Source organism: Leptosomus discolor, chromosome 1 (genome assembly GCF_034619465.1).
Source record: "Leptosomus discolor isolate bLepDis1 chromosome 1, bLepDis1.hap2, whole genome shotgun sequence".
NCBI lineage: Eukaryota > Metazoa > Chordata > Aves > Leptosomiformes > Leptosomidae > Leptosomus > Leptosomus discolor.
The window spans coordinates 149,206,642-149,278,730 of NC_141391.1; the positions used below are offsets into that span (position 1 = coordinate 149,206,642).

Consider the following 72,089-nt stretch of genomic DNA (forward strand, 5'->3'; position numbering starts at 1 on the left):
TACTGCCATGACCTTTAAATAGTTTTGGTGCCACGGAAAGATCTTGCAAAGCACTAGGTATCTCTGGTTGTCTGAAAGACCCTTCAAGTCAGTGCTGTCTGTGATATGGAAGTCTTCAGTACTGTATCAGCCTGTTTTTTAGCTGACCAGGATCTCAACAGAAAAAAATTTGTAGACTTGTGTGTATATAATGCAGTGAAGATTGGAGAGCAATATCATACAAACCAGTATGGATTATGCATATCACAGTAATATGAAACAGATGAGAATATTTCATTTTTAGACATTGGAAAACAGTGAAAATACCTGTTACCTTATATAGGACCTTGCAGCTTTCTGCTACACATCCTTTTTCATGCTGCCAAATACCACTTGGATATCACAGCCCAAGTTACGACAGGCCCATTTCCGCAAGCTCTGGAATAAACAGCCAAATCCCCACTGCAAGCTACTGCAAAGGTGTGGGCATGCACAGGAATGCTCTAACTCATTCACTAGACTTGTTTATTTTATGCTGAAAAATAAATCATTTCGCTGAACTTCTTTATAAAAAGGAGGGTTGAAGTGTACAATTATATAACAAATTCTCCCCACGTACCTCATAAATGAAATCACGGGACAGCAGGGGCACGGGACCTTCTGACTTTCTGCCGTATGCGACTTCTTTGCACTCGCCTGAGGGTGCTGAATGCCCATCTCTGCCAGCTTGGGAATATCCAGGGAGATCCTCACACTGGGTCCTGTGCAGGCAAAGTGCTGCCTGTGCTTGGCTCCTGGGCTTAGGGCTAGTGTGTGCACTGGCCAGGCTTAGCACAAGGGGGACATAGGACTTGGAAAGATTTTATTGAGGGCTATAAAGTTCTGGTGGGGATGGACCCAACCACCCCAATGTTACAAGCTACTTCAACAGTTTAAAGAACTTCAGGCTTTGACTGTAGTTTGCTTCTCTGTGGGTGTGCCTCTGCCACATGCCGTTGTTACAGTAGTTGCCTAACCTAGCTCAGGTCTAAATAAACTACTGTACACGACTTCCTGTCACCATGCCTGGTAGCAAAGCTCTATAGCATTTAGAAACAGCTGAGTATGTGTGTGGTGCCGCGTTATACAGCGTAGACATAGCCCTGTGGTCATACTATGGCTTGTGGCAAGTTGAGCAGCATCCCTATGAAGGCTCCTGTTGTTCACAGTTAAAGGATGTCTTGCCTGAATGGCTGGTCACAATATGATCTGAACTAACCTAGGGAAGCTCATCACCCCAGGCTTCTTCAGGAATCAGGGAGACTCCTTGAGGAGAGGAGAGGTTGTGTGTCTTGGGGCAGAAACTAAGCTTCAGGTGTTCTGAGCTGTCCCTTTGAAGATGCAATCCTGCTCTGCAGTAGTCCAGGAAGACCAATTTCACCAATTCCTGAGGCAGATAGCACTTTCACTCTTCTCGTCTGTTTCTCGTGATATCTGTGTAGTATGTAGCATGAGGAAACCCTGTTCTCTGTGCTAGTCCTCTAGATATTGCTGTGACATTAACAACGTTTTTATAACGTAGATTTTAATCATGATATCAAGAGTCTTTTTTTCACATTTTATGTGTCCCAAGAGTAATTAAAATGTTACGCTCTGGAGCCTGGTGCAGTCTGCGTCTGTATCAACCACCATGTTTCTGTGCTTGCAGATTGAATGTCATCCATACTTAACCCAGGAAAAGTTGATCAAGTACTGTAAATCCAAAGGGATTGCTGTGACTGCGTACAGCCCCCTTGGCGCTCCTAACCGTCCATGGTAAGAAAGCATTGCAGCCTTTCTGTACACAAAACAATGCATTTGCAACTTGAATCTTTGAAGCAGATGATGTAAATAATGCAGGTACAATGAGAAAAGTGCTGTTGCTTTGTTGCAGATTGTCATACAAAATGTCAGGCTTCCTGCAGGGAAACTAATATTTTTCTACCATTGATATTCTGGCTTTTGTTTTTAATAGGGCCAAGCCAGGGGAACCTGTGCTGCTGGATGATCCCAAGATTAAAGAGATTGCCGTTAGACATCATAAAACTCCTGCCCAGGTAAGTGGGGTTGTCAGGACGACCTGTTCCTCCTCCTCAGACACTTACAGGCTGATGGCCAGTCTTAGTATCCTGCCTTCTCTAGGGATACAGTATAATGGTGCTGAACTGCACTTGACTCTTTGCATTGCACCAGTTCTTAACCAGCATTCATATGAATTACCAGGTATTTTCTAAGAGGTCTTGAGTGCTGAGTTTTGAGGGGGGCTCATCAGCAGTGCTTACCCCAGGTATTCCCCTTCCTAGGAAGATTTCCTCTGCTCCCAGAGAGAAGTGGTTGCTCTCAGAGAACTCCTTTCCTCTGAGGTTTACTTACAAATCATCAAGCCAACTTGCATTTCCTGTCTCCAGCTAAGTGAGCTAAGTTATTCTTCAGATGAGTCCTGTAATTTGCAGACTTACTTGATTGCTCCCTGTTCACTCACATGTACGAAGAGAATGATGGAATTTTTTTCTCTATTGGATGCTTCTCACACAGATGAGTTCTGGCCCAGGGTGTGCAGAAACTGCACTTCAAACAAACCCACATGTTCACAAGCAATCAGCCACAGTCATTTTAACACCGGCAGAGCAGGACAAAAAATTGTACGCAACAGGCCTCTTTTGAGGTGGGGCAGGCTTTTAAAATCTATATATAAATTTTTTTTTTCCTTTTAAGGACTTCAAAAAGCTTAACCTAGGTGAGGTAGTTACCTGTGAGCCCAAAATAATCTGCAGTATCACTACATTCATTTGGTCTGAGCACCCATGTAACACAAGCCAGAAACAGCATAATTTTTCTCCCCTCCTCCTACCCTAAATGGAAACAAAACAAATCCTGGGGAAGCCAGGATGTAGAAACAATACAAACAGGAACAATTATAGTTTGTCAGTAGACTGCAAGCAAATGCTGGCACATCAAGCTCTTATATGCAAACTGGTAGAGTCTTCCAAAGAGTGAACATGGTTATAGAAAAAGAAATTGGTTTGTACATGGAAAAAAAAAAAGTGAGAGAACACAAAATGCTTTTGAACAGATTTCTTGGTACTCCTGTGTTCATGCTCCTCTTTGTCTTTCCTAGATTCTGATCCGGTTTCTTATCCAGAGAGACGTGATTGTCATTCCCAAGTCTGACAAACCACAGCGTGTTGAGGAAAACATCAAGGTGAAGTTTTGTATCCTTTTACACAGGATAGGCACCCACACTTGTATCTCCTCCATATTTCCAAGCAGTACCTAAGAGGCATTGGAAGGGGAGTGCAGAAATGTAAAGGTAGGGGCCTAGCACTACCCAGCCGTCTGCACCTGTTCTCTGGGGAAAAGCATTTTGTTTCTGTCAGGAGAGAAATGGGTTACACCGGGGTGGTCTGAGCTCTGCTGCTCTGGAAAGGGAATCCCAGTTTTGGACTTCACACTCTGGGAAGTGCTTAGAGAGCCCCTCTTTAGGGTGTAAAGGAAGAAACTGTAAATACCAGACCCAGTACAGTTTATGTCTTGCTTTGAGGCTGTGGTTTCCCTTGGCAGGGAGATTCAGCTGGATGTTTGCTGATAAGGCCTGGCATCTAGATGATATCTCAGTGTTACTTTCAATTCATGCTGCTACATTTTGGACTTACTTCTTCTATGAACACCAACAAGAATTCTTAGATGATTGACTAACTGTGAGACAACTATTTGCAGCTGGTACCCAGTAGTCCTCTGTTGTAGCAGAAATATTTACCTCTAGTTCCAGTATTTGTGACACATGGAGTAGTCCTTCCTTAGCACCTTAAGTTTTATGTCAGTGCATTACAACAAACTCAGTGGTGTTTGCATTGAATGATGCAGAACTATAAGACATTGCTATGAACAGCACCTCAGAAAGAAAAGGACTATCTTGATTACTTCAAGGGTATTTGGCTGTGAAATAAGAGGATTTCTTAACTATGCTTAGTGTGGATGCAGTATGTTCCTACCTCAAGTTATAAATGCATGAGCACCCTTAGAGCTAACTACTCATGAAACTAAGTAAAAAGGGCTTTCTTTTGTTTTTTTGGTTTTTTTTTCCCCCCTGCTAGGTGTTTGACTTTGAGCTGTCTAAAAAGGAGATGGACGTCATCCTCAGCTTTAACAGGAACTGGAGGGCAGTTACAGTGCTCCAGTATGTTCCTTGCTATCCTTACTATCCACTAGGCCTATCTCTTTCTGTATTTTCATCCCCCATATCTTGAAAACCTGTATGACCAAAACCAGGGAGAGCACATATCTTAGTCCCTGGACCACAGGGAACAAGACATGTCTTGGAACTGATGTCAGGAGGGAGATTCATTCAGGGCATTCCCTTCAGCATCTTGGTGATGCATGCGCTTGCTCACAAGCCTGTGTTCAAATTAATGACAGCAGCAAAACTGGAGTACATTGGCAGTGGGGGAGGGAGACTGCAGTAGAGAAATGCTGCTGATTCTACAATACTTAAATAACCAGTTCTTTCTCTTCTCAGAGCTGTCAATCACAAGGACTACCCATTCAAAGCAGAATATTAATACCAGGAGTTTCTGCAAGACCTCCATGTAACCCCTTCCACATTAGAAGATGTACTCCGTAGCTTGGTCTTGGTTTCTTCTTCTGTACTTGACAATCATTACGAGTAGTTACTTGCCCTCCTTTTTTAGGAGATGACCACTAGCTGGTATAAGAATGCATTAATAGGGATGCATCTTTTGTAAAGCTGGTTAGCAGAAATCTGGTTTTGGTTCATAGCAAAAAGACAGCGTTTCTTCATTTCCTTTTTTCCTTTGCTTTCTTAATGGAAGGTATTTTTAACAAAAAACTCTTGATAATTACATAATTTTTATGTTATTTCCAGTGTGGTCAGTCTTACTGGCTCATGGGTTGCTGTCAAGGAACGTTCTCTTTAATTACTTTGCTTTTTACATAGTTGTGAATTTTATAGTGTGAATCTCTAACACTTCAAAATTTTATATCAATAAAGTTTGAATAACAACAAAACAATCAGTTTTTTCATTCATGCCTGAAATCTGTTGTTTTTTGGTTTTTTTTTTTAACTGTAATACAGATAGAAATGAGCTTCTATAGTTCCTGTGCAAGGATAATATAGATAGACTACTTTGTAGTTTACACATCCAACAGGATTGTGCTCTAGCTAGACAGAACCTAAAGAACAAAGTTGTACTAATTATCTCACATAGCCCTCCCTCTGAACACCTAGAAAGTAACTCTTGTGTGATTAGTGGTAAAAAGTTGAAGATGGCAAGAATCATATGCAGGGATAACACATCAAAATACACCCAGCTGAACATAAGGGCTACTACACAGAGTGACCTGCTCTGGAAGTGTCAAACACAAGATTAGATTTTTTGCCACTGTGCTGGCAGCATTCAGAACAATATATCCAGACAAGGATTGGCTTTATCTAAAGAAAACATAGAAAAACTTTTCTTTCAAAACACCAAAGCAAACCCTGAGGTAGACTCACAATCGCTTTATTTTCAGGTAGATAATGCTAAGCCAAAGCAAAGGCAGTCTTGAAAAAGCTGTTTTGTGGCAGTCTGCATACTGACAAGAGAAAATCTGGCTAGGATGCCAAGTGAGCTGCAGGAAAGCGTGATCAGAAACTAAGGTGACAATTTGGTATCGTCTGAAAAATCGTCACCTTGTAATGGCATCAAAACGCAAAAAAAACCTTGTAGTGCTGCCAAGTGAGCCACTGGGATTTGTCTGGCAGATTCTGCTAGGAGGCGGTGCCAGCTGGTGGGAACAAACTGTGACGGCACCACTTTACAGTATTTCCTAACAGTAAAACTGATAGTACCCAGCATGCTGCCATGCTCTCAGAAAAGTCAGTAACCAGGAGCAAAAGAAACTTAGCTACATCAACAAGGAAAAAAGTCACTTCAGCAAAGCTTGCAGAGAAATGTAGCAACGTACTTGACTGGTCAGCAGGAGGCAGGAGAACAGGCACACTTTAAAGCATACAAGTGTTTTTCAGGTGAAAATTAGGCAGCAACCCATCATTTCTCCTCCAGTAGTTCAGAGAGCTGTGCTTGCTGCAGCCTTCCCAGTGCTTCCCATGGAGCTGGCAGCAGTCTGGGGGGCCTGTTTTGGATGACCACGACCTGGTTAGAGCAAAAATTAAGGCGGTTGGAGCACGAAGGGAGAGCTAGCAGCTCCCCAGGCTTGGTCCCTGTGATCATCCAAGGCTGGAAGCACATGCCACCAAGACAGATGGAGAAACACGATGGCTCTCGCACAGAAAACATTTTTCAAAGCAGGGAAGCAGGCGGCTGTACCATTGGGTCAGAACCTACTTTGCTGAGCACACTGGCACCGTGATAGACAGGACAGTCAAGATTCTCCCATCCTCCCCTCAAGAATATGTAGGTTAAAGCTACTGATTTTATGACTTGGCAGTCTGCTGTAGGATAGTACATCAGGAGAGATATCCTTCAAGCTTCTTTGCAGTGATACCTTATCTTACACAGCCCTAGCACAATTCCCAGCTCATTCCTACTCATTAACAAACAGGGGGTGCTGATGGAAATATTCCATTTATTGTGGATGCAGTTTCAGAATACATTGTTTGAACAAATCATTTTTATTGCAGCTATCGGATGTATTTGAAAGACTCAGAGGAGTGTTTACAAAACCCCCAAACAAAAAACATGACAACTCACAGACAATGTCAGGCACAGTTTCATCCCCTACAGATAACTATGTGCATCTCTATATGTAAACAAGATGTTTCATCCAAGCAGGCGAGCTCATCTTTGGGTTGAAATATAACATTACTTTTCTTCAGGAAGAAGTCAGATGTTGTAAGAGGTGGAAGTGGTGAAATGGGAGATCCTGGTGGTTCTGGTGCACAACAAAGCTGTTAACAACGTGCTCAGGGGCTACTTCAGTTGTTCAATTTATACCACCCATACACTGTAGGATGTAAATGCTAAACTGTATGGCATGTAAATTCAAACCAAGCTGACGTCTTATAGCTGTGTGTTTACTATATACAAATGAAAATATCTGTAAATAAGATATTCGGGAGAGAGAGTTAAAAAGAAGCACTATAAAGATAGAGCTTTACTTCATATTAGATGGACTCAGTGTACGGCACTGATGGATGGCAAGACTTAGTGTACAGTCATTTGAAACAAGCTCCAACTGTATTTAGGTTTTTTTTTTTTCTTTTTAATTATGGTAGTTTTATATAAATTAAACTACAATGTTTTATACAAGTGACCTATTTTTGACCCTCTATACCCTTACCTTTCCCACTTTTAAAAACTATACTTTCTTTTTAATTACCCGTTACTGGGCAACTGACATTTAAAATTTTTTAATACTTATCTCACCATACCTCTAATGGCAAATATGAAATCTTACTACAGAAAAGTGTGTGATTTTGTCTTTATTTTCTTAAGCTGTGATATTGGCTAATTATGTATGTTTATTACTAAATATAATACTCTAGCATGTATTAAAGCATTCTACCATTAGTAGTGCCTTTAGGCTAAACTTTGTAAAGCTATGTGTGTATATATTCTAAATTGCATTCAATTACTAGTCACTAACAACAAAAAGAAATATCAGTACCGCTGTCAGCTAACGTAATCAACCAAATTTAGGTATTAACTTAAACTAGAATGGAAAAATTGATACTTAAAAAAAGTATAAAACAAAAAAAATTAAAACACGTTATTGATGCAGTATTTCTCATGACATGGGCAACTTACAGAAAATATTACATTGTCAACTAAAGATATTTCTTCCATGCCTTAGTCTAAAGTGCAGAAAGAAAGACTTCTGTATTACAAAAGTAACCATTGTTTTCATAGGTTTACTGCACACCTTTCTTAAGCAACTTCACTTTACATGCATTTTGGGTTGACCTCTTATGCCAGTTGAAATCACTGTCCAAATACATAGTTAGCTATGACTATCAGTAGGAGAGTCTATATATTTCACAGCATGGGTTTCTTAGGAATAAAGGCTCTTGTGCAAAGGCAGTACTATTATGATGAATGTCTAGATTGATTATTAAATACAGTGCTAATATACATGGTTTTAACTGGGATAATGCAAAGAGACATTTTGGTAAATAAACATAAATATAAAAAGAACAATTTAGCACTTTTTCCTTTTTTTTTCTTTTTTTTCCCCAACGGATTGGTCCAGCGTCTTTGAGAAGCCTTCTATGGTTCTTTCTCAAATTGTCTCAAACCTGCTGAGAAAGAAAAAGATTAAAGATGGCTTGAAATAAGCCAAACATATCCCTAAAATAGAGAAGGCATGGCTCTAGATTAACACACAGCGTGTAAGGCAGCAGGACAGAAGCTGGGTGCTGCTGTGCTCGTATACTGGGATTGCTCAGAGGTGGTCTCCAAGAGGACAAGTAGGATTTCATTTCTCTCACCTCTGACAGCCCCAAGAAGCAGCTCAGTGAGAGCTCAGGAGTTCCCCACTCAGAAATGCAGGGGGTGCTGCACCCAGCGGTCTTCCTAGCTGTGCGTGCGTGGCTGCCATGCTAGGGCAGGCTGTGCTGCAGGAGCCCATGGCAAGACCGAAAGCTGGCTCCTAAGACCCTCCTCCTGCAACCCCTATGCTGAAGCCCTCATCAAGCTCAGCCTTAGAGGAGAGGCTCAGCAGTGTCTGAACCACTCAGTGGGGTCTGCTCCTGTGGGTGACACCTTCCATGGGAGCAGAGCTGTGCTAACGCCAAGCGAGCCTGAAAACCCCTCCAACTAACAGCTTGGTTTGAAAAAGAGGAGGAGGAAGGCAATTCTGTTTTGCATGGCTCCAAACTGGTTAGAGAAGTTCACAGTCATACCATTCCTCTGGCTTCACATGTGAATGTGAAGAAAAATGCATGCACATATTAACATATAGAAAACCAAAAGTTTTTCTGTATTTGATCATTTCATTCCTAGTGAAGAGTCGAGGGATGCTGCAAGACACCTTTAAAGCTATTAAATTGATCAGTGAATTTCCATTCTTCCCTACTGGTCCTTAAGCACATAATTCCTTTCGTTAGTTTTATTTGGAGTGTTTTAGATTAAAATTGAAATTTAAAAAAGCTAGGAGGGTAATTTTGCTGATTTCTTTCTGTACAACTAGGTTGTGTTTCCCAGACTAACAGTTTCAAAACAACAGTAGTAAGACTGTTTTGGCCTTGAGAAGACACCAATGCACAGCTCCAGCAAAAGCAGTGCTGCTGCTGGGTACGTTTGAACTCCAGTCCAGTCTGGGTATGCAGGAGCACATGAGACCAACAATCATCTAGAAGTGTTTTTAAAAATCAACCCTGCTGAAATTTCATTTGGCTTCACGATTAGCCAGTGGCAGTGTTCAAAATGAGATGCAGGGCTCATTCTCAGTAGTACTGAGATCTTCCATTTCTGCTCAAATAATGTTTCTGCAACAGCCTGGCTTTTTAGGTTCCCCCCTCTCCTCTCATGAAAGGTATATCCATTCCTGCTGCAGCCTTTAAAAGAGCCTTTCCCAGATGCCTTGCATTTGCTGTTGTTAGTTAAATGACCATCCCATACCTGGGACCTCACATGGTTTAATGATACTCTCCAGCTACAGCAAACATGCTACACTTGTCACTTGAACAAGTCTTTGCAAACGTTGCTGAAGCACTGCTAGTCCTTAGTCCTCCAGGAAAGATGATTTAGGTTTATTTCTCATACAGTCATGTTTTGATGATAGTGCAATGGAGCTTTTGAAAGGCAAAGGCAAAAAGGAGTTTTCTGCATCAACACTAACAGCTGCAGAATTTTAAAACACAGATATGTCTGTGTGAAAATGTGGCAATGTTTCTATTTAGTATGCAGGTGTATTATTAGAATTACTTACCATTAGTCTCTGATTTTTTCCCCATAGCTGATACCTGTTTGAAAAAGCAATAACCCATTTTTAAAGTTGAACGTGGGAAAACACAGCTATTTATTTTTAAAAAAATCGCTTCCATGCAAAAGACAGATTTCCACGCACAACACAGCTCTGCTAAATAGGAATATAAAAGTTACATGCTGCCCACGGCTTTCTGCACCTCATTGTACTTTCTTTTATAGATAAAAGGGTAGGTTAGTGACAAAAGACATGTAGAGGCCTAATTCCAACTGACTGACTGTGAAGGCAAACACCACCTTCCTCCTAGAAAGCCTCCCACAGAGATAGTATCCTTTCAACAATGCACTGAAGCGTTACCTTAGAAGAAGCTGGCTTTTCAACTGACTGCTTCTCCCAGAGATTACGTTTGCTGGATACATCTCCAGGTTTTAGATCCTGTATTTTTAAATTAATGTCAGAGAACAGAAACCAACATTAGTTCAGGTTTATTTTCATTTGTTAGAGAAAAAGTTAGAATGCGACTTCCTCATAGGAAAAGTTGAGGAGCATCCACTAGTGGTGAGTATTACATTGCCTATTAATTATAAAGCTATTCAGAATAAAACTTCACATGATGACTCCACACATATACATGCTTTACGACGAAAACCAATCATGCTTCATCTGTTTTGTATTGCACAGGCTGGCCGTAACTTATTACATTAATCCTAGGGAGTTGCCCTAGTTTCAGCTGGGAGAGGGGTAATTTTCTTCCTAATATCTGGTACAGTGCTGTGTTTTCGATTTAGTATGAGAATACAGTTGATAACACAGTGATGTTTTAGTTGTTGCTAAGTAGTTATTCTAAGTCAAGGACTTTTCTGTTTCACATGCTCTGCCAGCGAGGAGCTGCACAAGAAGCTGGGAGGGAGCACGGCCAGGATGGCTGACCTGAACTGGCCAAAGCGATGTTCCACACCATGGGACGTCATGCTCAGTATATAAACTGGGGGGAGTTGGCCAGGAAGCACCGACCGCAGCTTGGGGATTTGGCTGAGCATCAGTCAGCAGGTGGTGAGCAATTGTATTGTGCATCACTTGTTTTGTATATTCCAGTAGTAGTAGTATCCCTTCCTTTTCTGTCCTATTAAACTGTCTTTATCTCGACTCACAAGTTTTACTTTTTTTTTTTCCCCCCAATTCTCTCCCCCTTCCCACTGCAGGTGGGGTGGATGAGTGGCTGTGTGGTTCTTAGTTGCCAGCCAGCAACAGGAGTACAGTGAAAAGTTACTGCACCATCAGGTTTCTAAAAATGGCAATTCCAACTTTTACAGAAAAAAAAAAAAATTGTTTCAGAAATAGTATTTCTGTTAGGGAGGAATTCAAGTAGCTTGTCTCAGCTACTTTAGATCAGAATCAAAATATTTCCTTTTAAAAACTGTAAAAAAAAAATCAGAGTAGGACTTCTAACACAACAGAAAATCAGATCTTCCTCTTCATTCTTAAGTATAGGTTTCAGGATATAACACTGTAGACCTTCATATCCATTTGAATTTCCATTGCATCCTTTAAAACCTTAGCATGTACTGATCACTAGCCTGACAGGAAAAAAAAAACAGGTGAGGTGAAGTCATTAAAAAATAATAATATTCTCTGAAAATGAGTGTATATGGAGACTTTAAGCAAAACTCAATAAAAATGTCAAGCTGCTTCTTGGGGAAAAGCAGGGCTACAAATCAAGATGGTATGTGCTAGGCTAGTAGTGCTGCACCTGCTTAAGGACGGATGGATTGGTATAAACCTCTGTGGTTGGCAAACAAAAGACTCTTTAAACAATTTTGGATATAAGTACTCTTCTTTTCAAAAAATGTTCAAGTCCTGCACAGTTTCCAGAATCTCATTCTTGCCACACATAGACAGGTAGTTTTCTGCACATGAGGATTTCTAGCTTGGGGTAGAAAAATGCCCAGTGATACATAGAAATGTGATTTGTGCAAGAGGTTTGCACACCCAGGAGAGATGCTCTAGAATTGATCATAATTTACAGCCAAAGAGGGTTGCTGATGGTTAAGACTTTAAGCCAATTCTGTACTTCAAAAACCAAGTTCAGCAGTAACAGAGGATGGAAAAAAAAAACAGCAAAATTGCAGCGGAGCGTATCACAAAACCACTTGCAGTGGATGTTGTTACAAAACCACTTCCATAATCCTGAATTCATTTGGTATCTATGATTTAAGTTCACCATAAAACTAAGCGAGATCTTTGTTCTCTCTACTTATAATTGAATGTTGTTCTAAAAACCACAAGAATCTTGATGGTCACAAAAGCTTCAAACAATTCTTTATTTTGGTGGAATGTGATGGAGGTAGGAATTTATTTGCTAACTAAGAAATTATAGGTTTCCCTTTGGTTTATCCTGTTAAAATAAGTAAAAATCACAGTCACGCAGTACAGTTATATATCATTCTTTATAGTCAATTATAAACAGGTTTACCTGACCAACTTAGCAAACAGACCCCCAAAGAAGAAGAATAGGAGGAGGGCAGGTTCCTTCAAGCAGAAATATTGAAAGAAGAAAGAACGATCTATTGAGAAAGAGGGAAACGAAGACATGGATAGGAAGAGTTGGCTGAGGGGAAAACAAGAGGTTAGTTTTACATAATCTACAAGATACAACTTAAAAGGAAGAGAGGAAAATCTGGAGGCAGATTCTGTGCTGGTTTTCAGCAGTTGTGATTAAATACAGTAATGGCAATTACTTCTTTTATTTTTATATTCATGTCCATAAGGACACAATCCCCACGTAGCTACCAGTAAATGATGACTTTAGGGACAATGCTACAAATTTCAAACTCCTCTTTGAGACAACTAGGAGTATGAATTGAGAAAGGATTTGTCAGGCTGCACCTTTTATAAAGGGCAAGTGGACTGGCAGAAAAACACTACACAAGGATATGGGAAGAGACCAGTTCTTTAATAAAATCTCAAAGTGGAATCATTAACATCATGAGTGATTCCCTGTCATTCCCCAATACGGACACCTACAGCTCCGGTTCCTCATCCCTACCCTTTCCCACCCCACAATAACCTGTTTCTGCTTGTTCCCACATCCACACTGCTGCTTCCTACACTCCCAGCTTATTACTTTGATAGCATTTTCTGCTTTGATTCGTGCTGAAGTAATGGGCATGCTGAAGGGCCTTCATTAGAAATGACACTTAGGCTCTTAAAGTTTTTCACTTGTGTTTAAAAATATACTTGGGAGATTTTTACAGGGCAAGGGCCAAAACATAAGTGTTTCACCCAAGGTCTACGGCTAGTAATTTCTAAATCAATGTTAGGTCTTTCACGGGTGGTAAATTAATGTCATTCTCTAACAAAGAAGTGCTTCACTGAGCACTGTCTGTTTAGAGCACCCCTGAGCTTTAAGGTGAGAACTGCCCTGTTTCATCTCTGTCTTTTCTGACTCCCCAGGAATCAGCAGCCAGAGGGCCTCTGTGAGCTTCCAAGAAAGGACATGCAGCAAGGTTCCTCCAAAGACCATCAGCTGGTTGAGGAAGCACTATCACCACCTCTGCCCCAGGAGAGAATCCACCTACTGAAGAGGTGGTTGTTGCAAGTTTACTTACAGAAGGTTTTGGAGCAGGTGATTTGTTGCTCTCTGGGGTCTTGGTTAACCACTCATTGATACGACTGGAGACACCAACCTTCAGTCCAGCAGTTTCCTGCAAAAAAACAAAATCTAATCAGAAGACTTTCAGAATAGCTTTTGATACATTTTCCATGGTTTAGATTTAAAAACAAAGCCAAGCCTGAGTTTAATATAGAGGTCCTCCCTGAGACTATGGCTAGCTAAAAGTCATCCTGTGTGCTCTGAAGATATTGTCCCTATGAACTACACAATATTACTACCCTCTAGTTTTCAGTAATGATAAACGTGGGCTGACAAAATAATTTCCACTTTAGTGCTAACCCAGAAATAAATGTTAGATGGAAACCTGCTGTTTCTGTCATTTCTGGAGAAAAAAATCTTTAGCCTAGAAGAAGAGACACCAGCCTAAGTTTACATTTTTGTTATGTTAAACTAAATTTTTTTGAACGAGCACGTAACAGAGGAATTAAGTGGCTAAAATTTAAATCATTAAAATAATTCTTTAAAAGGTTAGAACAAATCACTGAAATTTCCTGGCTATCTGTAATAATGCACTTTGATCCATGGCTCAGTTTTTTGGTATGATGAATGTTCATCAACTCCCATCAATTTATAGAAAGGAAATGTTGCCTTAAGGATTTACATAGAAAAGATAAATGCTTTCTCTCAAATGCTTCTATGCATTGTCTATAAAACATCATCATTATCTTGCCTGTTCACTCCTTCTCTACCCCCAAAAGAATCTTTCCCAACACAAAGAATTTCTTTGTACTCTGCTTGAACTACCCAGATATATTTGTCTAAGATATCTGATGGGGCTCTGGAATGTCTCATAACTTAGCTCAGTATGTCACTAAATTCTTCTATTATACTCAATATTGCAGCCACACAATTTTGTGGGTTTCTGAGGACCTCAGGATCCTTTGGGATATTCTTCACCAGTGATGTCACAGGGGCAGTTGGGCTTACTCATGGGAGCAAGAATGGCAAGGTCAGGTCCATAATATAATTCTTTATAATCACTACATGAAGTTATACGCATACCTTATTTGGTGTTCCTGTCCCAGAGGGTGACGAAAAAACATTCCCTTTCTCCCACATGCTCTTGATATTACGGACACCCTCAGCTGGAACATGAAGGTCGGAGGCTGCTGGCTTAGCTGGTCTTGCAGCCTTTGTGCCCTGCAGAAGAATTGAGGCCAGTTGGTGTTTGGCATTAATAGATGGAGTTGCAAAGCGGTTTGTCTCTAGGGCTGTGCTGGGGAATGCAGCAGCTGTGAGAGGTTCTAGAGGTGCCACTAAGACTCTCTCCCTTTTGATTTGCAGTTGCACCCTTGACACGAATGGCTACGAAAACTGTAATCACTTAGATTTTGCATTTGTTGCATTTCTAAAGCTCATGGCAAACTATAGCTCTGCACACAACTGCTCCATAGCTTTCATTTTTCCTCTTTCAAGCCTTAGCATCTGCATCCTGTAAGCACGGCTTTTTCAGGGATACAGCTAAGGAAATCCTTATGGGAGGTGGGGGAAAAGGCTGCTCTGTCGTTCAGCGTCAGACTTTGCTCCATCTGTCCCTGACAACTTAACCTCACAAATAGGGATTTTAGGAGTAAATATCAGCAATTACAGTATATTTGGAATGAGGTGGTTTTTTAAAGAGTGGCAGATTGGAGGTTTTTTGGCGGTATGTCTTTTGCGTGGTTACCAAAAACACTGCACCAAACTCCTCCTGTTCTTTCTTTTCAAAATTCTTGTACATTTTACATAACAAATATTTGAGGAGAATAGGAACCTGTACAAGCTGCGGCTTTGCCTCTCTAGTTGCAAAGCAAGTCAGATTTGGAAACTTTTGGAAAAATCAGAAGCTCAGCAAAGGAACAATTTCAGGTCAGATGGGAGCTCTATATAGCTATGAAGCTGCATTGCCTGCCTCTTGCCATAGAGCTATGCTTTCTACTATGTAAATGGAGCATAAAGACCCAGAACCTAAACACAGCCCTACTGAAAATACTGGAGAACCTACTATAAGCTGGTGGGTGAGCTGGTCCAGTGTTTATGAGCTGACAAAGCCTGACCTCACTATTATATAAATTTCTTAGACAGACAGAGCTGTACCTCCAACCCATCCACTCTCTTTAAGGAGTTTAACATCAAACCCCAGTGCCAAATTAAAGTCCTCAGTTATTCTAGGGTGGTTATGTCTCATCCAGAAAAAATGCAGTGAAGTCGGAGGTCAGAAGCTGTATGCTTCTACTTTGATCATATGGGGACTATTGGGTGCCATGCTGACATTCACCTCTAATGGAGGGGTTTGAGCTAGCTTCAGCTTGATATAGGTGCTGGAGGTAAGCCTGAGCCTTCAGCACTGTCATGCATGTGCTTTTTTCATTGGGAACCAACACACAGTATAAAACTCTCCAGCACTAATAGGCTTCCTAGCAGAAAGGTTAAATGGACAGCAGTCACAGAAAAAAGCCTTTGTTGACTGATCTTTATTTACTAAAGTTTCCTTTAAGTTGAAGGATAATAAAACCTAACCAATTAATACCTTAATGGAATACCATGCTTGGACTCTATATGTGAACAAGAGGGGAAAAAACCCCCGCTGGGAATGAAGAAGTGTTAGACCTTTATCACAGCTATCAAGATAATATCCCTTTTAATATTATTCTATTCCCATGACACTTACCAACCCAGCCTAGTTGGCCTTCTATATTAACCAGTAGCTTTCATATTGCCTGTACTCACTGATTTATAAAAAGAGATAAAAAACAAGCAACAACAACAACAAAAAAGGCAAACACTTATTTTTCCTTGGACTATGCAAAGAAAAAGCCCTCAATTCTAGCTTCAGGGCACATTATTAGCCACTACTTGTCAAAATCACCTGGGGTCAGATTCTGCACTTCATTTTGATTCTGTTTTTCCTTTGTCACCACTTAACTCCCTAGTTCACTAAAATGTTGTTCCTTGTCAAGGAAATTCACTCTGGAGTGGCAGCCAACAACACAGGGCCAGTTTCTTTCTCTCCTAAATAAGATGCTAAGTCAGCTTTGCTCAGGATGACTATCAGCACTCTGCTGATAGTACTCTTATCAGCCAAGATGAGGATATGACTGTCATTCAAGAGATGCTGACTGAGTCCCTCAAGAGCTCACAAAGCAGACAGAGTAAATTGTAGTATGAAAGAGAAGATGTGAATCTGATGTTTTGTTTAGAAATATATCTAGATGTTGGTTATAAGTGTGCCTCAAGAATTTTGTTCTTGAAGTCACATTAAAAAAGAGTCTGTGACCAAAGTCCCTGCAATTCTTGAGCAGTAAAACATAAGGTGGTTAAAGCCCCAAAAGCCATTAGTAACTAGAGCCATTGTGACCTGGAATTAACTTACCTCAATTGCACTAGTGTATTGCTCAAGTCTACTGTCAATCTTTGAGACAACTGCTGTTGTGTGGGTGGGTTTCATACCACTGTAGGAAGTAGAAAAAAAAGCAGAAAGAAATTATTATTCCCTCCATTTAAACATTGCTGTTTTGACTGAACCTACTGGTTTATTGCTTTACCTCTTCTGAGCGGATTTGTTCAAAAATTCTGCTCTCTCCTCTATCTAGAAAAGAGAGAAACAAGAGCTATAAGTTTAAAGTTAATAAAAAGGCAGTCTGTACAAGGCCAGGCTAAAATGTCATTTTAAACGTCAAAAGGTCAATCTGAAAGAGATGCATTCCAACAGAAATCACCAGACACACACACAGGTTTTATACTTAGGAGCCTATTATGCTACAGATCCCTAAAGGTGGATATATTTTCTGCATTAATATTTGCATCCTGCGTATTTCTTCAGTGCCTCATTTGTGACAAAAGAATAAACACCAATACAAAAAGGAGAAAAGGGAAGAAGTTTGCCTTATGAAAGGGGTTGATAGTCACAAAATCTGTGTAAAGTTTCCTCATATCTCCCACATAAGAGCAAGTATGTATCTCTTATGACAAACAGCAAATTTAATAAAGTTCTTCTGAGTTAGAGATATCAGACTAGACCAGGTTTGCAGCTCAGCCACATACCCTTATCTCATGCATGTTTTTGCAGGACACAATTTAATTTGAGCTCCAAAAAACAGATCAGACTCTATTCTGCCATGTTCAAGCAGGGTCACTGCTGAGTCAATGTCTACCAGCTGTTATTATATAAACTCATATCTTACATTTCATCATTATTTTCTACTCTGTGTATAGGAAAATACTGTAATGTTTCCAGGGAAAAAGAACAGGAAGGTCTCATAAGATTTATGCCAAATCTCTTGATAATTTGAAAACAAAGAGACTCTATCCCTGAATAAAGTTTTAAAACATGATGGGGGGTGGGTGGGTGTCTGTTTGCGTTCTGGGTCAAGAAATACTTTAATCAAACTTTCTCAAGTCCCGTCCATATTGCATTGTTTCACTCCTTGTCCCAGGCTGTACAATTTCACTTAAGAGTAAAATATACACAAGCAGCTCCAGGGGATAGAAATGACTGTTAATCGGCCTGGCTGTATTCCTGGGAATTCCCTGGTCTCAGGATGGACTTTCCATTTTCAAGTTACTCTAACAGTGACTTCTACAGCATTCATGCCTTTAAAACAAGACAATGACAGCCATTCCTTTAAATGGTTCTCCTCAGTGCCCTTAGCATCCAGGCTGTACCAGAATACTAAATCCCACAGCAATCCCATCAAAGGGCACACATGTTTTATTTCTCGAGCTCATACAAGAAAAAACTCAAGGCAGTTCATTTCAGTGCAGAATTTGCCAGAGAAACTTGCTGGAGCAACTCCAGCTAGCATCAATCCAGCTCAAAGACACCTCTAAAACTCTAAAAAAACGTATACAATTTACAGAGTAATTTACATTAACAGATTTAGTTGCCAATATACGATCTAAATACAGTCCTGAGTGGAAAGACGGACTTTGCTAGGGTATGTCCCAAGTGTTCAAAGCACTGTTGTCACAAGATGGCAGCAGTACACCAGGCAGGAGCTGAAGAGCCAGGCACACCTTCCCACACGGGTCCGAAGCTGCGGCTCTTCCTCTGCCAGCCTCAACAGTTTACAATTTGGGTTTACCCAGAGGAAGCACAGTCAGCATTGCCTTAAAACGAGCAAGTACATTATTTGGTTAAAAGTGAGTAAACAGGTCTGCAATGATAACTTAAAATACCCCACAAAATACCTCACCTCTCCTTGACTGTTGCATAGTAGCAAACGTTTCCCACAATGCTGGTTTCTTCCCTGCCCTGTATGAACAGATGAATTCCCTGACTGCATCAGTGAAATTCTGGCTGGCAGCAAGGAGAAACAATATGGACTATCTCAAAGAACCAGGGCTCAAGGTAACCATCTAATAATTAATTTACAGCATTTTCTACTTCAGATGAACTGACATTCCACTTGAAATCTTACAAAAGGGACAGATCTTAAAAGATGCTAACAGTAGACTCTTTATAGTCTTCCTACGTTCAGGAAGGAGAGCTGTTTCTGCGCAGCAGGAAAACCTGGCTTTAGTAGGCACTGGTGTAAGAGGGGGATAGGTTGGGGGGAAGAGTGACATGTATTTGGCGTTGTAGTAAAAAGACTTGGAGTCATTCTTTAACCACTGGAAACAGCAGTTCTCAGAGCCCCTGCTGTGGTGTCAGGGATTGTTCAGAAAAGGAGAGTGAGGAAGCAAACCGGAAAATAATTTAAACAGGAAAGCAGAGTGAGGAAGCAACCTTCAGAGCTGAACATGGTCCTCTTCCCAAGGAAGCAAGTGTCTTGTGTGGATGGATAACACATTTTCTGCACATTGAAATGAGAATTTGCTCGAGAGCATCTTCCCCAAAACACAGTATGCATGAAGCAGAAGCATGCGTTGAATATACTTAAAGCAAATACATGTATATTCAACACATAGGACAAATACATTCAGACTGCACAGCAACATCTAAAGGTCGTTTACGCACTGCATACCACACAAACTCCATGCAAAGAATTTAAAATGTTTGGCACATACAGTAAAGAGTATTACAAAATAGATCTGTAAGAGAAACAGGCAAAGCAAGGTGGTTAGCACAAAATTCAAGATATTTCCTCAATTTGAGACCAGGAAATAAGAATAACCTTTTTGCTGCATTCTTTTTAACAGGATCCTATTACATAGCTTGAACTATGTTTTGTCACCATGGAATACTTTCCAAAGCCCCTGACACAGAACACACATGTACTCCAAAAGGTCAACCTTCTGGCCTCTCATCAAATCATGAACAGAGAGAAAGAATACGGGATCTCAGGCTGCATCTCTCCCACCTACCCTCAGTTGCTTGAAAGTCAAGCATTTAGTCAAAATTACTCATCTTGGTTCCCTCTATAGTCAGTGAAGAGTCAGAGGAGCTTGCCTTACCCTAGGGAAAGGTGGGATTGCTTGTCCACTGCGTGTGGCTCTCAGTCTATTAACTACCAAAGAAGACTAGATTAGACAACAAAATGCTTAGATGGACACCTACCCTTCTGCTGGTAAAGTCAGTTGAAATGAAACCAATGGACATAAATCAAACCCATGTAGACTCTCACACCTGATTAGGGCCTTACTCAGCAGTCTCAGCACATACAGGTGGCAAGGAATAAATTAAACAAGATGTTATAAAGATATATATATATGCATTTATTCCACATTCAATACTATATTAACATGTTTTGTTTTCCAATTGTGCAAGAAATGTCTTGCCTACTAAAAATGCAGTTAAATTGTGGGTATCAAAGTGCATTGTCTTCCATCTGTACATTCTCCAAGAACAGAAACAGGATGGAAGAAGAATGAGTTAATACACAATTTGAGCCAATTACTTGGGAAACAAAAAACCTATTCCTGGTAAAACTTGTTTCATACAAAGGTGTTAAATGATTCTTAGGAATTTTAGACTATGTATTAGATATTATGCAACAGAAAGTGTTGTAAACTGATATGTAGAAAAACTGTACTCAAAAAGTGGGTCAAGGAGGAAGGGGAATAAGAAATGCACACAGAAAACAGAAATCCCTGTATTCTAGTTTTGCTTCATATCCAACAGGCAGAAGAACCTAGTGGAAATCCATTCTGAGTGGTAGTCCCTGGGAGTAAAGCGGCTTCTCCTTATCCTCCCTGAGTGGCTCATGCACTCTTTGCTTCATTAAGCACAGTTAGGCTTTTTCCTGCTGTCAGCAGCATCTGTTTAGAACACACCAATTTAGTCCAGTTTACCTGCCAGACTAGAGTGCTGCCATCAGCATCAAAGATGGGGGAAAAACAAATGTCACAAATCCTGTTCTTACCACTCTATTTTCCCTCTGCTGCAAGAGTAGTTCATCTAGGAAGAAGTGATTGTGTGGAGTCTAATTCTTTCCAGTCACTGCTCCAGCTGTCAGGTACTGAGAGCAATAATGAGATAGAAAGAGATAGGTATTTAAGAAAAGAAAAAAAAAAATCTCAACCCCTGAAAAGTCCTGTCTTCTGGCTTAGCTGTCAGCATTGCCTTGCAGAGTGCGGGCTGCCACATCAGCCTGTGTTTCCCAGGAGATATTTTCTGCAAAGACAGGAGATATCCCAGGCTCACAGCTTCCTGCCATTGCTTCTTCTCCTCAATGACTGGCTGCTTTTGCATTTCTGTATGGGTGGAGCTCACCCCCAAGAGGCGATTTAGTATTAAAACATCCTGTTGTTTCCTGATTAACCTAGTAATAGTTATAGAAGAAGTTAGAGAGAGAGATGGGAGAGCAGCAGAGGTTGTTCCAGTCTTTGTCCTTATGAAAAAAAAAAAAAAACAGCCAAGAGAGAGGGCAGAAGTTGAACAGAGGTTTGGTACTGCTGCTGTTGCCCACAGTAACTCCACCAGCCCTGAGAAATCCAAGCTGCTTCTGTCTCAGAGCTAGTGACGAACTTCGCCTGTATTTACTTTGCATGCTTCCTCTTCACTGTCCCCTTGGAAAGGACCAGCCCTCATGCTGTCGTTGGGAGGACTCCATACTGCCATAGAAGCTCTGCTGAAGTAGTGTCTCAGGTTTCAGTGAAATACTGTATTTAACAGTTAAAACAATAGCAGTTGTCAACACTATGTAGGCTGTGATTTATTAGAGGCCAGGCTAGATGGTCAGAGTAGTTCTTTCTAAATATAAGCGTGTATGTATATGTTGTCTCTGTTTGTATACATATATTTATGTATGTGCATCCATGTAATACATGGAGATGAGTTGTACATCTCGGTCTCTCAATTCTGAGCCTGCTCATCATGCTAGCCTCTGCACTGCCTGATGGATAAATGCGGTGTCCATAAGATGGCAATATGCCATACTGCTTTTCAGTTTATCTCCCTTATTTCCTTTGTTCCTGTAGTTCACTTGGTAAACAGCATGCCCTACTTTCCTCATCTGTCACTCCCAGGAACTTCTTTTTCTTCCCCAAAATTTGTCGCATCAGGAAGGAGAAAAAGATGCTTTGCCAGATTGTGATGTAGGAAAAGTCTGAATGTGCACATGTATCATACAGTATTTCAATACTGAGCCTCCCTTTTTTCATTATTAATTCCCACAGCCCACCCACAATTGTGCGTTTAGGGTTCTCACATGACTCGTGACACATCTAACCAGATGATATGTTCCTCAAGGGACAAAATATGTGCCAGATGTTTTACAAGTCAAAAGATGACTTGAGCAGTGCATAACAGGCCACGAGAAGGCTGTGTACCAACCATGTTAGACTAGCCTGAAAAGTTTGTTCAAATGAAAGGTAACAAAATATACTGTATTCTAAAAACTGGAGTTTGACATCAAATTTGACATGAAGTTATTAAAATGAGATTATTCTCTCCTCAGCTATTGATCACAGAAGGCCAAGAAACAGTTTAGGGTGTGAAGCTCAATAGCATTACATATTTACTCTGGCCATCCACAGACACTGGACTGTGTACGCTATCACCAATTTCTCAAAGAGAGAAATAGAGAAAAAGAAAAAATTTGTGCAGAGTTGCATCTATCAGGTTTTGTAACAAACAACTTCTACCTAACAAGTCATAAAAACCATCAGCAATTATCATAATAAAAAAATTGGACTTTGGACGCTTAATGACATTTGAAAAATTCCAGCTTTCCTCTAAAAATACACTGAGTAGAATAGTGTAGCAGCAGTCCAAAAGTTCTCTGAAAGCTATTAACCTCCTGCCAAATCCAGTGTTTTTTCCCACTCTCCCCAAAATTATGATCTATATCTTTCTATTATGTGTTTTCAAGCATGATTTCCTCTCTTCTGAGTCATCTGTGAACTAAAGTTCCAAATGTATGGCATAAAAGGCCTCTCAATAAACAGAAAGAAAAGGAAGCCCTCCCAGGAGAGCTGGGAAGAAGCTGTACATTTATAGTGTCTGTTATTGACATGGTCTTTTGTAACCGAAATGGTAAGACCAGGTTTATCCAATAGGAGCAAGTTGTGAAGCTTGGCAATCTTCGTTTACAGCTGTGTGTATTTTGTCCTTATATTTCAGGTTCAGATGTGTCTGACAAGTCAAAGGCAAGTCCAGTCAAAAGCATTTGGACACTGTATTTGCTGGAACTGGACCCAAAACAGTATAGGGCTGGAGCTCCAGATCAGTTCAAAGCATAACTCTGTGTGAGCAGAAATGTAATTTTGTTCAAATGCGATTTGTCACTCAACAAATACAGTTCTTAATCCCAAGGAGATCCATTTCATGGTTCAATGAGCTCCTACCTGATAACCTCCAGCCTGGTTCTTGTCTCTCTTAGTGCCCACTAAAGGGCCTATTTTGACAAAGATTTTGGATTCTTAAATGACTAGTGATACAAAATGAGAAAAGGAAAAGATAGTTGAAAACAATTAATAGATCTGTTGCTTGAGCTTGAGCTGAGAAAGCAACTGGACTGAATACCAAAACAATGTTCCCAGCGATTTCAGTGTGGCCAGGATTCCTCTTCCATGCTGAAAGGCTATTTAATTGATTTATCTAACTTCCAGTATAATATAGGCCACAGAAGACCACTTAGATATTCCTGTAGCAACAGAAGGTGGTTTTTTTTTTTTCCTCTTATGTAAGAAAATGAAATCCAGTGCAGTACTTCTAGATGTTATTTTTAGGGGGATTAGACATAAGCTAGAACTCCCATATGGGGCAGTTTCAATTAATGATGATTAGGCTGACTATGCTTAAAGATAAAGTAATCTGGCAAGGAAGAAGGTGAAAGGAGAGAAAGAACATTTGTGATCTTTATCTACTCCAGTCCACAAAACTCTCCTATAATAAATTAACATTGAAAATCAACACAGTAATACAGCTCTAAGTTTCCAAAATAGTTTTCTCTGGAAGGTGAAGATCCTTCTTGGACATTTTTCATCAACAAGAACATGTAACTCATAGTCTAGACTCCATTTTTAGAAGGATCTCTAATTTTCACAGTCATTGCAGTGAATGAAGTCTTTCAGCTGCAGGTTTCAGGCTAAGGTCTATTTCAGACCTTTGTCCCAAGTCTGATTTTAAGTATTTCCACACTGCTTTGGTGTTTGGCTGTTGGTTTGGACTGCAACCCCCATTACTTTTTATGTACTATGTAGATATTAGTGGGGAGGTTACCTTGAGAGATGAACCTTTAGGACTGAAACATTTAAAAGGCTTCTTGTCTTCAGATACGCCATCTTCCGGCATCTTTTGACGTTTCTCAGCAGCTTCAGCCCTTCTTCTTTCAATTTCTTCCTTCATCCTCCTCTTTTCCTCCTTAAAAAATACGGTCACTTATTCTTTCAGAAACCACATCACCATTACAGGGCTTTGCAGTCCTGCAAACATTTACCAAATTTTCTAAGAAGAATTTTGTGCCAGTCCAAAAAGTTCAGTGACCTATCTGAAATCTAGCAACATATTGCTGCTAATCCATCACAGTGTTAAGGCAGCAGGGAAGACAACTAGTCTGGGCTGCTTTAGTGTCTCCCCACAGTGAGGTCACCAGATTTATTACCATATATTGCCACTTAAAGAGAGGAAAAAGCACATTTATAAAAATACTCAAATTCAGTTTCTTTGTATCCTCATGAATCATATTGGTACTGTTCTTCTGTCCACCTGCTCTGGCACTTGTTATGCCAGGGGTTAATACTTCACAAGGAAAAATCAGTAGGTGCCCAAAAAAGTGAAGATTAAATCCTTACAGTTTTCCCTCCAAAGAGGTAACATCAGATTTTACTTCATAAGCTACAAGCCAAAGCACAACCATTGTGAATACTGATCAGCAGGGTCTGACCAGCAAGGTATTGTGCAATCTCAGCATCTATTGAGTTCTACTGTAAAGAGCTTAGTATACTAAAGCAATTGGCATTTAGCTGCCAAACACTACTGTTATTCATCTGCCATTTGTTTTCCAAACAACTAAGATTCCTAAATGATGCACCAGAGGTTTGGAAATCCTATTTATGGAGTCCCTTGGCAGAGGAAGTACAAGCAAACAGATGTGCTTGGGTACTCAATATTTAAATAGACAAGAATATCTTCCTAATGAGATCTAGTCCATTGTAACTATATATAACATTAGCATTCCAGCTCATCTGCAACCGATGAATTTTGACACGCACTTTGTAATTCAATTTGCGTAATGTCAAAAAGACACCCTGAATAAATGAAGAACTCTGTGGCTATAATACTGCCCCCAACATTTTGTATCCCCAAGAAGATAAGAAATTTGCAGCTATTGTAGATGAAATCCTGACTCGTGAAGACATATATTAAAGCCCTGTCTTTCCTGGGGCTAGAACTGTAACATTTCTTTCTACCCTGGATGACTGCATGTTTTACCTCAGGTACTCAACTAGAACATCTATGAGGACCTGTTTTTATATCATCACTTGATATAAAAAATGGCATACTTGCAGTTAAATCTGAAGGTTAGAAAATGGGGCAATTTTAATGCTGGGTAGCATATTTGAAATCAAGGTCCACTGTGACAGACCACCTCCTGACAGACACTAAGAAACAGTGATGCCCAGAAGAGCACGGAACCCAGATGGCCCAGATAAAGGGTGCAATCTGAAGCAAGGTCACAGCAGCAATTCCTCATACAGCAACATCAGATCCAAGGAGAAGCGCACTTTGTCTTGTATGCTTGGGTTTGGTCTTGCCTTCTTTGTTACAGACTCCTTCCTCACCTATGAGCCAATATCCTACAGCCTCATTCTGCACTTTTGTTAAATATAGATCCATCGACCTCCAGCCCCACCGACTTGTTTGCCTGAAAGTGTCTGTGCAGACACTGCTGTAAAGAGTTACCAACTAAGGCAAGGCCAGTGCAAATAAAGTAGTTACAACAAGGGAGTAAAAACAGAGTCCCATATTTCCTATTTTACACTTACCTCCTCTCTGGCTTTTCTCTCAGCCTCCTCCTGCTTCTTCTTCTGCTCCTCTTCCTCCAGGATTTTCCGGCGCTCCTCCCGCCTTTTCTTCAGTTCATCCAGCTCTGCTGCCGCCTCCTGCTGCTTCTCCTTCAGTTTCTCAAACTCCTCATTCTCGCCTCGGCGGCGGCGCTGATCTTCTAGCCGCTTTGCAGCCTCCACTCGAGACCCCGGCTTCGCTTCCTCAGCATTTGTGGTCCCTTTCAAATTGGAGCGGCTGGGAAAGAAAAGAAAGGTGATACACCACGGGTTTTCCCTTCCTGGCCTGAGCCACCTTCTGCCATGCACTCACCAGCAACATGAGACCTTGGGACTCAAAGCTATTGCTTTATAAGACCTTTTGCTCCTCACAAACTACAACAGGCCCAAAACATTTTCATCAGGAGTTAGTAGGCTGGGATGCTACGAGGAGCATCTCTCCCATCTGCTGCCAGTAAGGAAGGAGTCTCATGTGCTTGCATGTACAGGAGCTGCACCACCCTGCCTGAGAACTCAGGCTACCTCCATTTTTAAGAGAATTCAGTAATCAAGCTTGAAATATTTAACATCTCATGTAGCTTCAGCAAAAGGTATCATATCACGTCAGCTATATACCATCAGTATGGTATACAATACACTATTACAGTTTCACACTTCTGCTCTGCAGTTTGCGTACAGAGGAAACACTTCCAAAAGTGTTTTATACTCCATACAGAAAATGAAGCAATGGAAAGCTATAAGTAATTCCTCTCTGTTGATTTCAAATGAGATAAATTTACACATAAAAAAAATCATAGCGCAAATATTGTGGTATGTTCTGTGTAATAAAAGATGCACTAATCCTTTGCTTTCAAAGGCAAGTATTTTTTATAAACCCTCTAGAAAAAACAAGCATCTTTGGGCACAGAACAACCTACTTGACTTGGGGAAAACAAAAGATGACAAAACAGAGGAGAGAATCTTACACCTTCAACAGTGTTTTAAAACCTAAAAAGGTTCCTATCATCTCTAACACCTATCACTTTAACTCTCCCAGCCTGTAGGTATAGAAAGGTTCATCAGATCTTTTGTGGACATTTTCCAGGGCAGGCATGACTTTTTATTAAGGAACTGGAAATTATTTATTAATGGCAACTTTCCACAGGAGAAAACCATAAGTTTTCCAGCCAGCTGTAACATATAAGACAGAAAGAAAGAATAAAAAAAAAATTAAAAAAAGATTTTGCATAGGTGAAGTGCGTACTTTCAGCCATCAGACATCACCTCCTAGTTAAACAATTACCACACCAGTGTTTAGACAATTGTCTGCTCCTTGAATGCATTTAATACTACTGCTGACAATGAGATAGGTATGTAAGAGGTGTCAGTGTGCTATTCACAAGAGACAGAAAGGGAATGTACTTAGGCTTTTTTTAAAAAACCCTATCTGCTCTGACCTGTTGGCATTTAAAAAAGCTGGATATTAATGACTTCATTAACGCAACCAGAATGTTGCAGAGTATAATACCATAAGACGGTACAAATCAAGTGTTCCAACAATAATAGTAACTGTTAGAGACGATTAGATCAGAGATTACAACATGAAGAAAAAATATCATGTAAATTTGCAATCCAGTGAATCACACCCAATCCTGCAAAGCTGCTCTTCATTCAGATAGATGCCTCATCTAGATGGAGTTAAACATATAAAACAGGCTGTAGAACCACAGCTGAATTATCTGTGGTTTCAGTATCACGATAGAATCTACCACCACAGAGTTCTCTGCTCCCACATGATCTTACCAAATTGGATGAAATTCAGTTCTAGCACAGCATGCATGATTTAGGAATTGTATCATTAAAAAATATATGGCGAAATAGCATAACCAAACTGATGTTATTATGTGAATTCAGCTGCTGTACTTCATCTGTGAAAGGTCAACACGAAAGAAGTAGGACCTGGCACTTTTTTTTGCAATGTGTTTACTTGGTTTTAGAAAGTCTTTTCTATGCAAGGGTGTAAAATCACAAAGCAAAGCTAAAGAAAAAAACGTGCCCCAGAGGTCCACGAATGTATGTACCTCCAGTACATTCTCATGCCTGATTTTCTAACTTAGAGTTACAAGTACATAATATATATTCCCCTGATATCACCTTAGGACAATCCTTTTCTGCTCCAGGCCCTACTCCTGGATGTTTTTTTGTGGCTGAATCACTTAGACTGTGAAAACAGAACCACAAGATCACACCCCACCATAAGCATCAAGTTAATGTAAGTGGCCACAAATAAGGGCTTGCATCAGCTAGTGATGCCTAATTAAAGAAAGGAACTCATGCTTTTTAAATGAAAAATACATATGCAATTAACTAAAGCATTGTGAGAAAACACTGGAAACTTTGTTTGAAAATTCATTTAGCCCATTCAAAAACAAAGTGAGGACCCGTTCCTGAGGTGTGAGGTATGATTTTGGGTTTTCTGCCTGAAACAGCTCTGATTAAGTTTGCAGAGGTACTGAGAACCCAAAACATTCCACCAGCCTCTATAAGGCACTAAGTATTTCTGAGGATCCAGTGCATCAATCCTGCACAGGCCATGAGAAATTCCTGGCTATTTTAAGGCTTTCCTGCTTCATTGCAATGTTGTAGCCTCTATAGCAAACATCTCAGGAATCTCACTAATATTTTTTTTCCTCTTGGTCTCCGAGGTCTGTGTTGCCAGCCCACCCAGACCTGAAAGCTTCAGGCCCAAAGAAGATGCAAGAGGTCACTTCTGATAGACAAAACGATATCCCTGGCAAGGGCAAATATTCAGCCCTCAGAATTAAGAGAGCTAAGAATATAACGTTTGCCAAGATTCTCTTACTAAATAGCCACTCTATATCAGAAGAAAGGTCAGTCCTCAGTAACTTCAGTGCAGATAGCCTCAATGAAGTTAACAGCTACTCTCAGCTTTCAACTGATAGAAGCCAAAGGTAGAATGTAGTCTTAACATTTTTGTTTGGAGACCTCAGGTGACTATTTTGTCCTCCTTACAAAGAAGGACATTTTAAATTTCTAGCTTATTTTATTCTCATGCAGTTTACAGGACTTCCCCTACTGGTTGTGCATAATCCAAAACAGCAAACAATAAACTTGCAGTAATTCTGCTTATTTTCCTCCACTTCCCAAACTACTCTGTTTTCAACAGATTCTGGGAATCTCTGTGCCCTACTGTCAACGTTGGGAAATTAGTATTGAGATGCTGGGTGGAGGAAGAGTTTCATAAGCACCCCTTTGGTGCTAAAAAATGAAGTTAGTTGCCAGATTTCAGACAAGGAGGAAAAGGAAAGAAGTGGTTTCTGGGAGCCAAAAATGTCAGAACAATGTGAAAAAACATGTTACATCGTATTTAGGACTTTTGCAGTCCTGTATGAGAATAGGGAGGAAGGCAGGTGGGAGGGGAGATGGAAAGGGGAAGCCATAAATTGTGGTTTTATTCTGTATTTCTCTTACTGACTGACGTAGACGAACAAGACACAGATAAGATTTTTCTTTAGTCTCTACTACCCTATTTTATTCTCAGTCCTCACCACTGAGAGTTAGCCAAGTTACAAGCTTCCTAACTAGTATTTGATATGTTCATGTAAAACAAGAATAAAGACAGTTCCAAGCAAAGCCCAACCATGTGGGGACAGTTCATTAGAAAACAGACCAAGAGCCTTAATTTATACCTAACAACCCGACTCTGTTGATGTTGCCAACACAAGTCCTCTACTCTGCTGATAAAAGTCTATTAAACAGGCTTGTTTCCACATTTGGGAAATAGGAGAAGAAAAACAGAAAAAGGGAGTGGAAACTCAAATCTACATGTTGCCACTAAGGCCTGTCTCCCACAGTAAGTAAAGCAAATGAAAACACAACAAAAATATTTTTAGAAAACCATTCTCATATTACTGATGATGTGACCCAAGTCATGAAGCAGGACAGTCCTAAGCAAGACTAATTTCCTGCTATTCCATCTCCATCTCTGTCTTTTGGCCTTAGGTCAGGGTGTCTCCAGGGACTTTTGAACTGCATTTTATTTTGAGAAAGTTTGTTTTTCCCGGAAGATACAACAGCAAATCCCATCTGCCATGCACAGATTTCTCAACGTGCCTGGAGAGCTTAACCTTTTCTTTGCCTGTGTCAGTGTAAAACAGGAAGAAAAGTGCAGAAGGAAAAAAGAAATTAGATTTCTAACCTATTCATACCTGGTTTTCTGCTAAAAGGAAGAACTTGTGCTCTGCTTCATGTATCCCTTCCTTTTAGCAGGTAGACTACTTTTTTAATAAACTTTTCGCTTAGAAATTTGTTACCTTCATTGATTTTTCCCAATATAGCGATAAGGCAAATATTTCCTTGAATAAAAAAATAAAAATCAAACCGTGATACAGCTTATAAGAAGACAAAAAAATGGAACATTTTGATTAGGATAGGTTTTCACCTAACTGAAAAATCACTTTCATAGAGAAGCCATTAATTTCAAGGTTTGCCTTGAAATCAAGAGAGAAGTTCTTTCAAGAGTTACCAGCTGGGCTGTGCTTCAGACTGATTTGCAGAGTCTGATTAAAAGCAGGTGGGTAACTGGAAACAGGTTACTTCGGTAAAGATTGAGATCTGACTTAAAAAATTAGAGAACACAAAATCTGAGCTATTGTCATTATTGGCCTCTGTGCAGATATTAGAAATAAACGTCCAAGGAAACAAAGCCCCAGCAGAGCAAAAATAAGCCACTTGTCTCTACTGAGGGAGCAAGACTATGTACATGTGCTTTTTGTACTTCATTTTGCTAATGCCAGAGTGTGGGGCCAGTTAGAAAATAGGCCAAGAGCCTTAATTCATACCTACAACCCAATGAATGCTACAGCCTCTGCTGATATTGACAACCCAAGTCTTCTACTCAGCTGTTAGAAGGCTATGAAGCAGACAGCCAGAGATGGTCCCCTGCACTGCTATAATGTAAGCAAGCCCAGTGCTTACTTGAAACTTACCCAAAAGCATTCTCAGTAGATTTAAGTTTTGGGGCGGTGAGTTCACGTTCTCCGTTTTGTGCCTTTTGTTCAGGAACTCCCTTCTTACGATCCCAGATACTTTTCATTTCCTCTTTGGGTGCTTTTCCTTTATCCTTGTCATCTTTTACCTGCTCAGGAGATACCATAAATCACAGAACAAAACCAAGAAACAAACAAACAAACAAAAAAAGAAGTCTCAATGAGCCATTCTAAATAACAGCTGAGGAACAAGACTGACTTCTTGGTATTAATGATTCACTAAGCAACTGTCTTCAAAATGTGTATGTGCTTTATGGCAGAGGTAGTCTGTAAAGCGCTAAACTGTGACCGACCACTACTCTGCTGTCCTGACTTGAATTCAAGATTAAAACATCTTGAATAAAATGATCAGTCTTCTGAGAAAGTTTGTTGCATGGGACTATGCTACCACATTGCTTCATTCTGCAACTGCACCCCACTGTGGCACCCCAACCCTCTTCCCTCCCACTGCAGCATCATTCACGTATTGCCTATTAAGATTCTAGGTTGCAAACTCTTTGGGATTATGCTTGTTGATACATTCTTTGTGCAAGGTTTCGTGCATTGACACAATAAAAATAACACATAACCTTCACCGACTGTCAAGATTGCTCGACAAAGTTCATGCTCTTTCCAGTGTCATAGCAGATGGATACTTCAGTATCACAATAATAATGGCCAAAACACAAAACTGTCTTTATATCAGCATAAAACCTACTCCGGCAAAAACACAATCCTACCAGGGTCTAGTCATGGATAGTGTTACCAGACATGAATGTTTAATCCTATGAAGAAGCAAATGTTCTCTCTGGAAACTCCAAAGCAAAAATTCCCTCTATCCTTACAAAGCCCTGTACTGTAATTCTTAATAGTAATCAAGTATATTTAGTGCATAGATTTCACTTTCCTGTATTCCTTCAGACTTATGAACTTGAAGTATTTATCAATACCACAGATGGCCTGATCCCAGCATTCTGAGTCATGGCTAGACACTGATAAGAGGAGGAGGATATGGGCTGATTAGTTCTTTAACCTCAGGTAGAATTATTCCCACTCAGTTAGTTAGACTACCAGTCTAAATAAACTTCCAACAGCAGTAGATGAAACATTTTTTTCCAAATTTTTATTTTGTTTTCCAGCTCTACCATGTTGGAGGAAGATTCTAGCTGGCAAGCAAGAAATAACTGCTATGAAAAATTCATATGAGGACCTTTAGAAAAAAAAAAATACTTCTGTCCCTTGGAAGCCTGTTGCTAATTAAAGAAAAAGAACTTCCGTAACAGTCCTGTCTGCAACACAACTTCTTTTATGGCATTCCAAACTGCACCTTGAAATAAAAATCTAATACACACACATCCCCAAATCAAATAAAATTTCTATACTTTCCCATCAAAGAAGAACTTCTGGAGATGTAATATCTTTAACAATAAAGGATGAGTTCAGAGTCTTCAAAGTCAAGATCCTCCTAAGGTGTGAATTAAGCTGCCGAGTCCAAAAGTCAGCCTCTGACTTTACCTGAGGCCAGTTTGCTTGCTCACAGAAACTGACACAACAGACAACGTCAAGGTGGCACACACTATGAGTGAGCACTGGGTGGTTAAACTACTCAAGAAAATTTGCCACTGGTGAGGGATATTGGACACAAACCACAGAGACGTTTTCTCTGTCCTGACAGCAGGCAGCAGCAGTGGAGAATTTCCCCACCCTCTGCTGCCAACCGGCTTTAGCCACAACCTGGAAGAAGTGCCCAGATGGACAAGGGGGGAGTTCAGTTTCCATGACTGTGCATTCTTTGGCCATGATGCTGTAACTGCTAGCAAACAAGGCCGTTATTACTAGCAGCCTCAAGGAATGGTTTTCTGTTTTCTAGGAGCTGGGCTGAGACAACCAGAGCTATTCACTGAGCCTAACGTATGCCATCAGACAGCAACATCTTTTGGGTGCTCCCAAATCTGGGCAAGATTGTAGCTAGTGATCATGTTCACAGCAAAAATCTCTGCTGCATACTAGCAATCTCCTAATCATTCAGTCCCAGTCAGGGTGATGCTGAAACCAGCAATGTTGATTGTTGCAAGATTTTGCATGCCAGGATGTCTGTGTTAGGATTTTGAAAGCATAGGATTTCCTTTGCTGAGATTTTCATCAAGACCTTTCTAAGTCTCATTAAAAAGCCAATACTTCCAGCTGTCTGATGTATTGAAGTTCACTGGGGAGGGTCATATCTCTTACATCTTAATTTAAATCACTGAGAAAAATAATATTAAAACAATACAGTTTAAAAATTAACAGGCTAGGAAACAGCATTTCAGAAGCCAGTAGGATTTATGGTAATGTGTCTGCATTTGAGAAAATCATTAATACAGCTTGGCCTCTTTATTTAAAATAATGATAGAACAAGATATTATAGAAACACTTCACAGCTTTTGGGCCCAATCCTTCTACTAATTTTAATCCCAAAAGAGAGATGGATTAGCACAGAAGCAGAAACATTATGTCCTGTTCCAAAGGCAGGCCACAGAAAAAGTACTTTGCCTTGTCTCAGTGCTTCCCTAAATTACAGGCTAATTCAGCTTCTGCTGAATTCAGCAAAAAGGGCAACACTGACTCCAATTGGAGTAGACGGGTGGTATTACCTGAATTGAAAACAGTTCACATGCTCTCACAAATCTTGACCATCAAGTCAAGACAGAATATGACTAAAAGCACATTTAGATATTTTCCACCTTTATTTATTTATATTTTAATCTTTCTCTACACTGCTTCTTTCCTGTTAGGGTGTTATTTCTAAATCCAGAGTTTGAACACCTTCAGAACACAGTGAATCAGTTACTGAGGTTGGGATCATTTGGCAAATCTGATTCTTTATTTGAGTTCAGTTATTTGGTGACTTAAAAGCTGAGGGCATCTGGATCTAGGGTTTCCATTTAGAGCCAACTACCATACCCAAATACCATGAGAAAATCAACTGTTGCAGCACGTCTAGCCAAACTGGAAGCAGGAAATACCAGGAGTCTCACATCATGAGAAAGCTTGTTCTTATGAAGTTTCCAGGCCACTTTTGAGAACCAAAAATTGTGGGGCAGTTCAGAAAAGGAGACAGATTTTGCTTGCTAATTCGATCAAAACCTGAACTTTGAGAGCCAGATTTTGGTCACATTAAGAAAGGACATATGTTTGTGTTGCACAACTGCAAAAGTAAAATCTGATTATGTAGATACACTGTATTCCTTCAGGATCTTGTTCATGATATACTGTCATGCACTTAACTGCATATATGGTTCAGAAATAGGACTAATTGAATTTGTATGCCCTTGAAGGCTAGGGGTGGTGGTGGGGAGTGGAGATAGGAGTCTGGTCTTCACTTGGTTTGAAGTCTGGGATTGTCAATATTTCTTCACAAGCCAAGAAGAAAAAACTAAGATTTTCAAAACTGAGCAAAACACTTCAGATGCTCAGCTTGACACACAATGCAAAAGATTTACCATTCAATGGATAGCTATTCAACATTGCACTAGAAGTGGGACTTTTTATCTCAGCTTCAACATCCAAAAATGGAAGCACTAAAATTACAAGTAACTTTCAAAAGTCTTACTAATTTCCTGGAATAATCTAGCCCTGTGGCTATGGTTTAAAAGCATGATGAGAACTCCAGTGAGAGTTGACCGAGCTCCATATAAACACAAGCAGTTCAATTGTGTCTCAAGTCCCCCTGAGAACCAGTATTTGTGATAAGTTACAGTCTCCTTTTTACATTTACTTGTAATATTCAAAGACTGTGTGCAACAGTGAATATTATAAGCCTATTCTGTTTTATGAAGAACTCTTAATATAATCCATACCTCATTTTTCGCAAAGCTATTTCCTCTGCTTTCACAATCAGGTTAATTTAGAGTAGAATGATTGTTTGGTTTTTCTAGTGCACTATAGTGAAGCTTCTCCATTAGGTGTCATTTAACTCTTCCCCTTTCTAGGGTAACTCATTCTAGTTACTGCCAATCTCTCTTCCTGTTCATTAGGAACCTTTCTTCTAACCATCTTCATCACTTCATTTGCCTTTTCAATCTCACATACACCTTACTCAAAATATGATACTTTGGATGATCAAGCCAGGCAACTGGACGTAAAACCTTGCGATATGATCTGCCTTCATCGTTCTCTGAAGGTGAGCTAAGCATCTACAGCATGTTGTGAACTAATCCAACAAATAAGGACCCTGGACTGGACCCTCTAGAACCCTGAATGCTCCCAATCAACTTGACAGGGAGCAAGCTGCCTGTTACTAGGTTTCTGTGCTGATTTCTTTTCTTAAGCCACACAGACATAGCTGAACCCAAACAAATTCAAATCTCCAAGGCCCTGACCAGTCTTGATGTCTGATTAGGATTAGGGGGTATTTTGATACCTGCTGCATTGAACCAAGAACGGTTGCTACACAACATTGAACATGGCTCCCTGGGCCCAGCTGTAACCTGAAGAGTAAATGGTCCCCAAATCTTATTTACTTACCATACAGTAAAACACCATGGCACCAGCTCCTGTGTTTACAGTGGAAATGCAATGCAGTAAATTTTGTAGATTTTCTCTTTAAAACAAAAGAAGAATCTTGGGTACGCACAGTTCATATCATGGGGTGTTGCAGTTTGGGGGAAAATCATTAGTTAAGGCAGCCAGGTGGCCAAAGGGCCTAGATTATTGTTATTATTATTGCAAGAGTAGGTCTCAGTCATAGGGAAAACGTTCACAGTAAAGTGGGAGGAAACCAGGGTAGGATGATTAGTTAATACAGTCCTGAAAAATTCATCCCTAGGGTGCAAACCGTCCTTGCGTTATTGATCGAACTGAGTTTCCTGAAATATTTGTTCTACGACAAACAGGACTTGGTTCTAAAGCCCCAAAAGAACAAAATACTTAAGCATTTGCTTCATTTTAAGCACATAAGTAGCTTCATCCCTATTTATTTCAGCAGGATTACCCACGTTCTTGAAGCGAAGCACATGCTTAAGTACTTTGCTGAATAAGCAACTTTCAGTTATAGGGCCCTTATTTATTTTCTTGAGTTTCCCTACAACATCTAAAGCAATGGTTTACAAGTTACCTGATCTTTTTTGGAGGTGGGTCGGAGCTTCTCATCTGGTAATTTTTCCTTTTTAGCTTCCACTTTAACCTCTTTTTCTTCCCCCTTTGATATTGGGTTTTTAATATTTTTTTTTAATATGAAAACATCAAATCTCTTTGAACTTTTGTTTCCACACTGTGTTCATGTACCAATCCTGTGTGCAGCCACATCTTCATCATATGCTGCTGTGCCCACGTCTCTGTGTGCAGTTGTGCTCCCTCCACCCTCTCCAAATTCCCATCTGAGCCTTTCTCACTTGCATGGCATCATGCTCACATGTCCCAGCAGACAGCCCTCTCTTGTGATTGCATTTAACACACACATTCCTCACACAGTTTACCAGGTGCTCATAATATTTTGTGCCAAGATGTGTCTGCCTCCACCTCATGTGTTACTGCATTAGGCCAGTTTATAGCAGCTGAGAAAAAAAGCACCAACAAAACATGCAGAGGTCTGAACATGCAAGGTTTTCTTTGAACGATGGAGTGAGGTCGGGCATGTTGTGCAATGCATTATTGGTAAGTAGAACTAAGGAGCTTTATTTTAAAGAGAGAGAGCGCGTGAGAGAGAGTATGAACGTTAGTCATCTCAATGCACGAATAGAGAAAGCTGTGAGGAAATTCCAATTCAATCTTTTTTTTTTTTTTCTTGCATTACATTTCTCACAAACCACAGGTGTATTATTTTGGTGCAAAATGTTTACTGTACCTGTTTTCTTAGGAAAGCTGCTTGAGGTTTTTCCTCTTGTACTTTCTTCTCTTTTACCTGCTTATCTTCTAATTTCTTCTCTTCCATCTTTTGTTTCTCCTTTAATCTCTCTGCTTCTAGCTTAGCCTTTTCTTCAGCTGCTCTCTTTTCCTCTTCTGCCTTAGCCCTCGCTCTTTCTTCAGCTGCCCTCTTCTCCTCTTCTGCTTTAGCCCTCTCTCTTTCCTCAGCTGCCCTCTTCTCCTCCTCTGCTTTAGCCCTCTCTCTTTCCTCAGCTGCCCTTTTCTCCTCCTCTGCTTCAGCCCTCTCTCTTTCCTCAGCTGCCCTCTTCTCCTCCTCTGCTTTCTGTTTTTCCTCAGCTGCCTTCTTTTCTTCCTCTACTTTTAACCTCTCCCTTTCTTCTGCCTCAAGTTGCTCCCTTTCTTCTGCTTTCTTACTTTCTTCCTCAGCCTTTTCCTCATCCCTAAGCTTCTCTTTATCTACAGCATCAGTTATACTCTGCTCCCCTTCTGGCACAGCATTTGTATCATTCTCTGCTTTATGTTCCTGTGCATTTATAGCTAGATTTTTTATTTCTACTACCTCTTCTTTATCTGTGGATTTTTCTGCCGTCACATCTACCTGATTTTCCTCTACGAGGACCTCCTTTGGCTTCTCATCCTGTAGCTCCTCCTTGTCTTTTTCTTCTTTTTTTTCCTCCTCTTCCCCATCTTGCCTCCAGTTGTTCCTTTGGTATGATTTAGTAACTGTTTCCGTTTCCTCAATCTCATAGCGTCCTCGGCGTGTTTCAGCCTTTTCCTCTTTCCCCGTGGTCTCATTTTCTTCCACATTGTTTACTTCTCTCCTGCTGGACAGTGACAAGCTCCCATCTGTGATTGTGGGGTCAAATTCCTTTTGACGTTCTAGGGCTTCCTGTAGACGTTTTTGGCGTCTCTCCTCCCGTCTTGCCAGTCTCTCCAACAATGCAGCTTCATCATCTGTTCCCCCTGTAGTTGTACTACTCTTGGTTTCCTCTTCTGCCACACTACATAAAAGTGAAAATTTTGCATTAAAAAAAAAAAATCTTTCTAACAATGTATAAGCTTTGCTGTTTCTAGCAAAAAAAAGATTGCTATAACATTACTCCATAATTTGAAAACACAACAGGTTGCATACTTCAAAATTTAGCAAAATGGTTTGGGGATTTATACTGGCGTTTCTTCATATATAGGAATGCACTGTTTCACAATGTCAGAACCTGGAAAGGTTCCCTTCCAGGCCAGCTCCAACAGCCGCTGAAGTCCTCAGAAGTCTTATTGACCTCAGTAGGCACTGGAACAGTCCCTGACGCTTGGAGCAGCTGAAATAAAAACAGCCCTGAAAAATCCACCCTCCCCCTCTGCACCCTGCAGCAGAATACTTGGAAGACCTTAGCTTGCTTTAAGAGCCCCTTCGGCTTGGCATAAAGCATACATGTCTTATGCACAGTCTTCCCACCAGGCAAAATTTTTGAAGGTGCTACACAAGCAAGATACTTTGACTTCAGTGAACTTCTCTGGCATCAAGAAGGTACTCCTGTTCAGCAACAACATCCACAGATACAGTCCATAATGAGATAGTCTGACAATTAAGGGTGCAGTGTGGTTGTGATTGTCTGTACAGAGACAACAACCTGTTAGAAAAGGGAGTGAGCACATCTCCTAGTTTAAGACATGCTATTCAACACCTGTAGGACTCAGGACTGGATCTTGCTCACAGTCCCTGGAGGTTTTTGACTTCTTCAAAATTTAGGTGTTTGATTCTCCTGTGTGCAGGTTTCTCCCCTCTTTCTAGCTTTTTTTTTTTTCCTCTATTGTGCAAAGAGAAGTCAGAAATGTTGTTGTTTTCCTATCTATATCCATTCTCCTTGTCTTTAATAGAATGCTGCTTATGCTCAGTATCTATTAGATTGATATCATTATGTTTATTTCTGGTTTCTTCTAGCAATTGTGTTATGGTTACTGGAAATCTGGATATATTTCTTGTGGCTATGTGAAACTGAATAAATGATGGCAGACTGGAAGGCTAGCTCTTTCCACTCAGCTTGTGACAAGTGGCACCTCATTCAGTAAGCATCTTTGCTGTTTTTAGCTGTATGACTGACGATGCCAGATGAGGGCTGAGGTCTAGCGCTCACACCCAGCACCTTGAAGGCATATTTCAGCTGCAACTTGAGGCCTGGGTGCCCACCAATCCCATGTGCCTTGGCCGCATGACACCATGGCTCCTGTAGGCAGGACAAAAGGTGTGGAGGTTTGCAAGGCCAGATGCAGTCATGACTGAGGGAATCTGGCAGCAGGATGCATCAGAGGTATTTCCTTCCATGAACCCCAGCTGAGTTACCCCATAGACAACCCTGAGGACACCCTGAGAATAGGTCATGAGCATGGCCTCAAGCCCAGCTTCAGTGATGCTCCCACCCACTGTGTAGACACAGCCAGTGGTATCCTCAAAGAGTTAGGTCCTCTTCAGAAAAAGGAAGGTCAAACCTCATACTTAAAATTTAAGTAGCAAAACAGACCTCTTCAGGATACTTTTCTGCTATGAACAAAAATTACTGTCAACTTGTCAGTACACAAGTTCAGATATTTACCTGTTTTGGGCATTAACTTCCGATTTCTCCGTTACTTCTCCTGATAGATCTCCTTCTTCCTTTTGCCGCAGCCTCTCCTGTCGAGCCCGTCGGCGACGTTCTCTGGCAGCTTCTTCCTCATCATCATCATTTCTCTGGTAGGACAGCCTAAAACAAAGCATTACGAGTAGGGAAACAAAGGGGTTATAGTGTATAGCACACTGTTGACTGAAAAATTCCAAAAAGCAGTTGACCAGAGCACAGTAAGCATGGCTGCAGTGGCTGCTCCATATGCTGTTTATAAAATATTCTGTGAAGTTGAGATGCATAGTTTTAAAGCTTGATTGTGTTTTCTTTTCCAGAAGTGAACTCGGCAAAACAGTCACAGTGAAGGCAGCAGCCACACCACACCGTCAGTTTGCTCCTAGAAAATACCAAGACCATAAAAGCCCAGCTCTGTAGCTGAGCAAACATCCTGCTAGACTGCACCATGATCCTGCCAGAATGCACATAGCAGCAGTTGAGCAGACTGTTGCTCAAGCCCATGTAACTGAAATTTGACTTAGCCAAGCAGCTTTTCATTAGCCTTCTCTAAATATCAAATGCTGAAAATGGTGACAGTGTTCTAAAATTGAAAGACTAGAAAGCAGGGAGACACAAATATGACAACAGCGCTCAGTGGTCAGTTCTGAGTGCCAAACATCTGACACCTACAAAATTTTTGTGAGCCCTGAGCCCTGCCAGGCCAAATCATACAAGATCACTGCTGTGATGAAAGCCTGCAGCTGAGAACCCATTGTGTTCATCTAACCCAACAGATGATTACATTTAGTTTCATCCTACTTGAAAAGGAAAGCAAGACATTACAATCCTAATAATCCTGCAGCCCATTCAAATCTTTGCTGAGGTGCATTATTACTGTGTGAGATAAAGGGAAAGGCCTGCATTCCTCTTATCTTTTTGTGCAGGGAAAGTGAAATAGGAAGCTAACATGTGCCAGACCCAGTCAGGACATTCATTTACTTTGCTTCCAGTGATGGTCTGATACATAATGGTTAAGAAGTCACCCTTCCTTACGCAGTCACACATTTAAGTTAGCTGTACATCCAGGCACATAGAGAAACAAAGAGCTCTGCAAAAGCTGTAAAAGCACAGCTAAAGCTTGCATTTCAAGGACTATTTTAACATTAAAAGCAACTAAAACATTTTAATTTAGTCATGAATCAACGTCTTTGGGTCCAAGCCTCTCCTGTCACCTTGTTCTGGTACTACTTTTCTCCTTTGCTGAAAGAAGGGCGAAAGTATATGTTCAGCAGAGATTCAGCTATCCCAGTTTTGCTTTAAAAATTAGAAATGGAAGTTAAAAACCCAACATGGCTGAACCCTTGCCAGACCTAGAACAGTATTTTCATCCTCAGTGCACTAAAGGATTTGATTTGCTACTTTCACGTTCCACTTCAAAAACTTGCAACCTTTCCTTTGTAGAGAGAGCTCCTCTCAAGGACAATGAAAACCATAAGCAATATGGCCATGAAGGATCGCAGTAGTGGAAGAGGAAGAAAGGAAGGATACGAATAAAAAACACTAGAGGTGATACAGGGAAGGCAAGGAAAAACACTTCCTGTCATTTGAAAGCAATTTGAAGAGGGATCAACATTTCATTTAGTCTAGAACAGAAAGCATATGAATACAGTAATTAACAAATGGGGTCTTTAATTTGCAGAAGAAAGAGGCTTTCTGGAATAAAACTACATTAGCAAACTGACCACAGAAAGCCACTTGTTAGTAAGATGTTCTGGCTGCAAGAAGCCTATGATCTTTTTAGCTCTAAACTCCAGATGTCAGGGTACAGGAGAGGGCACACTGCTCTTAGCCTGTGGCAGCTGGATAATGGCCATGACTGAGTCAATTCCCAGTGCCTATGGCTCAGGATTTGTCTTTGCAGTAACACCACAGGATAATGGAGTATTTTATCCTGCTCTCTGTACACAGAACACTCCTACACAGCAAGAAGAACTTTTAAAAGCCTCTTTAAAATGCCTTTTTAAAACCACCAGTTGCTCAGAAAACTAAAAAAAGGAAAGAAAAAATACCCCAAGCAAAAATTTCCCACAAAACTGTACCCATTAAATAAGTAAAATGAAAACAGATATGTATTTCCTGTCCTTGGACACTTATCACATGGATCACCTGTTAAGAAAGCTGACAGTCTCTCTCAGTATCCTTTTAAGTATACCCACTGCCTCACCACATGTCACAGCAATTTCCTACAGTGAGTGAGTACACCAGATATGGGCTCCACCCATAAGGATCATCTTAAGTACTCAATTCTGTTCACCAATTCTGTTCACCAGCACAGATGCATGAAACATCCCAAACAATCTGGAAACAGTCATATCAATAACTAATAGCAGTATTTTATAGATCTGTATCATATGTTCTTTACAATTATGTTAACACTACTTCCCAGATCATGCTGCTACAGCTGGGGTTTTTTGCCTCATAAATACAAGCTTTGCTGGAGTGGACTTGACTAACCACCACAGACTGACAGTAAAGTAGGCTGAAAACACAGGTTCAGGTTGGCTCTGTTAATTAGTGGGCTAATGACCACACTGTGAGCAAACTGACAGCAGGATCATTTATGAAACTGTTCAACATAGTCACTGTAACTGCCACTGACTTTCCATGAGAAATGCAGTCATAGGAAAGATGATGCAAGACAGACAAATGCCATTTCTGCCCATGAAAAATACACTTTTATGACTACAGCGTTCATCTCACCATTCTCTCATGCACTAGGTTCGTTCACCCTAACTCAGCTGGCACATCAGTCTCTTTTCCTTAGTCATCTACGTAGCCAGCTCCTCTGCTGTCTCGGATGTCAAACTAATTTCACATAGAAAGTAAATCACAGGCAGACACATGAATTCATGCACCCTCCACTGGGAGCGGGAAGACTGGCCCTCACTCTCCCACTGTTACAGCTCTCCCTAGCTACTTGTCACAAACAAAGTCAATTTGGGAGCTCTTCAGAGCTTATCTTCCACTTGCCTGCTTCTTCTGACATTCTTTATACCAAAAGTAAACAAATAATAAAAAGTATGACTCCAAGATTTCAGCTCTGTATATCAGACAGATGGAAATCTGATGATCCACGCTGGCTTGTATTGTTTCTCCACCCTTGGAGAAAAGCCTTACTGCCCAGCATGCATACACACCCCACAAGTAAGTTAAACTAACCTTATATCCATTTGTCACCTTCCACATAACTGTTCAAAGTCTTTGCAGGCAAGTCTCTTTACAGTTAGCTGTTCCAGCTATCTCAGGCAATAAGAGCACAGCACAGCATGATCTCAAAGAGGCATGCCAAGCCTTCTGATACACGACACCTCTTATTAAATATTCAGATGAAAAGACGATGACTTGGAAACCGTCCTACACCTTGTTACCAAAGATAACACGCTCTTGGTCTAAATTTCAACTGAAAAAAAAAAAGATAGCAGAATGTTGGCTGCTCCTCCTGTTACCTCCTTTGTATTTCTGACATGAGAAAAGCAGTGTAACCTCTGTATGTTATTGGTAAGTGCTTCTAGTAAGGCATTAGTGCTGAGTCCATCATACTTCCCACACAGCGCAACTTAAGTACAGGAGACTGAGCATCTCACCTATGTGAAAGGAGATTTCCCACCACGCTAGGTAGGGATAGCAAGTAAGAACAGACATTCTGCCCTGTTGAGCCGGTAAGACAGATTTGTATCTCCAGAACTGAAATCCCAAACCTGCTGAAGTCAACAACAAATCTCCTTATTATTCGAGGAAGTCTAAAATGTTACCCTGAATGGGGGCAGGGGGCGACAACAGCCTGGAGCGGAAAATAACTCTGATGGATTGGGAATATAAGACACGATGCCATCTGCCTCAGAACTTCCTCAGAGACATTCAGCACTGTCTCTGTTTTATGTTGAGCACTGAATTTAAATAAAGTTATAACCCAGTAAGAAACTTGGTAACAGCTGTGATGATTATGGGGCTGAAACCATTTCATACAATCCAGCTTCAACTGGTTTCCACTTGAAACCACAAATCAGTTCAAACATTATCTAGGGCACTTTGGTTTTAGAGTTTCTTGCCCAGTACTACTACATTATTATTATTGTTTGAATTGTGACAGCACTGAAATTTCCTAATCAAGTTCAGGGGCTTACTACAGTAGGCATTTTATAAAGACAGAGGAAGACCTGGTCACTGTTCTAAACAATGCGTATTCTGTTTAAAGAGAAACTTAATAATTTGTAGCACTACCTGCCCTCATTGAGTCATAAGCTAAACCTGATGAATCTAAATTCTTTTTAATTTTTTAGAGGGGTATAAAAAACCCCAACATTTAGTTTAAGCTGGATCACAGTACTCCGTTCTAGAGGAGGCAGGGAGAAAGAAGAGCTGTGGATCTGAGCTTTGACTCCACCTCAAGAGTGTCAGAAATACATGAAAAAATTTCCAAACAGAACAAAAGCCTTTAAGATTAGTTTTTTAATTTAAACAGGCATCCCAGACCTGCCTCTTCTTTACCTCATGATTCACTCAAGTGCCACTCTCTTCCTTTTCTCCTGCCTACAAACTCACCTTGCATTCATAGCACTGCCCTCCCAACACATATCTCAATTAGATGCAACTGAACCTATTCAGCATACTCTTTCCCACACAACTTTGTTATCTGGAAGCCTTTACATCTATTACAGGTTGTTTTTCTCTGTAGGCCAACCCAAGAAATGAGATCATTCTTCCTGTATCAAACTGCTGCATCCCAACTCACAACCTAACCTGCTTCTAAGACCTTCATCCTTCATTACCTAACACCACAAGAGTTGAGGTGACATCTGTTGACTTGTGTATCTCCAAATTGATGGCAGACGGAAGATGTCGGTAAATCGTCCTCGATGACAAATTTCATTGTCAGACTTAGTCTAGAGAAGCTGCATTTTTTGGCCTTCTGCTCTCTTAGCCTTTCTATTTACCCAGGCTCTTCCTGAAAGGATGGGTGGGGTGAGGATGGACTCTGTTATAATACCCACTGGGGAGTGCTCTTTGTGTGTCACTGTTGATATTCGGTCCCGTTTTATTTACGATTGCATATGTTTTTAATTTTTTATTGTTATTTTAATTTGTGTTATGATAGGCACGCTTCAAAATGTAGATATAAACAACTGATCAGTCTTCACCTCAGAAAAGCATAATAAATGTACATGCTTCCAGAGGTCTATGCCTCTGTCAAGCTTTGCGTGTCAAATGTCAGCTGTATTTCATTCAAGTCGTATCTAAAAATGTGGTGAATGGTGGGGGGCAGTTGTGGGGAAAACTGTTTCTTCTAATCATTCCTCCATAATACAACAAAACCTGCCAGCATTCTGCTCAGACCTCCTCAAGAAGATTCATTTTTATGAGGGAACAAGAAGAATTTCTGTCCAAAATGCTCATGTTTCAAAAAGATGTAGTGAGTGAAAACAGGGGATTATGTTGGAGACATGCAGACATGCCACCACAGTTCTCGGTCCAATGTTGTGCATGAATGCTCTTATTAATACCCATATTTTTCACATATTTCTCAATTTGACATGCACCATTTTTTTCACATTGAATGTAGGAGAGACAAGTGGATAAAATTAACCAATGGCTGGAAATTAAACCCAGACAAATTAAAACTGGAAACGAAGCACATGTTTTTAACAGTGATGGTGATTAAATATACAAATCATGATGGAACATCCGTCTTTTACATCTCCACATTAAGATGGATGCCTTTTTGGAAGTTACACTACAGTAAAATACCAATTCTTGGGTTCATTATAGACAATTTGGTGAAATTCCTTTGTCTTTTAGGTATGGAAAGTTAGACTAGATTATGCGGTTGCACCTGCTGGACTTAAACAGTACAGTCTTCAATTTACAGAAGGTACATGCCTTCTCATTCTGCTCATAACTTACCTCTGTCTCCGAAATATTTTTATCCTTTTCACCCACACATTCTCCAGAGCTACACAGACAATACTCCTGAGTGGGAAAATTACCCAGATATCCACACATTTCTCTGGGAAAAATAAAAGAGACTGACACACCTTTCAATGTATTCCCTTCTCATTTACATCATTTTCATACTGTGTGTTTCTAATATCCTTTCTTATTTTTCATAGCTCCAAAGAGTTCAAGGATTATTATTTTTCTGCTGGGAAACCACTTGTTCAGTGGGTTAGCAGAACATTCTTTCTGTCACATTTGGCATTCTTCATTTCCTACCATACCTTTATAAGCCTTTCTCCTACTTTACACCTCAATCTAAAATACCTAAGAGCTAAAACTGTGTACATTTTAACAACTAATTTTTTGTTTCAGCTGAGAAAAATGCTTAGATTATTTACGTTAGTTAAGGATCTGACAGTGAGACTGTTACTTTGTTTGCATGACAAAACAGTTAAGTACAGGAAAGAAAAAGTCTTCAGAGGTGTCCTACTCATGTACAGTCTTCTTTCTGGTTTCTTTCTTTTTCATGTTTTTGACATTTAGGTTTTTTCACAGGTAAGGAAAGAGTAGGTACACTCCTCCCTTTAACAGTTTGATTCTAAAAACCTGAGGTGCAAGAAATCCACAACAAAGAATGAAGTCTAAAAAGTGATATGGAAGCAAATAACTGCAAGGGAAAATTACTCCACACTGATGACAAAAATACTTGGTGACTACCAAGTAATTCATGCCAAAAGTAGCCAGGGATTTTATTTCATTGCTGAAGATGGCACTGAAGCCTCTAGGACAGATCCTGGCTTGCTAAATTACTGGTTTCTGTTGAAAATGTAAGTTTTGGTCATGTAGATGTCCAGGACTTCCAATGTCTTCTCTCATTTCTTGCAGTTTTCTGCTTATAACAACACTGTTGCTTTGGTTTTAGATTCAAGCCCTAAAACCTGGGCCTTGTAGTTAGAGCCAGCCTGTAACATCACTGCATCATTCTGCACAAAGGCAGAATGACTCATGCACGCGCCTATTTTTTTTTTCCTCATGGCTGAAAACTGATGATCTGTTTCATAATATGAAATGCAAGCAGATTCTCCAACCACATTCAAATAACTCTGGTAAATCGCGTCTGAGTACCTCAGCGTAAATCGCATGCAGGGTTGCTAACATGAAGGGTAAAAAACTTCAGCTACTGAAACAATGTCAAATTTGCCTCCAACATATATTATATTTAGATAAAAGTGCTTGTTGGAAATAACCCAGGGAAAAGCATGTAATTCTCTCAATATGTGAAGTCTGTAATACTCTGCAGTTTTACTTCATCACAACAGACTTGACATTGACCTTTCAGTGAGCAGTGTGGTATATTTAACCTGTTTTAATTTAGAAATTTCCCATGAAAAGGAAAAAAAAAAAAGTAACTGGGCAGAAAATAATTGGCCAAGGGCCTTCTAGCTGATAACTGTTACTTTTTTACTGCTTTCCTTGAAGCTTAGTGGAATTCACCCAGAAATCTGTTTCCCTGGCAGATGACAAACACGCAAAAAAGTGTACAAAGCAAGGATACTTTTTCAAACTTGAAAAAGTGGGAGCAAAACCCAATTGCTGTGCATACCGCTGTGGTTGATGTGGTATTTGTTGACTCCACAGCAAATTGCTTTCTGCTTGCTGTCACCATCTCCAGTTTCTGGTGCTTTATTGTATATAAAATCCAAAATAATTTATGCAACACCCTTACCCAGTAATATTTCAGGCATATGACTTGAGAACAATGGGCATTTTGCCTAGCTGAGGCATAAGTAAGGACTTACAGGGTTTGCCCCAGAATATACAATGCTCAATTGCTACAAAGATGAATCAGAAATCTTCTTCCTTGTGTTTTTGGGTCCCTGTATTCAATTTGGCTTTCAAGGCACTTTTATACTTCAAATTGCTGGTTTACTGAATGTATACAAAGTTAAGATCTAACTCCTTCTCTTTTATATCTCATTGCAAATAACACTCAGCAGACATGATCAAGAGTTTTACTCAAAACAGAAAGAATGAAAAATTGAGACAGTCTTAAGCATTTGTAAATTTAAAAAAGCTCCCCTGCATATTGAGAATTGTGGCCTTCCTAAAAAATATGCAAAAGATTTGAGGAATGAAACCTACATGTTCTTCCAGGCACCTTTAGCAAACTGTTGTCTCTAATGTGTCACGCTCAAGATACAAAGTTCTGTATTTCCTCCAAATATCTTTTTAACTCATACAAAATTCACATCATCATCTACGATATCTATCAGAGAATTTTAAATGAAGGTAAGGAAGGGAAGACTTTCACTATTGGGCCATTTTTTCATTGTACATAGTCATGCCATTAAACTATGACACTGAGGTAGGTATAGACTGGGACGGACATTCTGTCAGAAAGCCTGTGAGGAATCTGGAGCAAAAGCACACGATGCAATCTTACGGAGAGGAACTTAAACAAGCGCACAGGACCATTTTTCATGGCCCGACAGAAATTTTTCTCTATATGTATTTTATATGCACACATATATTTTTTTTTTCTCAGCGATGAATATGAGAAACAGTTCTTTCTATTTAAAAATTAAAAACTCACATCATGTGCAATGTATTTTTTCCAACAGAGGCTGGAGTGAAAATTGTGTTGTCATTAGGAAGTGGAGTTTTTCCTTTCATTCAAGCAAAATAGTTATTCGTTTCAAGAGGATTCCTAAATACTGTTTTTCACTTTCCGTATACCTACAGCAATCGCCTGGTTTTGCCAAGTTTCCTGATGTAACCATCTCCCTTTAAATGCAAGACAGTGCTGGTTTTGAACTAAGCCGTATCTCCCCCAGCTTGGACTCCCAAAATGCAACTCAAAGTCGCAGATTAAACAGAACATGGTCTGTCTGAGTCCTGTACCTGGAGGATATACTTCAAGAGGGGCAGACTAATGAATAAAGAGGGGGTAAAACACAATAGATTCAGTTTATTTGTTAGACTGATAGAAGCAGCTTCCAGCTGAACTGCACTTTTGGGTTTCTTATACTTGGGAATAGGGTGCAATAGCAACTTCAACTTTTTTTATGCCAGGCTTTTTACACCTTCCCAGTGTTTTTTCCTAACAGTTTAATTCTGAGTGCAGCAACGGCAAAAAGCAAACCTTCCAGACAAGCCTTGCTACTGTAAGCACCACCTCAGCTAGATGAGCTAAAACCAGACTTACAGATCATAATGTAGCTACAGCAGTGATAGAAATAAGGGATATTTTAGCAAAGTTTCACTATAGAAACAAAGGCAAGGTGACTGGATGGAAGGAGAATTGGCTTTCACTCTTCTCTGCTCAGTGTCTGGTTTAGCCCTGTAACTGCAGCAGGTAATGTTTTCTGAAGAAAAAAAAAGTTTAAAATTTCCTTCTTTTTAAAAATATTTCTGATGTTACTTTTTTATTCCAAAACAGTATGGTGTAGCCTCCCAAATTAGCAAACAGGAACAAAGCTACAGTTTCAGAAAAAGCACAAACTGAATTATTATAAATTATGTATGTATTGTTGACCTGGAAACTCAGCCTTCAATTTCATCTGCTTCTCTACTTTCACCTTGGTTACCTGCTTTGAAGGCTTGTTTAATGCAGCACACTAGGAAATAGAGAGCTTCTTAACAAACCAATGCTTGCATTTCATTCCCTCCACAAAGATTAATAGGATTGCTGCATTTTAAGAGTTGTATTTTAAAAGGAATTCCTGTATTTTAAAAGGGATTGCTGTATTTTAAAAGGAAGTACAGGACTATGATATGTCTCATACGCAGGAAGCTTCTATAGTTTCAACCTGTACTTGCTCCGCCGAACATCATATAAGGACAAACGCTAAAAAAGTTAACTCAGAGAATCATTGGATTCATTGACATCCAAACCAATCTCAGTCACACACTGTAATCCTCCATCACCATGCCCAATCTACTCACAATCAACTTCTGGAATATATCTATTCACCATCCACCCTGCCAAAATAAGGTGTGAAATTTGAGATGAAACATGGCTTTGGTTTTCAAAGATGACAAATCTTCCTTATGAGCAGAATCCACTTTTGCACTTACGCTTTTTCTTCACTTGCCTGCCAGGTTTTGCAGGGTGTAATGAGGAACTAGGGGCCAGGACTCTACAGTGGGTGAATCCCAAAGGGAAAAATGTTCACGGTGTCACATTAATTGATATCAGGGACAACACCCACCAATAGTGCTGGACCCATCTTGAAAGGAGTTATTTCATCTGTCACTGACATGCAGCCATGCCTAGGGTGGATCAGCATGTAGGCTGTGGCTATGACTCTGTAACTGAATCATCAGTCTCTAATTTAAGACTGACACTGAAATTGATTATGGATTTGAATAAGACTGGGACAGAGACCCAGTCGAGCAGAAAGGAGGAATGTGGAAGCAGGGGTCAAACAGGGACTGGGCTATAGGAAGGGGCCTGGAACAAGACATCTCCCTGGACTGGGGAGGGTGAGAGGAGAGACAGACAGCAGCAATAGATGAGGAGCCTCCGACCCTGCAGGGCACGAGATGGGGAATGAAGAAAGGTTGATCAAGAAATAGAGGACAAGGAAGAGGGAAAGAGATCTGTCAGGGAGAAGCAAGGATAGCAAAAGCACCAGGATTAGGTAAGAAGCTCTGCCATCAACATCCAGCATCTAGCCAAGTTCACATGGCTGTCCAGGGCCTGGTAAGCCAAACCTAGCCATGACTGACAGAATGAAAACTGTAAGATAGTGGGTCATGATTACCCAGAATACACATCATTCAGTAACTCTTTTGGCCTTGCCTGAAATGTTACATGCTCTGAAATGCCTACAAATGGTCAAAACCTGCTATTTTTATTGCTCCATTCATCAAAAGTATGGGTGTTAGCATTAGCCTGGGCTCTGTGAAGCCTCAAAACTCCTCTGTATTTCCCAGGGGATTAGAGATTATAACTAAATGACTATTGCTTAGAGCCAGACAGGTCCCTGACGATGTCTGCTGGAGCTTTCAGAAATACAGCAAAGACCGTGCTGCATGAACAAAGTACAAGGCATGTATTTGCACACAGGGAGCCTGGAAAAATAATTTTACCAGATAATCATACAATAATCTTTTTTTCATCCACTCTTCCTGACCCAAAATATGCAAGAGGAGGACACAGCCTTAACACACCGCAGCAGACTAAATATTAAAATAAATGTTGCAAACAGGAAAGAAGCTGAAACATAAGAGCAGAACACACATGAAAACAGAGTGGACTATGAAGGCTTATGCTAACTGAAGTAAACCCCTTTTGGGGGATACGGCATTACAGATACATTCAGTACTACAACATATGGTGAACGGGAAAAAAAAAAATGAAAATCAGATGTCTCAAAGTTTTCTGGTACCGATTCCCCATGCACACAACTCACGGATGCTGTGCAGGTGCAGATTTGGTTTCAAGAAAAATTCATGGCTGTTCACTTTTAACATGGACAAGCATCTATCTCTTTTTCAGGTGTTTAAGAAACCTACTGTCAACAGCCAAGGTGATTAGGAGACATTTTCAGTGAGACAGCAGAGGAATTATGAATGCAGATCCTGTCATTTGCTAACAGGATTAGGGGCAGATACATTCCATGCATCTCTCCGAAAGCTAATCCAAATGTGTCTTTCACCTTCATGCAAGGTAAAAAACCCTTCCATAAAACAGGCCCATACAGATATGCAAGGTCACGTACAGCACTTTGAACAGAACGCTAATGTTAGAATGATTTGCAGACATCGTATAAAAGCATTGCGCAATTTAAACAGCTGGAAGTTTGAAATGCAGCCTTTGCAACTACACCCACATAAACACAATAAAATATCCTGGCCTTATCCTTTCAATTAGTTTTCCCTTAGATATGCCTGTTCCCCTTACATTGCTCCACTGTGATCCTTTTTCCAGGAGAAGTTACTTGTAAGAAACTACCAAACAACTCAGTGTAAACTATTGGAGAAAGCCTGTGGAAAAATGAGTTCATGAGAGCTGATCAATCACACTGAAAATACAGATCTAAAAGCCACTGTTCTTCGAAAAGGGTGTAAAAAAAACCTTTTCACAGAACTCTAGCATCCACCAAACCCCTCAAAAAATCACTAACAAATTATCTTCAAGTTATTCGCCGAAAATACCCAGGTAAAAACTAGGAAAAGGAAAAAAATAACAATTTGCTTGCCATAGAATTGCCCACAGTCTGTGGACTTCCAATGGTACATATGAAACTCTTACAGGCATAAGGCACCTAACACAGAGAAACTGCCCTTTGGAGATACTGTGCCAGAGGAAAGGGCTTTTCTGCAATATACAGCATGTTTCCAAATCACAGCAATTATTATGGTGTGCTTTTTGGATTTTTAATTTCAATTTCATTCAGGAATAGCAGTTCCACATAGGGAATCAGGCTGTAATAGCTGTTGCAAAATGCTTTCTACTGTAGCATCCCCAGACAGATGAGCTCTGCACAGACATAGGGAGCTGAGTGGTAGTGCCAGTTGTATGTCCACAGTAAGTTATTGACCAGGTCCTGTTGGTTTTTTGGCAAATCTTCCACTGCCAAACAGCCATCCTCTGCTGTAACTGGTCAGCCTTCCCCCAGCCCCTACTGTGCTTCATCAGATACAAACCCTGGCCCCAAGCTTTCAGTCTTTGTCCCAGATCCAGCCTGTCCAACAGACAAAATACATTCGCACTCCTCCTGCATTGGCACCTGGGTTGCAGGAGAGGATCAGCAGCACTAACCTGGCCTGGAGCTATGAGCTCTGAGTTGCTTCCAGATAGCAATGAGGGTGCCCTTGCTGGAAAGCACAGCATTACTTCGTATTCTGATTGTCCTTGACTCTGCAAACCATGACCAAAGCAGTGGTCCACAAAGCATTCGTTTGATGCCACACAACATATAATTTCTTTTATCTGCATTTCATAATACTGCTAAAAGAAATGGTAGGTGAGCCCAGGGCAGGGAAGGTGAAGGAGCAAAGCAGATGAGACTACAGAAGAGAGGAGCGTGACCAATAGTAGAAGGAAAGTGAGAGGAGGCAGGCAACAAGATGGGAAGGACAGTGAAGGGCTACCACGCTAAAAAAACAATACAGCTAATGACAACAGAATGCAAGTGCAGGCAGAAGAGAGTCTAATTCCAAATATGAGAGGAGACAAGAGATTATAAATTTCCATCACCAAGAAGCAAAGCCTTTTTACAGATTCCTGATATTTTTAAAGAAAAGGTAATAAAAAAAAATCATCATTTATTAAACACTCACACACAAATGTTTAAGCCAAGGCTTCTGATATAATCCGTTACATTCCAGAAGTGAATGCAGACCAATGGCTATTTTCCCCTTATTATTATATTAGTATTTGGCACTTGCTAACTTCTTTCCATCAAAAGATCTCAACATGTTTTAGAAATATTAATTAATCCTTGCAACCCCTTCTGACTTCTGCATGATGGATATTATTACTACTATAATGCCAGTTTATGAAACGGAAAAAGAGAGACCTAAATGAACGTACTTCTTTTAGCCTAAACCATGCAGCAGATAAGATTCTTGCTTTGGCTGCACTACTTCATGCCTTCTCCAAAACTTGTTGAAGCTATGAGGAGCTTTTCCAGCAACTTCCAAAGGGAATTGTTGCAGGTACATGGACTCCTTCCTCCCAGGCCTGTCTCTAAGAGCTGCACTGTGCCGACTTCCATCGCTGTGCCTGAAAGCGTGTGAAAGCCACTGGCAGAATTGATTATCCTGGGACGTTTTTTTGCTGGCATACTGAACAAAGAGACATCCTCCCCTGAGCGCTCTCTGAGCAAGTGATAGCCTGCCTCTCCTCTGCGTAATGCCTTCTGTTGCTAGGTACTTCCAGTTTACATTTTAAAAAGAAATGTGCCTGCTGGGAAACGGGAAAGGAAAGGCAAAAAGCTAGTTTAGCCCAGGGGATCTTGTGACAGTGTCACTGTGAAAGCACCTCAGGCTTTCTGCAGGGGTCAGCACACCTCAACACAGGCTGGCATCTTTTTGAAGCACTGGGTTGTGAACCGAGATCTATTTGAGTTCCTGGAAGTATGGAAAATGGGGTGCAGGGTCCTCAGCCTACCGTTGGGAAAAAAGGAGTTAGCTTGCTGCCAAACCCTTCTACTCTTCAAGCTTCAACAGGTGCAGAAAGCACCTCACCTCAACTTGGTGAGGCAGGACTGCCAAAAGGTGATTGAGAGAAAACATCAGCTCTACACCAGTGAGATTTCTTTCTACAGAAACTGTAGAAGATATCATGTGGGAAGGTCTCTGTGCATCACGGCTCTCACTGCGTTCTCTTCAGTCCCACAGTGTAGATGGGACTGACCTGAATGTCAGCCAACCCTTCCAACACTGGCTCTTGCAGGACTTCGTCTTGATTCAAAGTCCAAACATTTCCAGTCTCACCTGCACTGCAAGACAGAAGAGTGTTTTAGGAAAACACTGAGACTCCTGTAACAAGGCATTTGCACACAGCAGGAGGATCCTTAGAAATAACACCACCAGAGAAGAGACCTTAGACTTGATCCAAACATGCCATGGTTCATCCAAGCATCATTTTCCTAGCAATACATAGTAACTATTCATATATGCACACCAAACCCATTGCAAAGGAGAAGCAATTCAATTTACCCTTTTATGAAAGTTCTTACTGAATTTAAGGTATGCATCCTGAAAGGCACTTGGAGGGGCCAAAAACCAGGCGTCAGATAGCAAATCTATGTTTAATATACTTTTGTGAAAATATAACATTTGGCAAGCAAGGATTTGGCAATGTAAGTTGCAGAATACTTGGCACAATAAAGAATTAGTACAAGCATAAGAGAATTTTAATTCCTGCTCACAAAGAGCACAGTCCAACCTGTTACCACAGCTCTATTGACTGAGACTACTGAGTAAATAAGAATATGGTAATCATCTGTCTGAAGAAGATAAAAATTAGCAACTATGAGGTAAGAAAAGGGTTTGGGAATCAGCAATCCTCCAAATTGGAAAAGTAAGTTAAGCCTGCTTTTAACTCAAGCTAACACGTTGGTAGTTAAGATGCTAAATATGGGATTTAGAAGGCTTCATTTGGCCCCTCTCTGCTACAAGTTCCTGCATGAGATGCTTAAACTCCTTTGTGCTTCAGTTCCCTTCTGACTAACGCACAGGAATGTTCAGTGAAAAAAGCATCCATTTGAGGGATCCAGAGTCTAGCATGACATGTGTTACCTACATCAATATGGTATTATAAGACCAACTGGTCTAATGCAAACACAGGCATAAAACTTAAACACTAGCAATCCTCTGCCAATGAGGTGATCTTGGATGTACATATGGGTGCTTCTGCCAGCTCAAGATCAGTATGAGACAGAGTAACTGTCAGTGTTAGTGCATAACATAAGCATATAAAAATTTTTTCTGGACCCTTGCCCAAAGTTTGCTCAAAATATTCCCGCAAAATTACCAAAGCTTTGGGAACCTCCAGGGAAAGCCCCACTACCTACTTTCCTGCATTACAGACAAAACTTCCAAACTGTTTTCTCCTCTATTTCAGCTCCCCAGAAGCTTTTCCAGTTCCTTTTCCAATTTCTTCTCACATTCCATACAGCCCTTGTCACTCCTCACCTAATAGCATTTTAATAGGTGTCTCCATCTTCTTCATCCACACCTATGAGCCTTGTGCCTTAAATTCTCCCAAGCCTGAACCTCCTTATTGCCTACCCTTGCAACACTATCAGCCTTTTTGGGGTTTAGGCTCGCTCTCACTGAAATGATGTCATGCATCTTGAGAAGTGCTGTAAGGGACTGAAAGCCAGGCACTAGGCAGGGAATAGTAAAATCTCTGCTTGCTATAATCTTGTCACAATCATCATTATATCCTTTTTGGGGAAAGAAAACACATTGGTATGATTGCCAGGGCAGAACAGCATGAGAAACAATTAGCACACAGAGAATGTAACAAAGCCAAACACAGTTTCATAGGTTCAGAGCATTCACCTTTCTAAGTTCAGGAGCTATAAGCATAGAACTGGATGTGAGGTACCAAGCCAGACGTCTCCTATCTGATCAGTCCACAGGGTGTTGGGTGAGTTTGAAAGAGAGAGAAGACTCCAGGAAATCAAGTAAGGAATTAACCCTATGACTATCCCAAAATGACAAAGGACCAAATGCAGCTCTCAGATATGCATGAGACAGGAATATTTGCCCTCGGCTGGATAGGCTGCAAATTATGGGATTATGGCCACCCATGCCATGATCCTACTGGTGAGTTACAAAATCCATTGGGGGAAAAAAACCCAAACCAAAACAAAGACAAAACCCACCAAAAACCAAAGCACAAAAGACGGAAGCAAGAAAAACCTGTAGTAAGAGTCATGCCAAGACAGCAACACTTGTGATGCTAGAAGGTACTTCTGTAATTACATTGAAGCAACTCCAGTGCTGAACGTATAGCAGATGGAATTTGGCAAGCCAAATATTTCCTTTTCAGAAACATGTATTATATTTTTATGGTCAAAAAATCTGCAGGCAATTTGGCTACGACAAACCAAACAGAAGCCAAAATCTCATATCCTGTAGTGGCAAGTGCATTGATCTCAAGGACACACTTCTAGGAAAGCCCTCCATGTTTCTTTGAATATCAGGGGAAGGAAAATGAGTGCACATGGACTGCTTCCACAGGGGGTGCTTTCTCAGATTTTTGAAATGCACAACACACCAGTTAGGAGATATTTTCTGTATACAGTTTTAAGCTCTTTGGAACAAGAATAATCTTTTTTTCTGTTCTGTAACACAGCAACTTTTACCTGGAGGACCCACAAAAGGACAAGATCCTCCTAAGCAGAAGTATAAAGCAGATTGAAAGCGATCTTAAAAAGATTCAGAGTTCAGAATCAAAATTACTTGCACAGAGTTAATCCTCCCTGGTTGGCATGCCAGATTCTGCTGGAGTCACTCTTGCTCATAAGAATCTGAATATTTCTCACTGCTGCTTAGTCAAGGTATATGAAAAATTAAAAAAAAAAAAAACAGAAGACAAAAAAGTTAGCCAAGTGCCTGATCTTCAAGAGAGAGATTCTGACTTTGAAGAAGAAGAGTCTGAATACAAACAAGCATCAAACAAAAACACCTTACCAAACGCAAAAAAAAGTGGTTGTGCAGCAAGCTTTTGGAAATAGCCTACTCCTAATGGTGCATCTGTATGTTTTGTTTAATGCGAACTGGTACATCCAATCCCTGCTACTAATGCTGTTTGTTTTTCTTTTCTGCTTTATTATCATACAAATTTATCTTTCACATCCTTTGCCTACAGTAAGCTAACCTCAACAATAACAGGATATTACTCCAGAATTACAGGGAGGGGGGGGAATTGTTCAATTGGTTCACAAGTGACACAGTGACACAGTCAAACCTACAATACTCAGAAGAAAACAAATAAGCAAGTGACAGAGAGAACTGGGCATTTAGTGACTAGGATAACTGTTATTCCTCCTGCAGTCAAAGAATCACAATGGGTGGGAAGGGGGCAGCCACTTTACGTCACTTTTGGTCTCCTAGTGCAGCACAGGGTGAATTTAAGCAGAGCTGATACTTGGCTTGATATTTCAGTTACCAAGAGACAAATAGAGACTGAGGAAGAAAAGAATTTAAATACCAGCTTCTGCCCTTGCTTGTAACTTTGCTCATTGTAACTCAGTTTAAAACCTGAGGAACTATATTGACTTCAGATCTGAAGTCTGTATTTAAGCCTGGGACGCACTGCTCATCTCTGGAATTCAATGTGAGCCTTCAAAGAAATTTGAAAGAAAACAGCTGAGCAATTTAAAGCATCCACTAAACCTTGTAGTTAGTACTTTTCTTCAATGATGGATTTTTGAGAAGAGAGAAATTGGATCATAATACCTTAGATTAAAGTGTGGTTTTTCTGACAACTTCAGAAACTTTAAATTCTTTAGATGTAGCACAACTCACATGGAAAACTGTGTTCCAACGTGCCCGCTGCTCCCTAAAAAGGTGATTACGGTATGGCACTGTTAGACTTGCAAAAACTTCTCATTACCACATCTAGTTTCTATGTCAGAGGGAGATTTCACAACAATGCTGGAAACTTGTGAAAAAGAGAAGGAAGAAGGGAGGGAAAGGCAAAGGGGGGCTCAGGGGAAGCCCTTCCCGACTATCTACTCTGCAAAGGATTTGAACTGCAGAAAAGAGGAACCGTGTCAGCAAATGCCAAACCAATGTGATACCTGCCAAACCACACCTTATCCTTCTCAATCAGCAAAAAAATTATCCACTGCCTGATTTCTCTTACCTCACCAATAAAGGGCTGGGTTTTTTTTTTCCCTTATTAGGACAGTCTCCATGCTGTAAATTTCTGGCTCTAATAAGTGGCTTTAACAATATGTGCTGCACATCAACAATATGTGCTGCACATCAGCACAAAAAGAAAGCAACTAATAAAAATAAAACACAGGAGGAGAATAAAAGGGCTGAGTCCTAAATTAAAAGGGACAACATAGCTTAGTTTGGGCTCCAAAATTTGATCATAGTTTTTATGAAATGGAGAATTAAAATTGGACGGGATAAATATATGAAGTCTAACATTATGTAGATATATAATTATAAACTTGGGCCTGCAGCTACTTATATGTGTAAGCGGCCTTGCTGAAGTCAAGGAGACATTTTTTACTACACTTAAGTGCTTACATGGCTCAAAACATAAATCAACTGTCAGTACATGAAAATAGTGCAAAGGAAGTTTTTTTTAATGTTTTATTTATCAAAATAAAATGCAAAAGAAGGGATAACTTACAGTCAGTTAGGTCTCCATGTTTCTCAATGATGGATGGAAGTGTTTTTATTGGTTGGATTTTTAAACATATGGTTTTGGATTATCTAGTTTACTGGATCTGCATTACATGGACATATACATATACATGGACAGAAGAACAGAGGGCCTAAAATAATCACCAGAGAATTTCCACGGTTCTTTTGAACCTTCTTGTTTTATATGCATTGGAAATAGCGTGGATGGGGAGGCCTGGGACTGCAGGTGTGGCAGGAAAGGGAAAGGCAAGGGTATGAAAAAGTAGGATGAAGTTCTGCCACCCCCATCCCACACTGACTGAACACCTATGCTAACAGTGTGGCTGCGGAGGAGCTATCTGGATTTAAGATCTGCATTAACAATGAATTTTCTAGTTTTGCTGAAGCAGAAGAAAAAAACCCTTGTCAGAGTGAAGTGATATGGAAAATGTTCAGGGTTGTTTTATTTTAATTCAGCCTGAAACAAGAAGGCAGATCCTTCATCTAAGTGTTTTTCTTCTTTTTTTTTTCTTTAAAATGTAGGCGAATTTGAATTTAAAGATTCAAAAATGTTCAGAATGTTTTATTTCAAAAAAATATTGCAAAGATGCAGCTCAGCAATTTCTTACTTAGAAAGTGTAAAAATAAAAGCATTTTAATTTAAAAAGGTATTTCCTCTTATTTTCATTTAGACAAAGTTAATCTCAGACACCTGACATGAACTCCCAACCAGTTGTGCTCTGTCCAGAACTCTCTCAATTTTTCTTGCTTTTGCTAAATTTACCTTTAATCAGAAACAATTCTCACAGCTCATTTCAAGCATTTGTATTCACAGGGAGCACTACTAGGTTGAGTTCAATATCTCTCACCACTGTCCTGGCTTGAACCAAGGCTTGGACAGGGTGGAGAATTCAGTTCAGGGTTTTCATTAAACTCTCCAGAGTCACTTGTAATCTGACAAAATCTTAGAAATTTGATTCTCACAGAGTCATGACTTCAGACTCAGGCAGATGCCCAAAACTCCACACAGATTAATCCAGCTTTGTGTTCCCAACACCCAAAGCCTTGCTTATGCTGGCAAAAGAAAAGCATCTTTCACTGAGGCAAGGGGGCTGCGAAATCTCAGACATCTTTCCTTATAGACCTGTCCTTTCTTTGCCATAACATTTATTTCACCAAGGATAATGTCACTCAAAAATGTTTCAATGTTTCCAGTAAATTTCTTCTGACTCACTATGGGGAAAGTTCCTAAATCTAGCAACGAAATCTTGAACTAGATGTATAGTCTTTAATAGCCACTGTCCCTCTTGATGTGTAAACCAGACATCAAAGCACATGCATTTCATGCAGGTGGTGACAACTAATACATCAATAATGTACATACATAGAGCATTGTTACTGCAGTGTTTAACATAAAGATGTAGGTCCACCCACAGACAAACATATTTACATCAGAGACTTTCACTTACCATCCAAGAGTTTTGGACTTCATTCCTAGACATCAGCCAATGAAGTGCAACTTGGATATAAAAATTACAGCTCACAAATGAACAGTGAGCTTACAACGACACTGTAAGAAAAGTACCTATTTCTTGGCCCATTGTACACTTGTCACTGTTGGGAAAGAGCCACTTTCAGAAATTGACTTGGATTCTTAGCTTTCAAAATGGAGACAAATAGGTTCATGACAGGCTAACATCTTTGTGTATCTGGTTTTTAGTTACATTGTGTCCATCTTATTTTACCTCAGTAATGTAAAAATGCTTTTACAAATTAAGTATTCAGGCCATAGCCCACTGGGGAACAGGAATGAAAAGCATGGCCAACAGAGAAGACCAGAAAGAAGTAAACAGATGGCTTCAAGCAATTTTTGGAGCAGAATCAGCCAGATAACATAGTGCCTCCAACACTGCTGCTGTACATGAAGAAGCACCCTCTTCAACCTTCTCTAGGATCTAAACTAGCTGATTACCAGTCTTAAACATCCAAACAAGAAATAGAAAGAATAACCTACAATATGAAGAAAATGCTGTGAAAGAGTGAACTTCCGACAACCACGAACAATCTGTGAAGGTTGAACAAAAGATATAATTTGCTAGAAGAAAACACTCTACCTGTTGGCAAAGACGACTTCTGCTTTCCCTAGGAACTTGTACAGTAAACATTTTAGTGTCCAGCAAAGTGAGCCAATTCAATCCCTATACATTTATTAAGCAGTCTTTATATTTGCAGGCCAACTGGAATGATTTCTTGGCTACAATGAGAGCTTCTGCTTTTAATTTCTAGTGTATCAAATGCTAACAGGATTATAATCAGCTATTTAGCAATTACAAAATTTTCTACAAATACTACAAGTGCACTGAGAGCGTAGAGAAGATCTTTAAATGATGCAGCTGAAGCGATCATACAAAGGGGCCATTAGAGGACATTTGCAAGAAGCTAAAGACCACATTGTACTTCATTCAAAAGAGTGCGATAATAGCCGCCTCCTTTTCCCTGACGGGTCTCCAGAAAGTTAACTTATAAGGACTTTAATACTCCTTTTCTTTTCCATTGCAATCTCCTGAGAAGACATGAGCACTTGGAATGATTACGTTATGCCTCAGCTTGGGAAGGGCAGTATTTCATCATGCATTTCACTGAGCAATATTTTGAAGAAGCCTTGTGGGTAATGCTAAAGGTGTCTTCCCCACTTTTGGTCTGAGGTCGTGGAGGTGTTTGTTAAAAGGGAATAAAACGGTTTTCAAATTTTGGCCACACATTTATTTCTCTTAAGAGTCCTTGCCAAAGAAAGCTTCACTTTTCTTCTCCAGATAGGCTACTGCGAGTCTTGATGAAAGAAAACTCATGTCTGGTCATCAAGGTGCATCTGCTCTTGTTTAGAAGGTGCTACAGGGCACAAATCTCCCAAGACACGGGAAAAAAACAGTATAGTAGCTAATCATGCTTCAAGAGAACAGGACTGAATTGTTCTCACTCAGATATACTGTAACTGACTACAGTGAACTCATTTCACATAATTGCGGGTGCTACAGCATACTATAAGTTGGGCATTCCTCCCAGCACTCACCTAACACTTCAGAGATATGCCAGGCATAAAATTAGAAGACTGATAGTTCCCTTTCTCACCCAAAGGGTAATGGAAGAGAATCTCTCTCAGCAAGGATATCCAATGATTTCTAGTTTTTTAAGCAAAAAAGCCAGACCCTGACATCTAGCTAAACCGATCCCAGTGCAGATCAGTGAAAGGGTCCGAAGGTCACCTCAGAGGCTTCAGCCTGGGTCACTGCACTCAGGGTCAGTTCCCCACATTAGATATCAAGAGTCGAGGTTTCCACCAGTTATATCAGCACTAAAGTGCCCAAATCTAATCCACTTTGCCCTTTCCCCTCCCTTGCTCTGGTTGCAGAGACCTTGGTGCTTCACCACGGTAGCTCCCCATGCCCACACAGAGTATGGGAGGGCTGGCTACGATAGCATATAGCTGTATTGCACCACAGACCAACACAAAACGAACCCATTTGACATGCTCTAAGTTAAATTGTTGTTATTATTTGTTGCCCAGTTTCTGAAATCCTGGATGAAGGATTTCAGATTCCTGGAAAGGAGTTCATGGAGGGGCTGAGTTTCAGAAATCTCTGAGCTCCTTCTCCCTCCAAGAGCACAGGCTTTCATGCCGGAAACCCCAAGACACCAGGCACCCAGAAATCCCAGTTGCTTTTCAAAACGTCTTCCAAATTTTAAACAAAACCCTGATATAAATCACAGTATTTTAGAAACATAGTAGTGTCCTGTTTCCCATCCCTCAATATACAAAGCAAACAAAACAGTAACACAGGACCTGAATAAAGCAGATAATTTCTTTGGCGATGTTACACGGGCTAATTGATTTTCTTCTCTTGCTTCCCTCCCACATTCAGGGATGAACGTGCCATGAGGACTTTATTTTCTCAGGGAATTAAGCAATCTGAGTTATGCGAAAGCTTTCACACAAACTATGAAACTTCTGCAAACGTCCCATTAACAAAACTCCGATTAGCAACCAGTTCTTTCAACATATTCTTCTGACACTAAACAAAGCAATTTAAATTCGGCAATTCAGGTAAGAGAAATGCATAAATACAAAGGTTTTTCCTTTAGCCAATGGAGTACAATATAGCAAAAAGAGGAGCAAAAGAACCTGATCTGCTTCCTATGCTTATTCCGTAGTTCAACCAGCTTCCCAACTTGTTACACCATTCTGTTCCCCTTTCCCATTGCCACCATCTAGCTCTTCCTACATAACATTAAAAGGCTAAATCCATAGAGATATCATAATAAATCGGCAACTCACTTGGAAAGGCTTGATAAGTTCTGCCTGCAGTATGATCTGCTGATCATGTCTGCAGCGTATGAATCAGTGCAAACTGCTGCCAGCTCCAGGGAGCAAATGGACGGATGATCAGGGCGTGGAATGAGATAATAAAAATGCCATTATCCTTTCAGGCATGCGAGACTCATTGGATGCTCTTTCCACCCCACAGGTTAACCATTTGGTCGGTCCTGTAGCTCCCGTAATGACACTCTCTATTTGCCTATTTTCAAGCTCATTATCTATCTTGTATCCTCCTCCCCTTCCTTCGCCCCCCTCTGCTCTGTGATCATATGATTATTATGGTTTTTACTGTATTCTCTCTAATAGATCCTCTTTGCTATGTCTGGGACCACAGTTACAGAAATTCCTGCAGATTTCTCAGCTGCTCAACTTGACTGACAAATGCTTGCTTCCCATTCAGCTTTCACAACAAGCGCTTCTGTTTAGCAAGCTTGTCTGAGCACCGAGCAGCCTGAGCAGTGCAGAGAGGTGCCTTCAGAAGTATTGTCTTGTAGGAAAGTCACATTCCAGCCTGCTGAGAGATGGTGAGGGGAGAGGACCCAAATATAAAACAGTGGTCCAGGAAACAGTTTTCCCTTTTGATCGTAAATTGTTGCCTAAGCATTTTGCAGGCACTTGCATTCAGTCTAACTTGTGAAAGGTTAAGCTGGATCAGATAGCTCAAAAGACTGGAGGGTGATTGCCAAATAGGAACAAATCCTGGGAGGTTGGAAGTATCTGCAAGCTCATCTGCAGTCAAGGTAAGACCATCCTGTGTTTAGCAAAGGGATTAAAAACAGGCATGGAGATAAATCCAACCTAACAGACTCTCCTCAATGTTCTTCCATCTAATCCAGTGAACAAGGCAGGAAATAGAAATGCAAACAAAATTATTCAAATGGAGGCACCATCAGTAACCATGATTTCACATGTTTGGCTCTCATACTCCTTTTAGCCCGCATATGTGAGTAAACTGAAACAGCTTACTGTGCAATCCTGCAGCCATTCCACCCCAGGCTCTGATCTTGTTAAACCTCATAAATTACAAGGGTGGGTGTGGATGGATTAGTACTCTGAAGGGAAATCTACTGCAAGCTCGCCCAAGGAGCATGCGGGTTCAGTAGGTGGCACTCTCACCTTGGAGTGAGCACCAAGACAAATATCTCTGCACAAAGCCATGGAAGATGCTGAATGTCCAAGGAGGCATCAACCTTGACAGTTTTTTTTCTCAGAGTTTGCAAGACGCCAACGGTTGCACTTTGCTTGGGCCACCGATGCTTATTTATGTTCTGTTCAAATCTTGCAGACAATAATTGCAGGTGTTTTCCTCCTTTACAGTTTCAAGAAGATAGATTTTTGTGAAAAGGTGATGATTCTGTGCTTTCTAGATAGGTGAATGGTTCCCATGCAAGTACATACAAGCTCAGGGTTTTTTGTACACTCACAAACAAGTCTGCAGTACCCCAAGAAGTTGCTATTTCTTTATGTATACCTTCTGCCAACCCAGCCACCTGTTCTAAAGCAAAAACCCTGTCTTTTAGTGTATAAACTATACTGGAATTCTGGTCTGGAGCAAGGAAAGGCCAATAGTGCTGACTGCAAAAGGAGAAAAAACATGGATTCCATTTCTGTGATTGAAAATGAGATGAGGGTGCAACAGGCAGGTCATGTCCATTTCTTTTACTCTGACCTCAAGGGAAAGAGGGCATGTAAGGCACTGTGAATGCATGGAATCCTTAAAAAATGCTGTTGAGAAGGGAGTTGTATGTACTTTTCCTGGAAAATGCATTTCTACTACTGGGGAATTACAGAAGCAGAATTCTTCCCTCTGGAAGAACATTAGTTAAATAGAGATTTTATCGCTGTTCTACCAAAATATACATTTTAATCAGATGCCAGATGTAAGAGTTGATGTTTGTGAAACCATAAACTGGGTTCCAGGGCAGCCCTACAGATTTCTAATACAGGTCTGTATTTGTTGCTGTGCCACAGAAACTATTTTTTTTCCCAGTTGAGCGAGTTCTACACCCTTTTCAATCCACCTGGAATAGTTAGTGCTCACAAACAAAACTGTTTCCATACAGGATAAAAATAAATGCAAATTGAGTATCCTCTAAAACATTACACTCTACATCTTTACAGAAGAGCTCCAGATTTTTCAAATATCTGCCCCTACTGTCACGCAGATTCTGGCTCTAGATGGCAAATTCCACCTATTTGTTGGATCATTAGGAAGAGGGGAAGCCTTTTGCACTTTTAGTAGACCCTAGAACCGTTTTAAAACGCCCCCCTTAGACTAGGACCAAGAATCCCAATTAGAAGAATCCCGATTTTTATTCTTTGCTTTTCCAAATAACATTTTGAATTATAAAAGTCTGGAGGAGAACTTCACTCTAGATGAAACACAATGATTCACGTGCTCAGACTATTTTTTATTTGGAGCAAGACTTCTAATACCAAATTGTATCTTCTTGCCCATACCTCTACAGCATTACTGAGAACAGATGTCATTTGCCTACTGATTAAGCAATAAGCAATGCTGGCCACTCAAGTCTATCCTCAGCTCATGCACCATCTTTGCCTGCGAATGAAGAACTGAAAATAGAAAAGGTTGAGCAAATCCCACTTCCAAACATCAGTCTCTCTTCCCAACCATCTGTAGTGTTAATCTGTGAGAGGTATCCTTGTCAACCACTGCTCGAAACACTGCAGGTTGGTGTCCCACATATTAATTTTTAATTTAACAGCACTAATGCTGATTCGATTTTTTTTTTTTCCAGCCAGAAATTTCTACAACCATGATTTGTCACACTTGCAAAGCTGCAAGATCAAATGCATAATTCTGGACACAGGCATGTTAATCCAATGTGTACAGGCAACGAGCATACTGCCAAGTGGACCTGGGCTAACCCGTATGAGCAGCATACTGTTGCACTGGTGAGTGCCCAGGAGGCTTCATCTTCAGCTGCCCTCAGAGCTGTGCCCATCGCTTAGACCATAAGGCCCATTCAGCTGAGGAACATCACTGTTTTAACAAGAGCTACAGGGGCATTTTGTGATTCGGCTTGCAACACAAAGGAAGGCTCCTCCAAGGCCAATGCAGTCAATGCCAAGCATTCACATTCAGTGGGGTGTGGACCCAGCTGCTCCATAAGTTTACAGCAATGCAGAACTGGTTCCCCTGAAAGCAGCTGACATAGCCGAGATTTTGCCATGCTTGCAACCCCTTTAAAAAGAAGTGGGAGGAAGTTCTCAGTCAGCTATAGATCCTTGCACTTAATAATCCCTTTATTATTTCAAAGACAAATGTTGTTCACTTCCTTCAGTAGCTTAACTGAGAGGGATATGCTAACTACACTGTGGCCCTAAGGAGACAATCTTGCATATGGAGCAGAAACAGGCAAACCACCTTCCCTTAGATAATTTCAAAAATTCACATGGGCATCTAAAACATGAAAAATTATGGGGGCAGGAGATGCATGTCTCAACCTGCTTTGTTTGTATGTTTCAATGCTTCAGAGAATATTACTTGGCTCTAGGACACCAAAACCCCTAAGGAAGACACTAGAGAGAAAAAACTAAGTAAACACTAACTAAACTAGGGCACTTGAGAGGTGTCGTTCACTTCAACGAACTGAAGTCAAATGGCTCTATAAGAGTGTAGACTCATCTATTACAACAAGGAAAGGAACTACAGGGCCTTTCCTAGCTTCTCAACATTAAAAGCAGCAAAATGAGGAAGAGGAAGGAGATGTGAGAGCTTTCCAAAAGGAAATTATTACTGGGAGGTTCCAGTGTCTACTCATACTAACAATAGCAATGTCCAGAGGTCATCCAGAGAGCCACTTAATATTTTGTTTGTTATTTTGACTTTAATCATTCCTGCATGCAAGGCAGAATTTTCAGTGAGCTGATCACAATAGCCTGTGAATCCTTTTTCTTTTGAGATTATAGTGAATTTAGAACCTGATGGAGGCACACATACTGTCCAGACCATGCCTTTACATATGTAGCCCATTCCTTTCTGTACCTGTTTGTCAACAACAGGTCTGCTGTACTGCTCACTCTTCTTGTCCGGTTATTCAAATACCTTCATGTTTCTTTAGCTCTTTGTTTAGTCCTTTTCCAAGTTGAGGCAGTTTTTAAATGGGCAGGCAAATAACTTTCAGAAATTTATCTGATTCGTTTCAGAGACAGCAAATATCTCACCCTGCACCACCTCTCCTCTGTGCCACTAGTCTGAAATAAGTAGGCAGACTTGTAGAGAACTTTGCAAAGCTACTGGCATTTTGCAAGAGAAACAGAACTCTATTTTTTTTATGAAAATCCATTCTAATGACATTAACATCTGCTTCTTGTTTGAAGAATATTTTTAACTGTTCCCTCCCTGGGAAAATGAAAGATGCCACAGTCTTTTTCATGTTCTCACAGAGCAGACAAACTCTGGTGGCTTTTTTTCAAGGTCTGTTCTGAAAGGCCCCAATACAGTTCACTGCAGGGAACTCTGTGTGTGCATCTCACAGGACAAAGAGCATCTGCATTCACCCTCCTATGAGATTTCACTCTAGGACACTGGCATGTGAGCAAGGACTTAATTTCACAGATGAAGAACACTTGGCATATGAAATCATATACAGTAGGTAAAGTCTGGCAACCCATACGTAAGCTCTTGGACTAAATCTCTGAGTACTCATAAAAACACGGCTATGTACTTCATCATCAAATAATGCCGAACTGTCTCTTACTATGTATTTCTTTTCCAGTCCTGTTTTAAATACCTCAAGTAATGAAGATTCTGTCGTTTCCCAGTGGTAGAGTCTTCTGCACTCTTACAGTGTTCAGTACTAAGAAGCCATCCTATGGCTATGACGTCTATTTCTCCCCTTATTTTTTAACTGTAACCAGTAGTTACATCTACCTGGATGCCCATAAAAAGCAGCAGTGCCAAAAATTTTAATGTGTTCAGTAAAACCTGTTAGTAATACTTACCCAGGCATGTAAGTGGTTATGTGTATTAAAATACATACTCAAATTGGAATATGTAGTTTGGGGTTTGGACATATGCATATGCAAATCACAGAGTCACATGCAGACCGAGTTTGCATGCTCAAACTGACACATTCTCCTATAGCCAATGCCTTAGCAGATGATAGAACTGTTTGCACAGACCAGTTTTGCAGGACTGGGAACACAACCCTTTACATCAAAGTGCAAAAGCCTGAAGCCTGAAATTGTAAACACTTGCAATAACGTACTTCCAGATACTGAAGACACATATAGAGCCCATGCAGCACTCAATCCTGTCTGATGCCTGCTTTGCTGGGATAGGCTGGCCTTGGATAGTGCAGGCAAGAGTTTGGTCCTCTGCAGGGAAGAGAATTTATTTTTCTGACTGTCCGTAGTTCCTGAGGTATCAAGATTATCCTGCTTCTCACATGGAAAAGTTACTGACTGCATGTATGGCTGTACCAGTAAACAAAACAAACTCCAAGTCAAGTGTTAAAATGATATTTCAAGGAGAACTTCCACTGTAAATTGAAACTTGATTAGAAAAACATTTGCTGGTCTTTGCATTCTCTATCAGTTACTTATGGGGCAATGCACAATCCAGAAATAAAGCAGCATAATATTTCACGGGTGTGATAGACTATTTCCACCAAAGCATAGCTTTTGTTTTATGTCATGTTTTCACTGCTTTAAAATAAACACTAAAATCAAAACAATAGTGTCCATATAAGAGCCAGGATATAGCTACCTTCTGGTCATTTGAACTACTGAAATGGGGGAAACTATATGAGGGAAGCATTCACAAAGGCTATCTTCACCTCCTCTCCCTATGCCCTGGCACTGTCACTAGTGAGGGACAGACTCTGGTCCCCTCCTGCTCTGAGCAGGGGCCGATTTCTCTCCAGCCGCCAGCAGCAGCAGAGGGAAGGGCCACTGCTTCCCCATTCACTTCCACACTCATTCTTTTGTGCTTTATGCATTTCAGGGACACATGCCAATTCTCACAGCAATAAAAACCAATCTATTATTTTGCCTGGCAAATTTTAAAATTTGCTGTCTCTCATTTATACCTGAATTGTAGTTTGCTTGGAGCAATAACTGCTATTAATAAATTTCAGCTTTAGCAGTGTGAAAGATTGTACTCAAAGACCAGAAAACTGTGATTGGACTTGTAGCACTTCTGCTTACGGCCATGGCAGATACTTGCTGCATCCACAAACCAGTAAACTGGATAAGCTGCCAATAATATAGATGCAAGCTGTCTCTGACCCAGCTGTTTCTGGCAATAGTTAATTTCACCAACACTTTCAACATTCTTTATGTAAAATTATTGTTATTTTTAGTATATTAACAGGCATGCTCCAAATGCTACTATTCACTTAGCCAGAAAGAGCCACAATGTGGTAGGTGTGACACAAACACAGAGGATAGATGCATCTCTAGCCAAAAAAGGTTATGCCCTGATTTTACTGCTGAGCAGGCATGTGTGGAAGCCTAAGCCAAAGCTCCTTAACAGACACCCCAGTAAAAAACAGTAAACTCATGAAGTGTGAAGTGTGGGATCTCTTCAACCTTGTGTGCCACCACATACCAGCGAGAGTATCCACTGTCTCACTTCAGTCTGAAGCCATGGTCCGAGTCCAGACATCAGGCTTGATGCTTCTCTCCTAGAGAAGTTTATATAAATGTGTGCACAGACACATACACACACACAGAGCTCTGGAAAGAGAAGGGCATTTCCTGCTGGGCCAATTTATGGAGACGTTCCTGTACCAAAAGGTCCTATCTTATGATACTCTGAATTTTACTGGTGAACAACATCCAAGCCCTGGTCAGGATCTCAACTTCATAAACAACCCAATAAACTCAGCTAGAAAAAGCCATCTGAATTCCACCAAAGGCAGTGACTGTTCAACAGCTTACGCCACTTGAACAGTTAGGAGGTATTCAAAAAGCAAACCTTGACTAGATATACTCAGTTTGGGCTTTTCTTATCCCTGAACTTAGCTTAAAAATATGAAACTGGAGCCTCAGACCAGGACCCTACCTCATGCAGTTTAATTATCTGTTATACCCCTGTCTGACTGGACCGCTCATTTTTAGTATCTGGTAACGGCCCTTAGGTGTTTTGGAAGGGGCTTTATTTCACTAGCTGCACAGGGATTACTGACTAACCGGATGCTCCCAGGAACTTTGGGAGAGCAAACAGTGTCAGTTTATTTAATAACTTTCAAAGTGAAACTAAAATCTTGTCCAAATCATGTCTCCTCTGATTTAATTAAAATGCACCACACATACTGCACTGCTCTGTTAATCATTAACAAAGTTAATTCAAGACAGAAGATGAGTATTTTCTTTTCTTTCCTTCAAAAGCCTCCAGCCAGTTGAAAACTTCAAAAAACTTCCCAAAAAAAGGCCAGTGCAGTATGATTTTTGTTAGAATGGCCAACATGTCAGTATGTTTTTTCCCCTTCTTCTGTATTTCTGATTCCTGTAGGAATGCATGTTAAAAGAGAGAGGTTTGGGTTTTTTCTTACTTGGCAAAATACCTTTCCCAAATTTTCTAAATATTGCCTGGTATTTGCGTCAATATGACAGTCATTGGGTTTGACAGGAATCAGATTGCTAAACCCACACAAAAATGCTTTGGAAATTAGGGCCTAGTTATACATTCAATTTCATTCAAATCCACTTTAGCAAACTAGCAAGGAGTGGATCTGAACCATCCCTGTTATTCCTTCACTTCTGTGGTTCACAACAGAGGTTTCTCCAGCACGCTAATCTCTATCCTAACTTTTAGACTCACTCACAATTCCCGCCGTCTGATAAATCTCCTTAGCACTCCTGTCCTAATCCATTTACACTTTCGAAGATGACCTAGCAACACATGAAACTTATTCTCTCTGTGCCGCAAGCCTTTCCAACTTCTTCCAGGGAGGAATCGAATAGGAAATTAAACAGTGTTAGAAGTGTAACACTTTTCAGACTGTTCAAGAAACAGGATACTTCCAACATCTATTTTTCAACAGTTCTTTTTTGAAGGAGACCAAAGCAAAAAAAAAAAAAAAAAGAAAAAAGAAAAGAAAAAAAAAGCACCACCATGAAAACAAACAACAACAAAAACAAAACAAAAAAACAAACAAACACCAAAACAAAACAGAAAATGTTTCTTTCTTCAGGTCTTAGGGAACTTAAACACAAAATCTTCCAGTCTCGTCGGTACAGTTGTTATCTAATGGGATTTCCCTCTTGAAAGCAACAAAGGGTCAAGGCTGAACACTTCCACAAGGCCTGTCAGATCAGATCAGGACAACACTCCATCAAGGATGGATTCTTGCCTCCAGCCATAGCTTACGTCTAATGTTTTAGAGGAAAGCAATGGGAAGAGAAAAAAAGCAAACCACACTGCACCTGGTCCACTGAGCAAATCTCTCCCTGCACAGCAAAATTCCTCTCTGCCCCCTGCAGGCAGGCAGCTGGGGCTCTGCCATGTACTGACATTGCTGTCTGCACTGTAAGGTCTTAAAAAAAAAAAAAAAAGTAACTTATTGCAGGGTAATACACATAAAAGGGTATCAAGGATTTAAAATGAAATCACCATAAAAGTTCAATATTTGCATCACAGCGTGTGCATCAGGACACAATGATCCGGAGACTTAAATTACTCTGGTGTAATAAAAGACTCAACTATATTATGTCTTTGTTATTTCTCTGCATACTCAAATGCTAATACTTATTTCTGCACTGAAGTACCTGAAATCTATTGTAATTTAGTAACAACGGCATGTGAACAGCTTTTTAAGGCACCGCATATCTACTTCCTAGCTTCTGGAAAACTGCTCTTGAGTCACACTTTACACTATCAGGATATGCCAGGTCTATCAACCTTGAAAGCAAACTCTCAAGACTATGATTTCTTCCTGTCTACACCGTACACCCTCAAATCCACATTAAGGGGCTTGACCTGTCTGCAAAAGCACAGTCCAATGTGCTCGAGGCTCCAAACCTCATCCATGCTGCCCAGATGCCCAGGGTGGAGACAAGTGCAAGCAACATTACAAACAACTGCCCCAGCTCAGTGCCTCCTGAGCACAGCCCAGCATGGCCAGCAGCAGGCACCATGGATGGGAAGCCTTGGCCACAGGCCTAAACACTTTAGCATCTGAATCGTTAACCAGACAGGTAACAGCATGTGAGGAAAGCCTCTCAGCTCTGATCTTCTGCTGAGCACACTCAAGCCCCCAGCACCTATGCGTAGCCTTGGGTCCCTCCTGTCAGCCCAAAACCATGAGCCACTCAGGAGGACATCCATGGGAAGGAAAAAGAGGGGAAGCTGCAACCTCTTACACTGTACATGCATTGTTTTGTTATTCTTCTAGGTCTGTTTTGGTTTTAATTTTTAAACATCTTATACATTAAGGTATCCATGAAGAAATGCGTGTATAAACAAACATCTGTGCAGTGCTCTCCATTTGAAGACAGTCTGTCTCAACTCTTTACCACTGTTCACAGACTTA

At 40.4% G+C, this 72,089-nt stretch overlaps 2 protein-coding genes across 2 annotated transcripts in view; one reads left to right on the forward strand and one right to left on the reverse strand.

Annotated features, from left to right (window-relative positions):
* The window catches only part of LOC104354725 (aldo-keto reductase family 1 member B10), an 8,288-nt gene extending 3,732 nt beyond the window's left edge, over positions 1–4,556 (forward strand). The window contains exons 6-10 of the mRNA XM_086467052.1: positions 1,667–1,773; positions 1,973–2,054; positions 3,116–3,199; positions 4,092–4,174; positions 4,514–4,556. Of these exons, the coding sequence (XP_086323178.1) occupies positions 1,667–1,773; positions 1,973–2,054; positions 3,116–3,199; positions 4,092–4,174; positions 4,514–4,556 (399 nt within the window). The remainder of the gene's footprint in view (positions 1–1,666; positions 1,774–1,972; positions 2,055–3,115; positions 3,200–4,091; positions 4,175–4,513) is intronic.
* Positions 4,557–8,222: 3,666 nt separating this feature from the next.
* On the reverse strand, positions 8,223–44,316 carry CALD1 (caldesmon 1). The gene is made up of 14 exons (XM_086461233.1): positions 44,216–44,316; positions 39,384–39,530; positions 36,776–37,796; positions 36,047–36,130; positions 30,913–31,061; positions 25,907–26,162; positions 24,141–24,281; positions 17,080–17,123; positions 16,908–16,986; positions 14,558–14,695; positions 13,491–13,586; positions 10,240–10,317; positions 9,886–9,919; positions 8,223–8,254 (listed from the first exon to the last, which is right to left on the reverse strand). The coding sequence occupies exons 1-14, from the start codon at positions 44,314–44,316 to the stop codon at positions 8,223–8,225; spliced, it is 2,400 nt and encodes a 799-aa protein (XP_086317359.1).
* Between the last annotated feature and the right edge of the window lie 27,773 nt (positions 44,317–72,089).

Coding starts and splice junctions, on each gene's coding strand:
- CALD1 (XM_086461233.1), bottom strand. CDS start 44,316: ATGAAATTTGTCATCGAGGACGATTTACCGACATCTTCCGTCTGCCAT. Junction 37,797..39,383: donor GAAGTTAATGCCCAAAACAG/GTAAATATCTGA, acceptor ACTTTTATGTAG/TGTGGCAGAAGAGGAAACCA. Junction 31,062..36,046: donor CCACCTCCAAAAAAGATCAG/GTAACTTGTAAA, acceptor TCTCCTGAGCAG/GTAAAAGATGACAAGGATAA.